At 37.4% G+C, this 72,089-nt stretch overlaps 4 protein-coding genes and 1 pseudogene across 5 annotated transcripts; 2 read left to right on the top strand and 3 right to left on the bottom strand.

The window, feature by feature from the left end:
• Nucleotides 1–23,381: 23,381 nt before the first annotated feature.
• Nucleotides 23,382–24,335, bottom strand: LOC100716148 (olfactory receptor 6C75-like). The gene has a single exon (XM_003466122.1). The coding sequence runs from the start codon at nt 24,333–24,335 to the stop codon at nt 23,382–23,384; it is 954 nt and encodes a 317-aa protein (XP_003466170.1).
• A 1,482-nt stretch (nt 24,336–25,817) lies between these two features.
• On the top strand, nt 25,818–34,982 carry LOC100715868 (olfactory receptor 6C75-like). 2 transcript variants are annotated; one of them, XM_013148558.1, is made up of 3 exons: nt 25,818–25,835; nt 33,778–34,714; nt 34,954–34,982. In XM_013148558.1, exons 1-3 carry the CDS (start codon nt 25,818–25,820, stop codon nt 34,980–34,982), a joined length of 984 nt encoding a protein of 327 aa, XP_013004012.1. The 2 variants fall into 2 exon arrangements, with proteins under 2 accessions (XP_013004012.1, XP_023419281.1); XM_023563513.1 differs by lacking the exons at nt 25,818–25,835; nt 34,954–34,982 and having other exon boundaries at nt 33,766–34,716.
• A 12,708-nt stretch (nt 34,983–47,690) lies between these two features.
• Nucleotides 47,691–48,612, top strand: LOC100715580 (olfactory receptor 6C75-like; annotated as a pseudogene).
• Nucleotides 48,613–49,634: 1,022 nt separating this feature from the next.
• LOC100715297 (protein SET-like) lies at nt 49,635–55,377 on the bottom strand. Its single transcript, XM_003466120.4, has 2 exons — nt 55,252–55,377; nt 49,635–51,079 (listed from the first exon to the last, which is right to left on the bottom strand). The coding sequence occupies exons 1-2, from the start codon at nt 55,375–55,377 to the stop codon at nt 50,141–50,143; spliced, it is 1,065 nt and encodes a 354-aa protein (XP_003466168.2). The 3' UTR covers nt 49,635–50,140.
• A 6,616-nt stretch (nt 55,378–61,993) lies between these two features.
• On the bottom strand, nt 61,994–62,944 carry LOC100715017 (olfactory receptor 6C74-like). The gene has a single exon (XM_003466119.5). The coding sequence runs from the start codon at nt 62,930–62,932 to the stop codon at nt 61,994–61,996; it is 939 nt and encodes a 312-aa protein (XP_003466167.3). The 5' UTR covers nt 62,933–62,944.
• Between the last annotated feature and the right edge of the window lie 9,145 nt (nt 62,945–72,089).

Genomic DNA, 72,089 nt, shown 5'->3' on the forward strand with positions numbered 1-72,089 from the left:
CCTGCCTGGAGATGGCTGAGAACAGTGACAGAAGTGGAGACTTTGGCATTATCTGTGAGGCAGGAGACACTATATTCTTCCGTGAGCTGTCTGCTAAGGACACCAGCATCCCTTGTCTCTGAAGGAACCTATGATTATTACTGCTAGGGACCCCAGAGACAGAGCCTTGACTATATACACCTGCCCTTCAACAAACTGCCATTTCCACTCTGGGTACCAGGTTTGTACCTTTCTCCATCCTGGGCCCCCACCTGACCATGAAGCCTTGGCTGACCTAGGATTGCTCATACTGCAAACCCGGCTCTTTGGATGCAGTGCTCCTCCATGTTCCATACACCAGAGCCACTGTAGAGTTGAGTAACTTGGTTCAGATCCCAGAGCCAAGGTGTCTCTCTTGACAAGGTTCCCCTGTAAAGACTTCAGCTCAGCTCCCACTGAGAGCTACCCTATATTCTGACCCAGGTTCTGAAGCTGACTGCACAAGCATGCTTCGCGAGCTAGACTCACTGTCATCCTGACCAAGCTCATGCCCCTGATCCTGGTCTCATGTGTACCTGCTCTTGGGGCCCCAGCTCAGCTGCCATGGACAGCCGGACCCACTCTGACCTCAAAGGCACAGTAACCAGTACACACCCACGTTCCCATCTTCAGTCTCCTGGGTGCTAAAGAGACTTGAATCCCATCACAAACTTGGACCTGGTGTATCAGTATCTGGATAGTGTCACCATAATCACCCCTACCCCACAGCTGTAAGCACCCCATGTATGTCCCTGCTTCAGACCTTGGGTCCCTGGTGACTCTATGAGTTCTGCACCTTAGACACCAGTGCCACTGCCACAGAGAAAGGCCTGAACACCTCACCCAATGTCAACAGGGTTTCCTGGGTTATGACTTTCAGGACAGCCTGGGCTCTAAAGAAAAGACTTTTTCTCATAAACAAGCATGTAAGCAAAGTTATCTGGCTAGCTTACCCTCAGCAATGGAGGAGAGACAAGAAAGGCTGAGGGGTTCAGAACCACTAGAATTTATTACCTTATAAGAACTGCTGCAGGAAGTTCTTCTGTCTGAAAGAAGAGGACACTAATTAGAAATATGAAAATATGTGAAAGAATGGACTTACTGGTGTATAGTAAAATTTAAAATATTCTCATACAGTAATGATACCAGATTTATATCTTTAGTATAAGTTTAAATCTGAATTATGAAAGGTAATGACCACTATAATATGTTAAGTGCAAACCATATAATTGATATAAAATGTGGCAGGCATGGATTAAATTTAAACTTTTTTTGTCTGATCAAATTTGTATTGTCTCAAGTTGTATCAATTTACCTATAATACTGTCGTTCATGTTTATTTATTGCTGTGCAGTAATCTGTTGTATAAAACACCTGTTTATCCATTTCCTGCTCAATGGGCATTTGGGTTGTTTCAAAGATTTAGCTATTACAACTTATGGTGCTATAAACATAAGTGCTCATATATCACGGTGGTGTGATGTTTTTAATTGTTCTGGGAAGATACCCAGGAGGGGAATAACTGGGTCAAACAAGGGTTACAATCCTAGTTTTTGAGGCAGCTGCATAGTGACTTCTCCGGTGGTGACACCAGGCTACACTTTCTGGAAATAGGGTTCCATTTTACCCATAGTCCCCCCAGCATTTTTTATTGGTTGATATCTTGGTGATAGCCATTCTTTCTGAAGTGAGATGAAATCTCAGTGTTGTTTAAATTTGTATTTCTTGAATGATCAATGGTGTTGAACATCTTTTCACATTTTTGTCATTTGTGTTTCTTTATCTGAGAAGTATGTATCCATCTCAAAAGCCCACTTTTGGTTTGCATATTTGAATTTTGATGGCCTAAGTTCTTTCAGTTTTTATGTGCTCTAGATATAAATCCTTTTTCTGACTGACAACTGCTTATAATTTTTTTCCCGCTCTGTGGGTTGCCTTCTCACTTTGTTGGTAATTTCCTTTGTTGTGCACAGACTCTTAAATAAAGTGAGATCTCATAGGTTGATTCTTTGTGGTATTTCCCACGCAATCTGGATTTTGTTCATGAACTCTCTGCCTATGCCTATGTCTTCAGCATTTGTACCTATTTTCTCTGCTAATAGATTTAGTGTTTCTGTTCTAATATTCAAATCTTTGATTCATGTTAACTTTAGTTTCATGCCATACTCATAGGTGAAATAAACCAGACTTATGTGTGAAAATATTGTATTGTCTCATTGTGAGATACAAAAAGTATAAAAAATCCAAAATATACAGTGGATAATGTGAATAGGGAAGAAACTGTCCAAAAGAAAAGAAAGACTGTAATGGGAAAAATGGAAAAGGGAGGGAAGGAAAAGAACAAATATGCATGGATATATATATGTACATACACACAGATGATTAAGATAGTTATACAGATAGTTTCTGGTCATTCACTGAAAAGAAACTTTTGTGGTAATAAGTTTTGGGATTATATTTCTTGCCTATATCATGTACTCTGCACAATTACTATAACAATATACAATTAATTACTATGATTCTCCTGCTAGCCTGTTTTTCAACTCTGTTTGATTGTTATTTTAACATTTATTGTGTTTAAAATAAAATTGTTAAGTTATTATTGGCTTAAAGTAACTGTTAAGAATTTTACATTTTAAAGTATTTTATGATGATCATAAATTATGATCATAAAATCTGAAACAGTTTCACAAAAGGTTCAAAATAACGAATTAAAGCAGGCACTATGGAAAGTTATCTAATAAAAAGGAAGGAAGGAAGACAGGAAGGAAGGCAAGGAGTAATAGAAACTTTCTCCACCTTCCCCTCTCACTTCTCTATGGAGGGTTCCTCCATTGTACACGATCGTCTGTCATGTTTATGCTTTTAGTTGCACATTTGTGTTTTCAAAATCGTGGTTTGCATTTTGTTTTCCTCACTTTATGAAATATTAGTCATAGATACTAGATACTAATTTCTGGAGAAGTTTGTTATATACAAAAATGATTCTCTAAATCAGCAAAACAAGAACAGAAAAGCAGAACCAAGAAAGTTCAACATCTACAGTCTAACAAGGAACATACCAAAATAATTTATAATAAAATATTTAAAAGTAGAACATTGTTCTTCATTCAGAAGATTAACTTCAAATAGTGTTTCAGTTTTGATTTTAGACAGATCAGTCTTTTCTTCTTGGGGACAATCCTTTTTTGTATGTAATAATTGCATTTATTAATAGAAATTAAACGTAAATAAGTCCTTACCTACAAAGAAGAGCCCAGGCCCGTACGGATTCACTGCACAATTCTATAAGAAATACAAATAAGACCTAATGCCAACACTCCTCAAACTGTTCAATGAAACTGAAAGGGAAGCAATCCTTCCTAAATCTTTCTTAGAAGCAAATATTACTCTAGTACCAAAACCTGAGAAGGACCCAACTGAAAAAGAGAAATACAGATCAATGTCCCTAATGAACACAGATGCAAAAATCCTCAATAAAATATTGGCAATAGGATGCAGCAAATCATCAAGAAGATCATACACCATGACCAAGTCGAATTCATCTCAGGCATACAGGGATGGTTGAACATATGTAAATCAATAAATGTAATCCACCACATCAATAGAGTCAAAAGTAAGAATCATATGATCATTTCTATAGTTGCAGAAAAAGCTTTTGATAAGGTCCAACATTCGTTTATGATAAGAACCTTGCAGAAAATTGGAATAGATGGTCTTTACCTCAATATGATAAAGGCCGTCCAAGACAAACGAACAGCCAGTATCATACTAAATGGCCAAAAATTGAAGACCTTTTCATTAAAATCAGGCACAAGACAAGGGTGTCCCTTATCACTTCTCATATTTAATATAGTACTGGAAATACTAGACAGAGCAATTAGACAAGAGAGAGAAATAAAAGGCGTAAAGATAGGAAAAGAAGAAGTTAAATTATCATTATTTGTAGATGACATGATACTCTACATAGAAGACCCCCTAAACACCATTGAAAGACTCCTAGATGTAATAAATAAATTCAGCAATGTGGCTGGATACAAAATCAGTACTCAAAAATCAATAGCATTCCTTTACATTATCAACAAAATCGCAGAGAGAGAAATAAAAGAAGCCTCCCTTCACAATAGCAACCAAAAATTGAAATATTTAGTCATTTTTCTCATGAAAGAAGTGAAAGACTTATACAGGGAAAATTATAATACACAGAAAAAAGAAATTTAAGGTGATCTCAGAAAATGGAAAGACATCCCTTGCTCATGGATAAGAAGAATAAATATTTTGAATATGGACATTCTCTCAAAACTGTTATACAGATTCAATGCAATCCTGATAAAAATATCCTCAACATACCTCATAGATGTCGAGAAATCACTCCTAAAATTCATCTGGAGTGAGACAAGCCCTAGAATATCAAGGACAGTTCTAAGCAGCAAAGGCAAGGCAGGAGGCATCACAATCCCTGACTTGAAGTTATACTACAAAGCAACTGTAGTAAAATCAACATGGTACTGGAATCAAAACAGACCCGAAGATCAGTGGAGTAGATTAAAAGATACAACCACAACTACAAACACACTCAACCACCTTATCTTTGATAAAGGGGCCAAACATGGTCATTGGAAGAATGACAGTCTCTTTAATAAATGGTGTTGGAAAAACTGGCTCTATATATGCCAAAAACTAAAACTAGACCAATGCCTATCACTATGTACTAAAATAAAACCTAAATGCATCAAAGACCTAAATATTAAAACAGAAACACTAAATCTATTGGAAGACAAATTGGGTAAAAACATTGAAGACAGGAATAGGTAGAGAATTCATGAACAGGTCTCAAACCTCATGGGAAGTACTTCCCAGAGTCAACAACTGGGATCACCTCTTATTAAAAAGTTTCTGCATGCCAAAGAAATCTCCAGCAGAGTGAAAAGAAAACCCACAAACTGGGAAAAAATCTTAGCAAACTGTCCCTCAGACAAAGTCTTCTGTCTAAAACATATAAAGAAGTAAAAAAAAAATCAGACTTCCAAAATTCAAATACCCAATCCAAAAATGGGCATCTGAGATGAATATACAATTCTCAGATGAAGAAATACAAATGGCAAATAAATACATGAAAAAATGTTCATCATCTATAGTCATTGGAGAAATGCAAATTAAAACCACACTGAGATTTCATCTCAGTGATGTAAGAATGGCCAAGATCAAGAAAACCACCAACAAAAAATGCTGGAGAGGCTGTGGGGAAAAAGGAAGTCTCCTGCACTATTGGTGGGAGTGTAGACTAGTGCAACCATTGTGGAGATCAGTCTGGAGTTTTCTCAGAAAGCTGGGATTGGAAGCCCCATTTGACCCAGCTATCCCACTTCTAGGGATATTCCCAGAAAAACTGAATGCATCATACCACAGTAATATATGTGCCCCCATGTTTATAGCAGTACAATTTGTAATTGCCAGATCTTGGAAACAACCTAAGTGTCCATCAACTGAAGAATGGATCAAAAAGTTGTGGTATTTTTATACAATGGAGTACTACTCAGCTATAAAGAATGATCACATTGAGATATTTATAAATAAATGAATGCAGCTTGAAACCATAAATGAAATAAATCAAACTCACATGTATAAATACCGAATATTTTCCCTAGTGTAAGAAATGATGGGGTTTGCCCACCAATGTGTTAAGGCACACGAGTGCATCCGCTGTGAATCAACTTCGCCCCCACTGGCAACCAGATGGTTCCAAAGACAGCCTAAATTGATAGCAACCAAGGAGTGTAACAGTGGCGGCAGGGAGCTCTGCCCAACCTGCGGGAACTCTCTCCCTGACCTGGGGACCCAGGCCAGTTCCCCACCGGGCCCGGGGACCAGGCCAGATCAGAGACTGTGGCAGCAGCGGCTGGGAGCTCCACCCAGCTTGAGGAGACACTCTTCCTGGCCTGAGGAGCAGTCCATAGTTCCCTGCTGGGTCCAGTGAGTGGGGCCATCGCAGGGTACCCCATCCCAGGCTGGTAGATCTCTCTCCCACATGCGGAACAACACTTGAAGCTCCCAAATACAAGAAAACGACAAAATGAAAGTCCAAAATGCAATCTCAAACATCCAGCCCATCCCAAGAAAGCCCAGGAGCCATGTGCATAGAAGAAAATACATGCCACAAGACTGAAATACCTGAAATAATGGTAACTGAAACAAAGAAGCAACTATGGGGAGCCTTAAAGGAATTCAAATTAGAAATATTCTCTCAGATGAAAGAAGAATTGACAAAAGAAATGAAGCAGATGCTAAACATAGCTAAAGAAGAGGCAGTTAAAAAATTAGAGGAACTAAACAAAAAGATAGAATCCCTGGATGAACAATATAAGAAACAAACAGAATACATGAAACAGATGCAAAGAGATATACAGGAAATCAAAAACTCCATTGAAAGTTGTAAAAACTGCCTCAGTGAATGTGAAGATAGAATATCAGGCCTCGAAACAAGATTGCAACAAGTGAACAGGTAAGAAAAGATCTTTTAAAGATAAGAAGAAATCAGGAAACAACAATTCAACACCTATAGGATGACGCAAAGAGAACCAACATAAGGTTGATAGGGATAAATGAAAAAGAAGGGGACAACATAAAGGATGTCAAGAGGATATTTAGAGAATTAATAGCTGAAAATTTCCCAAACATGAGATTGGAAACTGATATCAAGATCGGTGAAGCATATAGATCTCCAAATAGTCAACAACCAAAGTAAATCTACACCCAGACATATAATAATGACCATCTCAGAAACTGAACAAAAGAATAGAATATTAAAGGCTGTCAGAGAGAAAAAGACAGATCACCTATAAAGGAAAGCTTATCAGAATTACAGCAGACTTCTCAGCACAAACCATAAAGTCAAGAAGAGCATGGAGTAATGTATTTCAGATCCTAAACAAAAATGATTTCCAACCTAGGCTGATGTACCCTGCAAAACTGTACTTCAACTTTGATAGAGAAATACAATACTTCCCTGACAAAGATCAGCTGAAAAACTTCATGATCACCAAGCCAACCCTGCAAAGAATACTGAAAGAGAGCCTAGATACATTTAGGAAAAAACCACTAAACAAAGCAGACAGTTGAACAGAGTAGAAAGATAAACATGCAACAGCAGAAAGATAATATGTCAACAATAAACCAATTTATAACAGTTCTTACTACTAATGTAAATGGTCTCAATACACCAATTAAAAGAAACAGACTGGCAGAATGGATCAAGAAACAAAATCCAACCATATGCTGTCTACGAGAAACCCACCTAACTCAAAAGGATACTCACAGACTGAAAGTCAAAGGATGGAAAACAACACTCCATGCAACAGGAACCCCCCCCCCAAAAGCGGGGGTAGCTATTCTGTTTGCAGACAAAGTCAACTTCAAGCCAATAATGATTAGAAAGGATAAAGAAGGTCACTACATACTGGTTAGGGGAAAACTCCAAGAGGAAGAGATAACTATCTTAAATATATATGCACCAAACTCCAGAGCACCCAGTTATATAAAACAAGTGCTAACAGAAATGAAAAACCAAATCAGCAGTAACACAATTCTGACAGGAGATCTTAACACACCATTGACACCAATGGACAGATCAACCAAACAGAAAATCAACAAAGAAATAAAAGAACTGAATTGCACCTGTGAACAAATGGACTTAATAGACATATACAGAGTATTCCACCCAACAACAACAGAATACACTTTCTTCTCAGCAGTACCTGGTTCATTCTCTAAAACAGACCATATATTAACTCACAGAACACATTTAAATAAATGCAAAAGAGTTGAAATTATCCCTTGCGTGCTATTGGACCATAGCGCCATGAAATTAATAATTAACAATAAAAGTTACTGCAAAAATCCCACAAACACATGGAAACTGAATAACACACTCCTGAGTAATCAGTGGGTCACAGAGGAAATTAAAAAAGAAATTAAGCAATACCTACAAACAAATGAAAATACAGATACAACTTACTGGAATCTATGGGATGCAATGAAAGCCGTCCTGAGAGGAAAATTTATTGCACTGAGCTCCCACATCAGGAAAACAGAACAAATACAAGTAAACAACGTGATGCTACACATCAAACAGCTAGAAAAAATAAAGCAAGTCAAGCCCAAAGCCAAAAGAAGAAAGGTAATTATAAAAATCAGAGCAGAAATCAACGCAATAGAGACTAAGAAAACAATCCAAAGAATCAATGAATCAAAGAGTTGGTTCTTTGAAAGAATAAATAAAATCGATAAGACCCTAGCCAACCTTATTAAAAAAGGGAAGAAAAAGCTCAAACTCATGCAATAAGAAATGAAAAAGGTGAAATCACTACAGACCCAATAGAAATACAGAAGACCATCAAAACCTATTTTGAAAGCCTCTTCTCTCAAAGGTTTGATAACATAGAAGAAATAGACAGATTCTTAGAAACATATGAAGTACCAAAGCTAGATCAAGAGGATGTAAAACTGCTGAATAACCCAATCTCTATCATTGAAATTGAACATGTAATTAATTCCTTACCTACAAAGAAGAGTGCAGGCCCAGTCAGATTCACTGCAGAATTCTACAAGAAATGGAAACAAGATCTAATACCGACACTCCTCAAACTCTTCAATGAAATTGAAAGGGAAGCAATCTTTCCCAAGTCATTCCTGGAAGCAAATATTACTCTAGTACCAAAACCTGGGAGAGACCCAACCAAAAAAGAGAACTACAGACCAATCTCCCTAATGGACACAGATGCAAAAAACCTCAATAAAATATTGGCAAATAGGATGCAGCAAATCATCAAGAAGATTATACACCATGACCAAGTGGGATTCATCCCAGGCATGCAGGGATGGTTCAACATACATAAAACAATAAATGTAATCCACCATATCAATAAAGCCAAAAGTAAGAATCACATGATCATTTCCATAGATGCAGAAAAAACCTTCGATGAAGTCCAACACACATTTATGATAAGAACTTTACAGAAAATTGGAATAGATGGCCTTTACCTCAATATAATAAAGGCTGTCCAAGACAAACCAACATCCAGTATCATACTAAATGGCCAAAAATTGAAAGCCTTTACTTTAAAATCAGGCACAAGACAAGGATGTCCTATATCACCTCTTCTATTTAATATAGTACTGGAAGTACTAGCCAGAGCAATTAGTCAAGAGAGAAAAATAAAAGGGGTAAAGATAGGAAAAGAAGAAGTTAAACTGTCATTATTTGCAGATGACTTGATACTCTACATAGAAGACTCCTAAATTCCATTGAAAGACTCTTAGATATAATAAATAAATTCAGTAATGTAGCTGGGTACAAAATCAATACTCAGAAATCAATAGCATTTTTATACACTAACAACAAATCACAGCTAGAGAAATAAGAGAAGCCACACTCTTCACACTAGGAAGCAAAAAAAAAAAAAAAAAAAGAAATATTTAGGAATTACTCTTACGAAAGAAGTGAAAGACCTATACAGGGAAAATTATAATACACTGAAGGAAGAAATTGAAGATGATCTCAGAAAATGGAAAGACATCCCACGTTCATGGATAGGAAGAATAAACATTGTGAAAATGGCCATTCTCCCAAAACTGTTATACAGATTCAATGCAATCCCAATAAAAATACCATCAACATACCTTACAAATCTAGAGAAATCACTCCTAAGGTTTATCTGGAACCAGAAGAGACCTAGAATATCAAAGGCAATTCTAAGCAACAAAGGCAAGGTAGGAGGCATCACAATCCCTGACTTGAAGTTATACCACAAAGCAACAGTAGTAAAATCAACATGGTACTGCAATCAAAACAGAGCAGAGGATCAATGGAATAGATTAGAAGATACAACCACAATTACAGACACACTCAACCACCTTATCTTCGATAAAGTTGCCAAGCAGGTTCACTGGAAAAATGACAGTCTTTTTAGTAAATGGTGTTGGAAAAACTGTCTCTCCATTTGCCAAAAACTAAAACTCGACCCAAGCCTATCACCATTTACTAAATTAAAATCTAAATGGATCAAAGATCTGAATATTAAAACAGAAACACTAAATCTATTGGAAGACAAATTAGGTAGAAACCTTGAAGACATAGGGGTAACAGGACTCAAACCACACAGGAAATACTTCCCAGAATCAATAACTGCAACCACCTCTTATTAAAATTTCTGTAAGTCAAAAAAAAAAAATCTCCAGCATAGTGAAAAGAAAACCCACAAATTGGGAAAAGATCTTAGCGAACTCCCCCTCAGACAAAGGACTTTTGTCCAAAACATATAAAGAATTAAAAAAATCAGACCCCCAAAATTCAAAGACCCAATCCAAAAATGGGTATCTGAGATGAATACACGTTTCTCAGAGGAAGAAATACAAATGGCAAATAAATACATGAAAAAATGTTCATCATCATTGGTTATTAGGGAAATGCAAATTAAAATCACACTGAGATACCATCTCACTCCTGAAAGAATGGCCAGGATCAAGAAAACCAACGATAAGTGCTGGAGAGGTTGTGGGGAAAAAGGAACTCTCCTACACTGTTGGTGGGAGTGTAGACTGGTACAACCTTTGTGGAGGTCAGTCTGGAGATTTCTCAAAAAGCTGGGATTGGAAGTCCCATTTGTTCCAGCTATTCCACTTCTAGGCATCTTCCCAGAAGAACTGCAAGCATCATACCACAGTGATATATGCACACCTATGTTTATAGCAGCACAATTTGTAATTGCCAGATCTTGGAAACAACCCAAATGTCCATCAACTGAGGAATGGATAAAAAAGTTGTGGTATTTCTATACAATGGAGTACTACTCAGCTATAAAGAAGGATCACATTGAGGTATTTATCAATAAATGGGTGCAGCTTGAAACCATACTCATAAGTGAACTAAATCAAACTCGCATCTGTGAACACCGGATAGTTTCCCTAGTGTAGGAAATGATTCAAATATGTAAAACTACGTGATAACCATGATTCCCCAATTTGTGGCCTTGAAGCCTTATAAAATTTTCACTCATTAATTGGAATGGCTTTATTCGGGGCTATTTGATATTATGGCCTGTGATGCAATGAACAGCTACTTTGAAGAAAATAAGACATAATAATAGCTAGTGATGATTTAATACCATTTTGTCTTAAAGCCACACCAAACTATGGCTCTTCTGTCTCCATTGATTTTATCATGTTGTAACTTGCTGGATTCTATCATATGTGGTAGTATAAACAAAACTTGTTATAGGCAAAGAGATAATATAGAAACCATTGATCATTTTTTTCTGTTAGCTGGTTCTAAATACTCTACAATGCTTTCATCCACTTGAATGGTGTTACACAGTATTGATATGTTTGACTTGTACCCTTACACTGTTTTGTTTTGTTCTGCTTTTTTTCCCTCTTTTTCCTTTCAAATAAAGTATTTAAAAAAAACAGGGCACACACATCCAAGAACATATAGGAGCCATATTTTCAAGTATAAACAGACTATAGTCTTTATAAAGAAAGACCATATTCTACACATGAGAGAAGCCTTGACAATTTTAAAATTAAAACTATATTCTGTGTTTATAATGCAATTAAAGTAGACATAAGTTGCAAAAATATATATGAAAGTCCCCCAAATATTTGGGCACTAAAAATAGATTATAACTTGCTAAGTCTGATAAAATCATTTATAAAGAAGCTACAACTTACACCATAGCAAGTGATGAAAGGCAGCACTCCAAAGTCAGGATAAACAAGAGGAACTCCATTCTTGTTACCGTTAAATGCTGTGTTTATTAATGTAGCCAGAAGAGTGAAGCGAGAAAAAATAAAGGCACGATATTTGAAAAAAAAAAGAAATGATAAGAATACATAAAAGTATATGGTAATCATGATTCCCAATCATATTGGTTTGAAGATATATAATGTTTTCACTCATTAATTAGAGTGGCTTTAATCTGGGTCGTTTGATTTTATTGTCTGTGATAGTATGAATAGCTATTTTGAAGAAAACAACACATCATAATTGCTAGTGTTGATTTAATATTATCTTGTTTTGAAGTCCCATCAAGCTGTTGTTTGTCTGTTTCCATTGGTTTTAACATGTTGTATCTTATTATATTTTACTATATGCGATAGTATAAACAAAATTTTTTATAGGCAAAGAGATAATATAGAAACCATAGTTTGTTTTCTGTTAGCTGGTTCTAAATACCCTGTAATACTTTCATTCTCTTGAATGGCTTCACAATGTCTTGATATATTTGATGCTATAGTATATGAAGTTATACACACATATTTCAAGGGAAGAGACATTATGGTGACTACTATTATGTCAGGTAATCTGGTGGTGAAACACAATGATGCTTAAATTGTTTGGTTCTGACCTGTGTTGTTCTGTTGCTATGTCCTCTTTTATCTCAATCTCCCCATTTTTTCTTTTTTTTTAAATAATTTAGTTTTTTTAATTAATGGAAAACTAAATTAACAAATAGCAGGATATATTATAGTAATTTTTTTGTTTTCCTGTGAACCTGATTTGAACCCCTGTAATGCTCTCCCCATATTGTTCTGACTGATTTTACTATATTCTGTTTTGTTTGATAATATCAATTTTGAGGGTATAGGCAACCACTTTGAAGGCAATATGATTTACTATGATGCCCATTATGGTATGACTATTACCTTCTTTTGAAGTCCTGTAAGGTCTCCAATGTAGGTTTTATTGGTCTTGTTCTGTACTGTTTTGTTTAATTCTATTATACCTGATAATATAGGCAACTCTTTTTAAGATAGCAAGAGGCATAATGGTAACTATTGTTGATCACCTGGTATTGTGTTTTTGCATCAAGTACTATATCCATCCTTCTGTTCTTACTGACTCTGTTTTGCCTTGTCACATTTGTTTTTTTTCTCTTCAAAAAAGTTATAAGTACTGTGGGAATAATGAAACCCAAAAAGTGTAATTGTTATTGTAAAAAAGAGGAAAAGGAAGTGATCTAAAGGATATAACTGCATGTATATTTAAGTGTGTAAGACAGAAAACCATATTACCAAGTTTTTGATGGATCATTGAACAGAACTGTCTGCAGTCTCACTGTATGAATGTCCATATTGTATGCTTTGGTTTTGTAATTTGGACAGCTGTTTCTGAGATGATAGTGTATAACCTATTAACTGATAATTTCTTACTGTATTTTTTACTTGAAATTCTGTATTACTTGTACCCTTTTACTACTTTGTTTTGTTTTTTTTCTCTCTTTAAATAATAAAAAATTGCATTTATAGTGGGAAGATTGTGCATGTACATTGCACATCTTAACTCTTTAAATTTTTTTTTATTTTGAAGAGAATAAACCAACAAATTAAAATACTTAATAAAAGCATAATAACGAATGTGGTATAGGATTTCAAAACAAGATAAAAGGAAATCAGTAATGGCTACCATAATGCCTCTTGTTATCTTGAAAATAACTGTCCTTACTGTCAGGAATAATAAAATCAAACAGAACAGAACAGAACAAAACGAAACCAGTCAAAGGAGAACAGTGAACACAATACAGGGCTTTGAAACCATAGGAAAACAAGAGTGGCTACTACAATGCCTCTTACTGTCCTCACAGTAGCTGCCTATACCATGAGATATAAGAAAAGTAAACAAAACAAATAGAATAAAATCAATCAAAAGAAAACAACAGAAGCAATACAAGATTAGCTAAAGCTATCATTCATAAGTCTTTCTTAATGTCTGGGACTGACTGGCTAGTAAATGTATCTTTAAGCATAATCGGGCCTATTGAATCAGGACATATGGACCTATGTTTTACCCATGCCTCTAGTAAATGATCTAAGAAGTCAGGGGAGTTTGCATATTTCTCCTGATAAATATGTGACTATTTACATTATCAAGAGGGTTACATTTTTGTCCTTGGACACTCAAGGTTACTTGCTTGAAAATGTCTTCTCCAATCTACTGTCTGGCTATTAGAACAGCATGGGTCTTGATATGAACTGTTTCTGCTCCAGTGGGAATGGTTTTTCTCCTGGCTGTCGATCTTCAGGCTGTCTAAAATTAATAATATGATATTCACACCCAAATATAGTAGTGTGATAGAAATATTAAAAGTCAACCTTCTGATGCCCTGTTAAAACACGACGTGCTGACCCTCCCCACCACGTAGATCATTAGACTCAGCCTTGACTGACTGGATCAGCTGCAGCTTAGAGGTGCTCTGAGCTCACTCAATCTGATAGCATTTAATTGGACTGCATGTACACTCTGACATATTAACAGATTCTATCTTCAAGGACTGTCCAGCAAGAGTGAAGTACATGTTTAATTTCAACCACCTAGTCAGCTCCAGATCACTCCCTAGTTTTTCCTGCCTTATATTAAACTCTTCAATTTTAAGTAAATCTCCCTGGAAGAAATCTGGTTCACAACGTACGCCCCGACATAAACCAATTCGCTTCTGTTTTTTACTAACTGCTTGCAATTCCATAAAAACTAATCCCAAAATTGATTTGCCCTTGGTCCCACAAACCTGCTAGAGCAAGAACTAGTTGCCTCCCACCTCTTTGTGGCAAAAGGGTTTCCTTTCAGTTCAGTCCTGGGATTCTAAAACAATAGCAACTTGTGATGCTGCTTGTCTCTCACTAGAAGTCAATGTTTGAATTAAGATTAGCACTACATCTTTCCAGCCTCACTGTAGGCCTGAGTAAATCTGAAGACCTCAATGCACCATTCACAGTCCTCTCAAAATTGTCCTAGATCTAGCTTGGATATGGGAAATGTCATATAGATTGCAATTATACTTGAAGCATAAATAAGAATTATTTTGAAAAGAAAATTTGACCATAAGACAGTTCTATTTTCTGTCTTTTTAACGGTATGATTCTAACTGTAATAGAGCACTATAATTCCCTTTGTATTGCATTTTGGATCTAGAGGATAATCAGCCATGAGGTAGTGCAAACACCAAGCAGCTGTTTCTAACAGATGAGTGTTGAACACCTTCCAGTGCTTAAGAATGCATTCCAGAGGAGTAAGAGACTTTGACATTGAGTCCCCCATGTCACCATCCAAGATCTCCAAATGATATAAAGGAAAGAACCTATCAGCCTGCTATATGTCTGATATAAGTTCATGTTTTCTAAAATTGGAGAATGAATTTTGGTAACAATGGAGATTAAGAACAGAATATACTTAATGGGAAAAGGAAACTTGTCTGAGAGAGAGATACAAGAGCTGCAGAGTGTGCTGCCTGGGAAACAGATATTGACTACCAGTCTTTCAGTAATCTGTTACATTCAGGGCTTGGCAATGTCAGTTCCAAAAAAACTGCACAAATTGAAATGTTTTTTTCATTGTTTAAAGAAAGCTTTAAAGAGATTTTATCAGACACACTCATTAGGCTGAGAGCTGTTTAAACTAAAGGGTCCATTTCAATCAACCAGAGTCTTTGAGCAGTTTGCATCTCTAAAACCAACAGATCCACAAAGAGAAGCTAGGAGGATTACTGGAGGTTCATTTGCATAAACAGAAACAATTAATGGGTAATGATTAAGGAAACATCGGTTGTTACAAGCCTATTGTATCATGATTTATACAGTTTTCAGAAACACTTGTTTCTGAAATTTCAAAACTTGCCTTCGCAGAGGAGGAGCTGGGCAGACGTGGGGTGCCTCCATCGGCCTCTCTGTGTGTCTGGAGGACTGTGGAGATCTTCGCCCAGACTGTTGGAGTCCCTCCAGACTTCCAGGTGCAGTGAAGGCGAGAGGTGGGTTTGAGGCTTCTACATCCGCCTCCCCATCCCGGTTGCACTTGGAGAACTGCTGAGCTCCCGACGGGTAGGCGGGCCCACACTATCAACCGAGCCCAGCCTGTTTTGCTGCCGCACCCGGCCATCTGTGTGCTAGGAGGAGCTGGGCATATCTGGGGTGCCTTCATCAGCCTCTCTGTGTGTCTGGAGGTCTGTGGAGATCTCCACGCAGACTGTTGGAGTCCCTCCAGGCTTCCGGGTGTAGTGAGGGGGAGAGGTGGGTTTGAGGCCTCTACATCCACCTCCCCATCCCGGTTGCACTTGGAGAACTCCTGGGCTCCTGACGGGTGGGCGGGCCCACACTATCCCCTGAGCCCAGCCTGTTTTGCTGTCATGCCTAGCCTTTGGTGTGCTGAGGAGGAGCTGGGCGGATCTGGGGTGCCTGCATCGGCCTCTCCGTGTGTCTGGAGGACTGTGGATATCTCTTCAAGCAGGGAGGGATCACAGGTTCCTGAGGAACCGAGGCCTGTGGTGAGTACCCTAACCCAGCTGCAATTGAAGAACTGTGGAGCTTCCAAGGGGCAGGTGGGCGCACAGTGTCCCTGAGGCCCAGCTTGTCTGGAACTGCAGAGTTCTGAGCAGGCAGAGGAGGGCCACTGGTTCTGCAGGCCCAATGGCTTGGGGTGATGTGGTGCCAGAGTAGCTGAAAACATAAAAGGGGATTTTCAACAGATCCTGAGGACTTGAAACACAGAAATATAGGAAAATGACAAAATGAAAGACCAAATTACAACCTCAAACCTCCAGCCCAACTCAAGAAACCCTAGGAGCGATGTATATAGAAGAAAATATGTCCCATCCACCTCATATATTGGACACAATAGCTACTGAAATTGACAAGCAACTCCAGGAAGCTTTAAAGAAATTCAAACTCGAAATAATCTCCCAGATAAAAGAAGAAATGATAAAAGAAATGAAAGAGATTCTAAATACATCTAAAGAAAACACAGATAAAAAATTGGAGGAACTAAACAAAAAGATAGAATCCCTAGACAGCAATATAAGAAACAAACAGAATGCATAATGCAGATGCACAGAGATATACAGGAAATAAAAAACTCCACTGCAAGTTGTAAAAACTGCCTTAATGAAAGTGAAGACAGAATTTCAGACCTTGAAGACAGGATTTCAGCTACTGAACAGGAAAGGAAAAATCTTTTGAAAATAACAAGGAATCAGGAAACAACAATTCAACAACTGCAAGACGATGCAAAGAAGAATAACATAAGAATGATAGGGATTAATGAAAGAGAGGGAGACAACATGAAGGATGTCAGGAGGATATTTAGAGAAGTAATAGCTGAAAATTTCCCAAGCATGAGATTAGAAACTGACATCAGGATCAATGAAGCATATAGAACTCCAAATAGTCATAACCAAAATAAAACTACACTCAGACATATAATAATCACCATCCCAGAAATCCAACACAAGAATAGATTATTAAAAGCTGTCAGAGGGAAAAGACAGATCACTTATAAAGGAAAACCTATCAGAATCACAGCAGACGTCTCAGCACAAACGATAAAGTCAAGAAGAGCATGGAGTGAAGTATTCCAGATCTTAAAGCAAAATGATTTCCAACCTAGACTGATATATCCTGCAAAACTATCATTCAAAATAGATGGTGAAATACGATACTTCCATGACAAAGAACAGCTGAAGAACTTCATGAACACCAAACCAACCCTGAAAAAATATTGAAACACAGTTTAGATACACAAAGGACAAAATCACTAAGCAAAGCAAATAATTAAGCATAACAGAAAGATAAAGATGCAACAGCAGAGAAATAACATTCTTACAATTAACCAGCATTTAACAGTAATAACCATCAATGTAAATGGTCTCAATGCACCAATCAAAAGAAACAGACTAGCAGAATGGATCAAGAAACAAAATCCAACCATATGCTGTTTACAGGAAACCCATCTAACCCAGAAGGATACTCACAGACTGAAAGTCAAAGGATGGAAAACAATTCTTCATGCAGCAGGAATCCAAAAAAAGGCAGGAATCCAAAAAAAGGCAGGAGTAGTCATTCTGTTTGCAGACAACGTGAACTTTAAACCAACAATGACCATAAAGGATAAAGAAGGTCACTACATACTCGTAAGGGGAAAACTCCAAAAGGAAGAGATAACTATCTTAAATATATACGCACTAAACTCCAGAGCACCCAGTTATATAAAACAATTATTAACAGAAATGAAAACTCAAATTATCAATAACACAATTGTAACAGGAGACCTTAACACGCCATTGACACCAAGGGACAGATCAAGCAGACAGAAAATGAGCAAAGAAATAACAGAACTGAATCACACCTGTGAACAAATGGGTTTGATAGGCATATACAGAATGTTCCACCCAACAACATCAGAATACACATTCTTCTCAGCAGTACATGGATCATATTCTAAAATAGACCATATATTAGCTCACAGAACATATTTAAGCAAATGCAAAGTGTTGAAATCATCCCTTGCATGTTATCGGATCATAGCGCTCTGAAATTAGAAATTAATGATAAAAGATACTGCAAAAATCCCGCAAACACATGGAAACTGAATAACACACTCTTGAGTAATCAGTGGGTCACAGAAGAAATTAAAGAAGAAATTAAACAATACCTAAAAGAAAATGAAAATGCAGATACAACTTGCCGGAATCTGTGGGATGCAATGAAAGCCGTCCTGAGAGGAAAATTTATTGCACTGAATTCCCACATGAGGAAAACAAAACGAATACAAAACGAATACAAATAAATAACTTGATGCTACACCTCAAACAGCTAGAAAAAGAAGAGCAAGTCAAGCCCAAAGCCAAAAGAAGAGAGGAAATTATAAAAATCAGAGCAGAAATCAATGCAATAGAGACTAAGAAAACAATCCAAAGAATCAACAAATCAAAGAGTTGGTTCTTTGAAAGAATAAATAAAATCGATAAGCCCCTAGCCAATCTTAATTAAAAAAAGGGAAGAAAAAGTTCAAATTCATGCAATAAGAAATGAAAAATTTGAAATCACTACACACCTAATAGAAATACAGAAGATCATCAACACCTCTTTTGAAAACCTCTACTCTGAAATTTTGATAACACAGAAGAAATAGACAGATTCTTAGAAGCATATGAAGTACCAAGCTAGATCAAGAGGATGTAAAACTGTTGAATAACCCAATCTCTGCTAACAAAATTGAAAATGTAATTAAGTCCTTACCCACCAAGAAGAGCCCAGGCCCAGATGGATTCACTGCAGAATTCTACAAGAAATACAAAGAAGACCTAATGCCGACACTCCTCAAACTATTCAATGAAATTGAAAGGGAAGCTATCCTTCCCAAGTCATTCCTGGAAGCAAGTATTACTCTAATACCAAAACCTGAGAAAGACCCAACTATAAAAGAGAACTATAGACTGATCTCCGTAATGAACACAGATGCAAAAATCTTCAATAAAATATTGTCAAATAGGATCCAGCAAATCATCAAGAACATTATACACCATGACCAAGTGGGATTCATTCCAGGAATGCAAGGATGGTTCAACATACGCAAATCAATAAATGTAATCCACCATATCAATAAAGCCAAAAATAAGAATCACATGATCATTTCTATAGATGCAGAAAAAGCCTTCAATAAGGTCCAACATTTATTCATGATAAGAACTTTACAGAAAATTGGAATAAATGGTTTTTACCTCAATATAATAAAGGCCATTTATGACAAACCAACAGCCAGCATCATACTAAATGGCCAAAAATTGGCACAAGACAAGGATGTCCTTTATCACCACTGCTATTTAATATAGTACTGAAAGTACTAGCCAGAGCAATTAGGCAAGAAAGAGAAATAAAAGGCGTAAAGGTAGGAAAAGAAGAAGTTAAATTATCATTGTTTGCAGATGACATGATACTCTACATAGAAAACCCCCTAAACTCCATTGAAAGACTCTTAGATACAATAAATAAATTCAGTAATGTGGCTGGATACAAAATCAGTACTCAGAAATCAATAGCATCCTATACATGAACAACAAAATCACAGAGAGGGAAATAAGAGAAACTGGACTATTCACATTAGCAAGCAAAAAAATGAAATATTTAGGAATTACTCTTACGAAAGAAGTGAAAGACTTATACAGTGAAAATTATAATACCCTGAAAAAGGAAATTGAGGATGATCTCAGAAAATGGAAAGACATCCCTTGCTCATGGATAGGAAGAACAAACATTGTGAAAATGGCCATTCTCCCAAAACTGTTATACAGGTTCAATGCAATCCCAATAGAAATACCATCAACATACCTTATAGATCTAGAGAAATCACTCCTAAATTTCATCTGGAACCAGAAGAGACCTAGAATCGCAAAGGCAATTCTAAGCAGCAAAGACAAAGCAGGAGGCACCACAATCCCTGACTTGAAGTTATACTACAAATCAACAGTAGTAAAATGAACATGGTATTGGAATCAAAACAGAACCGAAGATCAATGGAATAGATTAGAAGATACAACCACAACTACAAACACACTCAACCACCTTATCTTTGATAAAGGAGCCAAGCAGGTTCACTAAAAGAACGACAGTCTCTTTAATAAATGGTGCTGGAAAAACTGGCTCTCCATTTGCCGAAAACTAAAACTAGACGCATGTCTATCACCATGTACTAAATTAAAATCTAAATGGGTCAAAGATCTGAATATTAAAATAGAAACACTAAATCTATTGGAAGACAAATTAGGTAGAAACCTTGGAGACATAGGAGTAGGTAACGAATTCATGAACAGGACTCAAATCGCAAAGGAAATACTTCCCAGAATCAATAACTGGGACCACTTCTAATTAAAAAGTTTCTGCATGTCAAAAGAAATCTCCAGCATAGTGAAAAGAAAACCCCCAAACTGGGAAAAGATTTTAGTGAACTCTCTCTCAGACAAGGGACTCTTGTCTAAAACATATAAAGAATTAAAAAAACTCAGACCTCCAAAATTCAAAGATCCAATCCAAAAATGGGCATCTGAGATGAATATGCAATTCTCAGATGGAGAAATACAAATGGCAAATAAATCCATGAAAAAATGCTCATCATCATTGGTCATTAGAGAAATGCAAATTAAAACCACACTGAGATACCATCTCACTCCTGAAAAAATGGCCAGGATTAAGAAAACCAACAACAACAAATGCTGGAGAGGCTGTGGGGAAAAAGGAACTCTCCTGCACTGTTGGTGGGAGTGTAGACTGGTACAGCCTTTGTGGAGGTCTGTCTGGAGATTTCTCAAAAAGTTGGGATTGGAAATCCCATTTATTCCAGCTATTTCACTTCTAGGCATATTCTCTGAAGAACTGAAAGCATCATACCACAGTGATATATGTGCACCTATGTTTATAGCAGCACAATTTGTAATCGCCAGATCTTGGAAACAACTCAAGTGTCCATCAACTGAGGAATGGATAAAAAAGTTGTGGTATTTCTATACAATGGAGTATTATTCAGCTATAAAGAAGGATCACATTGAGATATTTATCAATAAATGGGCGCAGCTTGAGGCCATACTCATAAGTGAAATAAATCAATCTCGCATGTGTGAATACCGAACAGTTTCCCTAATGTAAGTAATGATTCAAATATATAAAAATATGTGGTAATCATGGTTCCCCATTATGTGGCCTTGAAGCCTTATAAAGTTTTCCCTCATTAATTAGAAAGGCTTTATTCTGGGCTTCTTTATATGGAAATATTTGAAGCTAGAGTATATGAAGTTTTATCCAAATATTTCAAGGAAAAAGACAGACACTATGGTAACTACTATTAAGTCGGGTTATTTGGTGGTGAAGTACTAGGTTGCTGAAACAGTCATGCTTTGACCTGTATTGTTATATTGTTATGTCCTGTTTTATTTCAATCTCCCCCTTATTCTTTAAAAAAATTATTTAGTTATTTTTTATGTTTGTCTTAATTAAGGGGAAAAATTTTAAAAAAATTAGGATATATAATAGTAACTCTTTTTGATTTCCTATTAACTTGTTTTGAAGTCCTGTAATACTCCCACAATCTTGTTTTGACTGATTAGACTCTGTTCTATTCTGTATGATAGTACCAAGTTTGAGGGTATAGGCAACTACTTTGAAGGCAATAAGATTCACTAAGATGCCCATTCTGGTTTGACTATTGTCACCTTTGGAAGTCCTGTAAGGTTTACAATGCCCAAGTTTTATTGGTCTTGTTCTCTACTGTTTTGTCCAACTTTATAATATATAATGAGATAGACAATTCTTTTTAAGGAAACAAGAGACAACGTTGATAAACATTGTTGATAACCTTGTACTCTGTTCTACACCATGTGCTATGTCTGTCCTTGGTTTTGACTGACAGCTTTGTTTTGCCATATTTGACTGTATTCTCTTCCCCCCCCAAAAGTAATAAGAACTAAGGAGTAATAAAATCCAAAATGTGTAAATTTTGTTGTGAAAAAGAGAGGGGGAAAATAAAAGAGCTCTAACGGATATAACAGCAAGTGTGTTTAGGGGTGTTAAATAGCTGACTATATCAATGTTTTTGGATCATTGAACACAGCTGTTTGCAGTCTCCCTGTTTGAATGTCCACTTTGTATTCTTTGATACTGTGATTTGAGCAACTATTTTCAAGAAGATAATATGTAATCTATTAACAGGTGATTTCTTACTGTTATGTTTTTTTTTTTGTAGTTCTGTATTATGTGTACCCTTACACCGCTTTGTTTTGTTTGTGTTTTTCTCTTTTTCCTCTTAAATAAAATAAAATAAAAACAAAACAAAAGAAATAAAAAACCAAAACTTGCATTCTACCGCAGTAAAGAAAACTTTCTATGTTTTATTAGCATTCAGAAAGTCCAATCATGAGAGTATACCATGAGCATGAATTATTAAATCTGACTGGCAACTTCGTAGTCCTCAGCTTACAGACTTTATATCACAGTTGTCCATTGGTAATCACCAAAGCCCATGGAGATTGGAGTCCCTTAGGTAAAATGGTATTGTATGTGCATGTTGCCTTGGTCAGACTTCTATAATGTGGTCAATCACCTCTGGATACTCATAAACCAAGAAAACATAAATCCTATGTGAATATTTGATTAATGTATCATTTAGGGTGCAATGACAAGAAGAGTGTCTGTACATGCTGAATTCATAGTCAAGTTTCGTTCCAGATGTTTTCCCTCCATGATTAGTTGAATCTGCTGATACAAATAGGGAGAAGTTCTTGTCACATTAGTATCTGTTAGACTCACCTCAATTTTTTGGACAAAACTTTAAGAAGAAAGATGTGTAGAAAACCAAGAAAGGTATGCTTCAGCACAATATGAAGAATGAATCTGAGTTGGGATACACTGAAAGGAATTGCAAGGTAACGTAGCAGCCACTTAGGTAAAAATTTGGATACTCAAGATCATTGCAGGTGAAAGTTCTACAGAGATTTTCCCCATAGCATATTAAACTTGATGACAAGAAAACTCATCAATCCGTCAGTCTTCTAAACCTATGTAGCAAACTTCAGCCTGAACAAAATGTTCCTCAGCGCCTGGTGCATCTGCTTGTTGCGCAGGGTGTAGATGATGGGGTTCAGCAGTGGAGTCACCACCGTGTTCACCAGAGCAGCCTCTCGGTTGGAGTCCAGTCTGCTGGTTTGCTTTGGCTTCACGTAGATGAAGATGCAGCTGCCATACATCAGAGAGAGGACAAGAAGGTGAGAGGAGCAGGTGGAGAAGGCTTTCTTCCACTCCTTGGCTGATGGGAGGCGCAGGACTGTGACCACTATGTTGCTGTAGGCCATGATGGTTATCAGGAGGGAAGTGATCAAGATGAACAAAGCTAGGTCAAAATTCAGCATTTCTGTAGATCTGTGGTTAGAACAGGAGAGACGGATGAGAGCTCCGAGGTCACAGAAGAAGTGAGGGATGACATTGGTGCCACAAAAAGACAACTGGGAAACCTTTAGGACTACCCCAGTGATAAGACTGAAGGACAAAAAGCAGCAGAAGAAAACCAAAAAGAAGCAGACCCTTAGGTTCATGATGGCTGGGTAGTGGAGAGGCCTGCAAATGGCCAGGTATCGATCCAAGGACATCCCAGCCATGAGGAAGAAAATTGTTGACCCAAGAAACAAAAAGGAAAATGCCTGTATGAGACAAGAAGTGAAACGAATTTTTTGCTGACCTAAAAGAAAGGTGTTCAGCAGTTCAGGAATAACCGTGGTGATAAAACCACATTCACAGACCGAGAAAGCGCTGAGGAAGAAGTACATAGGGGTGTGGAGGCGGCAGTCAGCCCAGGTGATGGTGATGATGAGCGAGTTCCCCGTGACAGAGGCCAGGTAGGCCAGCAGGTGCAGCAGGAAGAGGACCTTCCCCAGGTGCTGGACTGCAGGGAAGCCCTCCAGGGTGAACTCCTGGACAGCTGTGCTGTTCCCTTCTGCCTGGATTTGGTTTTTCATTTCTTCAATCTATTTCCACTAAAATACATGAAAAGTTTCTGGCTGAAGAATACAAAACTTTTTCTATCAAACACGTAAAATAGCCTCAACATTGCATTTGGATTTGCTTACTTTTTAAAAAATGTGTTTCATAAATAAGAACTGTGCATATAGTTAATGCAATTTTAGCAATATTTATCTTTTTCCTAGGTAGTATATTGCCAAGTAAGACAAAGTTCTTCAGTTATCAAGAAAGGAAAACTATACCTGCCCACACATACTGTAGCTGGGTGTGTGTAGTGGGGTGGTACAGTACTTACCTAACATTCATTAGGTCATGGTTCAGTCCTCATCAGCATATAAACACACATGTACACATACAACACTTGCACACACATATGCACACACATATTATGGTATAGAATTCTGTCATATCTCCAAATATTATTTTGTCATAATCCAAGGATCCTTTTTGATCTTTTCTCACAAATTTGTGGGTGGAAATTTTTTTCTGTGGCCCTAAGCCCTCTGAAACGAATTCAAATAGTCACAAATCAGCTCTAATAGGTTGGTCAGAGAATCAGCCCAGGTCATTTTGACATATAATCTGATGTAGGTCAGTGTAAGATACATATTTTTCCATATTAATTGGTCAGTCAAGAGAACTATTCTATCTTTGAAACTTTTAGCTCATAAGTTAAAGGATGCTTGGTGTTCAGCATTAAGATGAACTGTATGCTTTCCTCCAACCATGGTTTTCTGATTCATTCTGACCCCATATATTGTTTACATGAATAGAACAAATAGGTCCTTCCTGCCCTTCAATCAAAATTCTCTTATTTGAGACTTTCCAATTTGGTCAACTGGTGCTCATGTCAGATCTCTGACTCTGCTGTCTCACTGAGCCAAGCCAAAAGCTCCTGCTATTTTGTAAGAGATGAGTTCAAGGTGTGACAAGTGCTTCAAATCACAACCAATGAATGTTCTAGGCAAGATGTTCTAGTCACACCAGGGTGAGTGGCGAGGTGGTGGAGTCACTCCAGGTCATCACAGTCAGTTCATGGTGCCCAGAGCTCTAGTCCCTGCTCCTTCTCACTTTCAATAACCAAGATGGATAAAGGTCCATGGAGCTAAAATGTAAGTAAGTAAACACTCACATTGAAGATGTTCTTAAATTGTCCAAGTGAAAATTTTAATAAGTGCGTCTTGTTTGCACGTCTTTCTTCTTCAGTGAATTCCCTTCCCATGTCCAGAATAAACCAGAGACCGCAGTGAAATCTCACCTGTTGAAATGATGGAAAGGAAAGCAGAGCACAAACCTCCTTGGTCGTCTGGAGAACTTGGGAGTGGGCTCACTTGGAATCCTGAGCAGCTGTCCTGCCCTCCTTGTGCCCCTAGGTTCCCATCCTGTTCCTGCACCAGAAAGGGATGACTTGCTGGGGACAACTGCAGAGCAAAACAAGGGACAATGAATTCTCACTCCAACTAGCCCATTATTTACCCATGGATTTTCTAAATGCAGTCTAGGGCACTATACTGGCCCTCCAGCGTGCTCTCCAGATGAGAGAATAGTACACCAACAGGAGCAGAAATGGAGGCAGTAGAAATTTGCTTCACATATATTTACTGTTCAACTGTCTCTTGATACCAATCCAGATCCATTGGGGCCAGGGGACAGAAACAAGGACACCATTAGAGAAGATGTAAGAAAGCCAGCTAGAGAACACTGTCCCTGTAGACCACTAGTGGCTGCTAATTCAGCACTGTTGGAAGTAGAAAATGATTAATATTGACAACAATAATAAGTCTACTAGAGTGATCATAGTTTCTCATTTGTTATATGCAAAAATAAAAATAATAAAAGGATTTAAAAAAAACTCAAAAATAAGTAATCTGAATTTCTAAGTGTCTGAATCATTCCCATGAAATTCTTTAAAAATGGAACTCATACAATCACCTCAGGGTTTGTGCTATGCATGATGTTGCTGAAGGGAATTGAGAAGTCTAGTTGGGGCTGGGCAGCACCTGAGAGCAATGAGGTCGACTTCTGCCTCCTCCTTACAGGACAATATCAGCACATCCAAGGAGACATACGGCTTCAGTTAAGAGCTGAGGTCCCAAAACATAGTGCCCAAATGTCCAGTTTCAGTTTAAATTTACCATCACGCCAAGAATTAAATCATCTCCATTGGGGTTTAACTGTTTTTATTTTAAAAGGAGAAACAGAAGGAAGAGTAAAAAGGATGATACAAGGTTTTAAAACAGACAATAAGGGGATTAAAAATGATTAATGTGTTTTATATATTGAAAAAGTGTTCAAACAATGAAATCACAAAGCTTTATTTTTTGTTGAGCTACCAGAAATTAATAGTATAATTGTCATAAATTATACTATTTTATATACTATATAGTATGTACATAGTATAGTAATATATAGGATATATATAAATATATACTCTGTAATATATATAGTACAGTACTTTATATATACTGTATATTGTATACATAGTATACTATATATTGTATAACATAGTATGTTATATACTGTATAGTATATAGATACAGATACAGACATATACTAACAGGGATTCAAATCTATATATTATAGATAATATTTTCCATTCGTTCTTTGTTCCTATCCCACACCCCAGTTAGTCCTCCCATTTTTGCCATTTCCTCCACTTTTTCTTTCAAAATATCTGATGTACATTTTCGATCCCACTAACTCATTCAGTTTTTTTTTATCCTAGGAAGACAACACAGTGTTTACCCATGAAAGTCTAAATCACTTTACCCATGAGCATGAACTCAAGTTGTATCCATTCATTACAAGAGCCCCAGAATTATTCTCCTTATAACTGAGTAGATTTCCATTCTATAAAAGTACCATGTCATTCTTATCCATTCTTCAGCTGATGGGCAATCTACTGCTCTTTTATCATGGTCCCTTGTTGTGTGGAGCAATGTTTTCTCTCCTTTGGCTTTAGGTCTATGAATTTTCTTTTGAGTTAAATGTGTTTCTTGTACGCAGCATTTTGATGGATTTTGTTTCTCTATCCATTCTCCCTGTTTCTTTTATTGTTGAATTCAGGCCATCTACATTAATGAACCAGCTTGTCTCTGCAATGCTATTTTCCTGATATTGTCTCCTTCCCTTTCCTCTCCATTCAATTGCTATCCCCGTGTTGCTGTTCCTAGAATCATGGTTATCTATCTCTATCTCTCTCTACAATATCCTTTAGTACTCTTAACATGATTGGTTTGGTGGTGATTAATTTCTTCAGTTGTTGTTTATCATGGAAGTATCTTTTTTCTCTATTAATTTTGAAAGATATTTTTGCAGAGTACATAAATATGGTTTGGAAGTGGTTTTTCTTCAAGCATTGAAATAGTTGCCCTCTGTGTCTTGGAACATGAGAGGGACAGAAAGCCAATTAAAGAAAGAAATACCTGAAATTTCTCAATGTCAAGAAACATGTAAATATCCAGATAGAGGAAAATCAAACTTTTCTCAAAAGATTAAGTCAAAATAAGACTACAGTAAGTCATAATTAAATTGTTAGAATTCAAAATTGAGTAGGATCCTGAACCAGGAAGAGAAAAGAAATATGTCACATACAAGGGATACAAATCAGTTTAGTATCAGATTTCTCAGCAGAATCTTTCAAGCCAGGAGAAAGTTGGATGATGTTTTCAAAATGTTACAAGAAAAAAGATCATTGCCTATCACGAAAAGTTGAAGGCTAGGAATAGTCATCCAGGCCCATGATCCCACACTTGTACAGACTGTGAGGAAAAATAATACAGAAATCATGATATTCAGGCCAGTGATCTTTAGAGAAAGATATTTTCTGAAAGGCAAACAAGCTAGTAATCAAGCAACAAACAACCTTATCTGGCTAGCTGTTCCTCAGCAATGGAGGTGAGACAACAAAAGGTGAGGTAATTAGAACCTGTAGAATTGATTACCATGTAAGAACTGCTGAAGGAAGTTCTTCTGTCTGAGAGAAGAAGATGCTAATTAGAAATAAAAAAAATATGACAGAATGAACTTACTGGTACACAATAAATTTATAATACTATCATACAGTAATGACAGTGTTTATATCAATCATATCTTTCATATGAAGTTAAAATCTGAATTATGAAAGGTAATAACTTCTACAGTATGATAAAGTGCAAACTATATAAATGATGAAAACTGTAATATAAAATGTGGCAGGGATGGAGTAAAAGTTTTCACTTTTTATATGTGATTATAGTTGCCTCAACTTGCATCAATTTACTTATGATAGTCTTAAATCTATGTGTATTTATGGCTCAGTAGTACTCTATTATATAAAAGAAACATGTGTTTGTCCATGTCATGTTCGATGAGCATTTGGGTTTTTTCCAAGATTTAGTTATTACAAATTGTGGTGCTGTAATATGGACACACATATGTCACTGTGTGCCCATAATATATTTAAATCTTCTGGGAAGATACCCAGGAGGGTAATAACTGGGTTGAATGGTGCCTACAATCCTATTTTTTTTTTTGCAGAAGTGGCACACTAGTCAGTGCAGCCACAGGGGTTGCACCAGTCTGCATTCCTACTAGGTGTGAAGAATGATTCCTTCTCCTCATAGTCACACGAGCATTTGTTATTGGTAGATATTGTGATGATATCCAATCTCCCTGGAGATGAAATGTTAGTGTTGTTTTAATTCACATTTTTGGAATGATCAATGGTGTTGAACATGTTTTCATATTTTTTTTTTACCATTTTGTATTTCTTCATCTGAGAAGTATGTGTTCATCTCAAATACCCACTTTAGGATTGGATATTTGAATTTGGGGGTCTGGGTGTTTTAATTTTTTTGTATTCTGCATGTAAGTTTTCTGTCTCGGGGACAACTGGCCATAATTTTTTCAACTCTGTGGGTACCCTTTTCACTGTGTAGATGATTTCCTTTTTTGTGTACAAGTTCTTTAATACGGTTCAATCTCATTTGCTGATTCTTTTTAGTATTTCCCGTGCAGCTTGAGATTTGTTCATAAAGTCTGTGTCTACACCTGTGTCTTCAAATTTTCTACCTCTTTTCTCTTCCAGTAGATTTAATATTTAAATCTGCAGTTGATGGGCCATCTACCCCTGTTTTATCAGGCTGCCTGTTATGTGGACCATTGTTTTCTCTCCTTTGGTTTTAGGAGTGTGTGTTTTAATATTTACATCTTTGATCAAGTTTGAACTTAGTTTCATGCATACTCATAAATGAGATGTTTATACGTATTTACACGTGTAAGTTTACACACTATATAATAATGTGTAAACAATGTAATAATGGTTACATGTGTAAACATTATACTGTGTCAGTGTGAGTAAAAAGAAATTATAAACAGGATCCAAAATGTAAATGGATACTGTGAATAGGGAAGAAACTGAATGAAAAGAAAAACTGTATTGGGCAAAATGGAAAAGGAAGGAAAGGAACAGAAAAAAATATGTATATATACATACAAGATAGTTAAGATGGTTATACAGATAGTTTCTGTTAGTTCACTGGAAAAGAAGTTTCTGCTAATAATTTTTTGGATATTTCATGCTTGTGTCTTGTGCCCTGAACGATTACTATGAGTATAACCATGTACAATATATTACTGTTATTCTCCTAGTAAGCGTGTTTTGAATCTCTATTTGATATTTCTTTTAAATTTTTTCTATTTAAAGTAAAAATTTAAGAGCTTACTAGCATCAAATATGTATAAAACAGATTATGTAAGATTTGCAGTCATCAAAAATGTATAACAGTATCACAAAGCTTAAAAATAATAAATCAAAGCACAACACCATGGAAAATTAATCAAAAAGAAACAAAGGAAAGAAGAAAGGTTCTTCAAAATAACCAGAAAGATGGCAGTAGTAAGGCTTTACTATAAATACTCCCTTGAATGTAAATGGAATAGTTTTGAGACTAAAAATGCAGACAGTAAGTGACTGAAGACAAGCAAAAAGAAAACATAAGGCCCAATTCTGTGCCACCTGTAAGGAGTTCATTTCACCTTGAAGAACATGCATACACCAAATGTGAATGAAAGAACAGCAGGCATAGCTATGCTTAGATAAAGTAGATTTAAATGTAATAATTTAACATGAGACAAACATTCCTACATAATGCTAAGGGGTATACTCATCAAGAAGTTACTCCAATCATGAAAATATATGTGCTCAACATTGGAACACCTAACTAGAAAAAGAACATCTTAATCGACTTAAAATAATTATAGTTTTATTCAGTCAGAAAATCAATAATGAAATATTGGACCTAACCTACATAATAGACCAAGAGGGTCTTACACACATACAGAAAACATTCTACCCAACAGCAGCCAAATAGACACCCTCACAGGCAAGCACAGAAATGTTCTCCTTGCTAGGTCACTATCCAAGTCTTGTACCTTAGGAACATTGAAAACCCTTAAAGGGTGTTTTCTTATTAGACTTGTGTGAGCCTAGAAATAATTGCACAACTGTGTGCAAACTGATGAATCTTCTCCCGAGAAGCAAATGGGTGAAAGAATTAACAAAAAGGGAAATTAAGACAAATCTTGTGACAACTGAAAATGGAAACATAAGCTGCTGAAACTTGTGGAGATCAGCAAAAGAAGGGCAGAGGGAATCTATCAGGGAAAAAGATGCTCCGTGGTGTGATTTGAGAAGCAGTTACACAGCTGCTCAGTTGTGTAAAGAGCATCAACTTGTACTTGTGTGACTTGTGCATTTTATAGTGTGTAAATTATAATTCAATAAAAAATTATAGGTTAAAAAACAAAAGCATAACATTTTGTTATATACAAAAGCCTTTCTGTTGTTTATGGGTGATTTCATTGACCTGTGTATTTTGGGACTGTACTCATTTTATGACTTTGTTCCAAATTTACCAGTGCAGATCCTCACAGAGCAACTTGCAGATAACGGAGACTTAGGGAAGACATTACTGCATGCAGTGAGATGGCATTTAGGATGCATTTCTATCAATATTTTCTGTTTCCAACAATAAACAGGGCAGTGACCCTCGGGAATCTGCTGCGCGCTTGATTACAACTTGCCTCCCTCGGGCTCCTCTAACGAAGCCTGAGTGCCAGGGGTTTGCCCATGTGGACCTCCCTGACCTCATTGGAGATGGGAAGGGGTCCCGAGGTCACACAGTGCAAAGAGATTAAGGCACTGTTTTGCTTTGACTGCAGCAATATCACCTATACACAAAGGTGGGCTGAGAAACTAGGTGACTGGAAATTGACTCTGTGAGCAAGGAATTCTGACCTTGGTTTTCTTTTCCTCATGAGGATTTTTTTTTTAGTTGGGACATGGTTGCAACAGCAATCACACTTGATATTCACAGTGCAGTGCATCATCATGTGCCACGGAATGAATGACCATGTCACACAGATGAACAGGAATGTGATCAGGATTTCTACATAGTTACAGTGCAAATGCGAGTGTCAGTATGATTGTTTTGTACTGTACTCATGGTCTAGGTGGGTGTACAAATCTTGAGGCAGAGAAACTGTGATTCTCTATCCTCAAGAGTTTATAAATATTTGTCTTCTTGGTTAATAATCAATCTTAATAATTTTCTGTTGATTTAAGATATGCAATATCAATTGACTGTTGTGTAGATGAAAGATAGGTTGATTGAAGTAAAGAACGACCTAATTTTCCTTTTTTTACTGCATGAGAAAGACCCTGGTTTTTTAGAAGAACAATGAAACAAATAAGCAAAGAAGTTCTCTTTCCTGGGAACGACTTCCTTGTTAGTACTCGATGTGGAATAGATTTGTGACTTACTAAGTCACATGTTTAAAGAAGAGACTGCTTACATGTAAGCTGGTACTGTGAGTCATGCATAAAACAAAGGTTTGAACAAAGCAAAGATCTAAAAAAACGACGTGTAAATTTCATGATTGATGCACTAAAGCACTTATTTCCAGCAGATTCTATGGAAACACAAATTCATCTGATCCCAAGCCAGACCATGGATTAAAAGTCAGTGTTGTTCTGTTTACTGCAAGGAGCATCCTGGTGTGATTCCAGCCATGCAGAATTCTGCAGTGTAATAATGATGCCCGCAGAGAGGTGAATGCTGAAGGCAGAACGGAAGGAAGCTCTGCTGTCGTGCTGAGTGGGAGGAATGAGGGTGATAACCATGTGCCCCTGAGGTTTGTCACTGAGCCTGGACAGTGAAGTAATGGGGCAGTTCTTCCCTATGTTTACATGTAGTTTCTCTTCGAAGCACGACTTGGGAGCTTTGAGATGCTTCCGTGAGTTTCCTGCTCATTCTAGGGTCTTAGGTAAAGAACTCGAGGAATGGATGTCAGGAAAATAAATGGATTGAAATGTGGTGAGAAGCATACTCTTTTTATGTTGTCTGTATCCAGCATGCTGAACTCTGCCTAGGTGGGCTTCCTGGACTGCGTGTCTTATTAGAAGGTAGAACACACTTTGACTTTTACTCTTATCACTGGGCTGGTCCTGCAGATTTCCTGGTTATCTTTCTGTGGTCCCAGAGTCATTCCTCCTATATTTGTTGAGCTTGGCTCACTGATCAATCTATCCTGTTCTGACCCAGATCTACAAAGATGCTGACTTTTGGCCTGACTTTGTTTATGCTGTGTATGTCCCTCCTCATGACCATCGCTATGTGCAAAAACACAGTGGTAACAATGTGCCTCCACTACAAGCAAAGAAGGGGCAGGCTCAGTCTACATCAGCTCCTCTCAACTCTCTGTGGTGGGAACTTCCACTGTACACTGTTCTCTGTTAAACGTATGCCTTTAGTTGTGTATTTTGTCTTCAGAAAATGCTGGTTTGTGTTTTTCTTTCTGTACCTTATGCAGTATTAGTAAAAGATACCAGATACTGTTTTCCAGAAAGTAAATTAGACATGAAAATTATTTTCAAAAATTGCCAAACAAGAACAGAAAAGCAGAATCAAGAAAGTTCAACATCTACATTTTAACAAAGCAACATTTCAAAATAATCATAAAATATTTACATGTAGAACATTGTTCTTCACTAACAGAAGTACTTCCAAGTAGTGATTTAGATTTGGTTTTAGACAGAGATCAATCTTTACATTTTCATAATAATCTTTTTAGACATGTTTGCAGTATGTAATCTTTATATTTACTGGGGGAAAATTATACAAGTGCATAATGCATCTTAATTCTTCAATTTTGGCACCTTCCCTGATCCTCCTTGACTCCTTCTGCCAACTCTTCTTCCCTGTCCATCTTCAAAAGGCTTATTTCCTTCTTATCTTCAACTGTTTTTACTTCATTTCTTTTCCTTTCAATTCCCCCTCTGTCAAACCCTCCCATTCTCACTGGAAAAATGTTGCCTTTGACTTTTCTCCATTTTTATATTTCTGCACTCTCAACAGATAAAGAGGGCTGATTACAGACAGACAAAGAAAGGTAAAGATGGAGATAAGGAATGGGACAGCTGTCCAGGAGTTCATCCTGGAGGGCTTCCCTGCAGTCCAGCACCTGGGCAAGGTCCTCTTCCTGCTGCACCTGCTGGCCTACCTGGCCTCTGTCACGGGGAACTCTCTCATCATCACCATCATCTGGGCTGACCGCCGCCTCCACACCCCTATGTACTTCTTCCTCAGCATTTTCTCCTTCGGTGAATGTGGTTTCATCACCACAGTTATCCCAAAACTCCTGACCATCTTTCTGTCTGGAAGACAAACAATTTCCTTTGCTGCCTGCTTCACACAAGCATTTGCTTTCATTTTCCTGGGTGCAAGTGGTTTTTTCCTGATGGGTGTGATGTCCCTGGATCGCTACCTGGCCATCTGCAAACCTCTGCACTACCCCACCATCATGAGCCCAAGGACGTGTATCCTGCTGGTTACTGCCTGTCTCTCTTTGGGATTTGTGCTTATGGTGATTCCGGTCATAAAGCTGTCCCAGCTGTCCTTCTGTGGCCCCAATGTCATCCCTCACTTCTTCTGTGATTTGGGACCCTTGACAAGGCTCTCCTGTCCTGAAAGCAGATCTATTGAAGCACTGTTCTACAACCTTGTCTCTTTTCTGCTTTTCACATCCTTCTTTATGACTGTCATCGCCTACAGCAACATAGTGATCACAATCCTGCAGCTCCCTTCAGCCAAGGAGCGGCAGAAAGCCTTCTCCACATGCTCCTCTCACCTCATTGTCCTCTCTGTGATGTATGGCAGCTGCGTCTTCATCTATGTAAAACCAAAGAGAAGGAGCAGGCTGGACAGCAACCGAGTGGCTGCTCTGGTGAACACGGTGGTGACCCCGCTGCTGAACCCCGTCATCTACACCCTGCGCAACAAGCAGGTACACCAGGCACTGAAGGACGCTCTGTCCAAGGTCAAGTTGCAGAAATAAAATCATATTTTACTGGAAGGGTTCACCTTCCATTACACTGAGTCCAACTATTATCTGTTTCTTGGATCATACACTTTGAAATGATGTCCTTTTTTTTAGGTTGTGTTTGCTAATTCACGAATCATCCTTATTGTATCCAAAAACTCAGTTTGTTAGCACTGATCATTTCATATTATGATGAAAATGTTTTCCAGAAACATTTCCGCAATTTGAAAGTAATGAAATTCAACACATTTAATAAAAGGTCTAATATACACAATATTTGATACGTTGCATTTCACGACCAAAAGTTTGTGTGTTATATATGTGCCTGTGGTGAAAACATGGAATGGAGAAGACCTGCATGCACACTGAGAATAGCAGGGAGCTCCAAAGAAGATGTAACTGTCAGCTTTTGGAATTCAAGTGGGCGTCCTCTAGTGCATTCCTTAAAATGGTTCAGTACAATTGTTTTAAATGTTGCATGTTTTAAAAGTTGCATATTTGTTATACAAATACAAATTTTTACAAGTCTGCCTCCACTTTGATGGAAACATATGATGTGTCCAACTGAAATTGGTCTGTCAAACTGGACAGAAATTGAAATAAACACATAAGACAATTGGAAAGGAATGAGATTCACAAGAAGCAATTGAATTTTGTTCATTGTTTCTCTGCCACAGAAGTTAAGATAGATGAAGTCAGAATTGGAAAGAGACCTAATTGGGCTTGTAAAGTCTCTCCAAAGCGATCTGCGAGCAAGTCTCTACATCAGTGGAATGAGAGGCCTGGATGTGATCATTTCCGGAGTCATTTTCAGGCTGATGTGAAATAATGCTCTAGATTGACACAAGCATAGTGTGAATATGCCTGATAGAAAAATGGAAGTCTCGCTAACAGAAAAGTCCTGTTACAGTTGGGACCGCACTTATTTATTAAAGAGTATGCTATGAAATGTATAACTTGAGACAAAATTCTGGCACAAGACCTTGTTTGGTATAGATCGTTGAAGGCATCTATGTCATTTGGTTTTGTGGCATTGTTCTGTGAGTGTGGGAATCATGAATGGCTGTATTGGGGAGATCAAGGGAACATATTTACAAGACAATTTGAAGAATAGATGGCTCAACTAACAGAATATGTATTTTGTATACACTGATTGTATTTGGGAATATCCAGAAAATATTGTGTAAGTTTGCATTTTCCCCTCTAATTGGAGTATTTATTTTGCTAACATAATTTCCCCACTAGGGATTTTCTTTGTCCAAATGAACATTGAAATGTGTGGTCACTGCTTCTTGGAGTTCCTTAAAATTTGAAATTTTGATGACAGTTATTGGAAATCTGGCTTGGAATAAATGGATAAACTATAGTTTTAAAGACATACATTGTTTAAAAATGATTGCTTCTATGTCACTAACGCAACTCTTTCTACAATGTGATATACCACAGGTACACTACAATTTGTTTATCCATGACTCTGGTGATGGACTTTTGAGCAGTTCCCATCTTGGCAGTATGATTAGTACTGTTGTGTTCATGTATTTGCTTGAATACTTACACTTAATTCTACTGGTTAGGAAAGAGAATGTGCTGGAGGAAGTCAAAAGAAATCACTCAAAGGGAAGGAGGTTTCCATTGCAGTGATAGAAAGAAAGTTAGATTTTAGTTGGAACTGTGAATTGTACAGCCGTGTATATGTTTGTGCATGCAGATGCTTGAGTATCAGTTTTAATTCCTTCATAACTAAAAAAAGCTTTAGTTCTTTTATAAACTAGAACTGAAACTGTGATGGGAGGCTTGGGCAGCACCTAACTGGAGGTTGAGTGATCGCCTCTTGGCTGATGAAAATGTTTTGTAACGAGACAAAGGCAGTCATTGTACACATTGAATGTACTGCATGCTACTGAGTTGCTCACTTTGTAATGATTAATTTTATAGGTGTGCTGATTTCAAATAGAAAAACACATATTCCATAAAATTTTACACATTGTTGAAAGTTTTACAGTAAAAAATGAGAGCCCCTCTTAACCAGGGCTGCTGACCCGGAGATATGAGCCCTCATGATCCACCACGCCCTCTGCTATTATAAAATAAAACAAAAATGAACAGGAATAGAGAAACAAAATAACTCTTCAGGAGCTCAAGGGTTCATTTGAGAATTAGCATCAGTGCAGAGGAGCAGAATCAGTTGGAGAATGTCGTACAGGAAGACCTTGTTAGCTTGGCATAGCTGAGGTGGCTGGAAATGGGTCAGAACAAAGACAGACTTTGAGGCTTTTGGTGATAGCTGTGAGGCAGGAGACACTGTATTCCTCCGTGAGTTATCTGCAAAGGACAGCACCTCCCATTGTCTGGATTCATGGATGGCTGGTTAGTAAAGGGATTGTTCCCTCCTGGTGAGGGAACCGATGATCATTTTTCCAAGGGACTCAAGAGATGGAGATGTGACTATGTGTGCCCTCCAGGAAGCAACTGCTGTACCAGTCCCTGTGTCCCAGACTTCCACCTCTTCTCATCTGTAGATTCACCTGACCTTCAAGCCTTGGCTGACCTAGGATAGCTTATACTGCAAACACAGCTCTTTGGGTCACATACACTGAAGCCACTGTAGAGTGCAGTAACTTGATCCAGATGCTAGAGCCAGAGTTTGTCTCTTGACAAGGTTTCCCTGTCAAGACTTCAGCTCAGCTCCCACTGAGAACTACCCTGTAATCCAAACCTGGCTCTGAGGTTGCACTGCACAAGCATGCCTCCAAGGCTAGAGTCAATACCATCATGACCAAGCTCATGCCCCCGATTCTGGTCTCATCTGTACTCAATCTTGGGACCACAGCTCAGCTGCCATGGACAGCTGGACCCACTGTGACCTCAAAGCCACAGTAACCAGTACACACCCACGTTCCCATCTACAGCCTCCTGGATGCTACTGAAACTGAATCCCATTACATACTTGGTCTTGTCCTGTCACCATCATAACCCCTACCCCACAGCTGTAACCCCCCCATGTATGTCCCCGCTTTAGACCTTTGCTCTCTGATAACTCCATGAGTTCCCCACTCCAGACAGCAGTGCCACTGCCACATAGAAAGGCCTGCACATCATACCCAATGTCAACAGGGTTTCCTGGGCCATGACTTTCAGGACAGCCTGGGCTCTAAACAAAGATTTTTTCTCAAAAACAAGGAAGAAAAAAAAGACAAGGAAGCAAGCAACTAAGCAAAGTCATCTAGCTAGCCATCTGTCAGAAATGGAGGACAAAAAACAAAGTCTGAGGTGGTTCATAACCATTAGAATTTATTACCTTATAAGAAGTGCTGAAGGAAGTTCTTTTGTCTGAAAGAAGAGTACACTAATTAGAAATACGAAAAAATGAAAGAATGAACTTACTGATGCACAGTAAATTTAGAATACTATCATACCATGTGTATTTAAAACATTTATTATGAAGATAAAATTTGAATTATGAAAGGAAATGACTGCTACAACATGATAAAGTGCAAACCCTATAAATGACGAAAATCAATATACAATATGGCAGGGATAGAGTAAAAGTTTTCAATTTTTTATGTGATCAAGTTAAGTTGTCTCAAGTTGCATCAATTGACCTATAATAGTCTGAAGTTTATGTTTGTTTATGGCTGAGTAGTACTCCATTATATAAAGTGACACATTTTTTATATATTTCCAGCTTGATTAGTATTTGGGTAGTTTTTCAGATTTAGCTATTACAAATTGTGGTGCTATAAACTCGGGTGTGCATATATCAATGTGGTGTGATGTTTTTAATTGTTCTGCGGAGATACCCAGGAGAGTCACAATTAGTTGAATGGAGTCTCCAATCCTAGTTTTTGAGGTAGCTGTACACTGAATTCTGTGGTGGTGGCATCAGGCTAAACTTCCTCCAAGAGTGCAAAAGGGCTCCTTTTTACCCATAGTCATCAAGCACTTTTTATTGGTTGATATATTTGTGATAGCCATTATTTCTGGAGTGAGATCAAATGTTAGTATTGATGGAATTTTCATTTCTTGAGTGATCAAAGGTGTTGAGCATATTTTCATATTTTTTTGTCATTTGTATTTTTTATCTGAGAAGTATGTATTCGTCTCAAATGCCTACTTTTAGATTGGATATTTGAATTTTGGTGGCCTTGGTGGTTTCAACATTCATATACTCTAGATATAAATCCTTTTTCTGATTGACAACTGGCTACAATTTTTTCTGACTCTGTGGGCTGCCTGATTTTGTTGTTGATTTCCTTTGTTGTGCCCAACTCTTAAATAAACTGAGATCTCCTCAGGTGATTCTTTCTGGGCAGATCACCTTGTATTTTGTTTTTACCTTATGTATTATGGCCATCCTTTTGATTTGACTGACTGTGTTATATTATGTCACATTTGGTTTTACTCTCTTCAAAAAAGTAATAAGAACTGTGGAGGTAATAAAACCCAAAATGTGTCATTGTCATTATTCAAAAGAAAGGAAAAGAAAGTGCTCTAAAGAATAACTGCATATATATTTAAGTGTATAAGATAGATAACCATATTACTGATTTTTGTTGGATCATTAAACAGAACTGTCTGCAGTCTCACTGTTTGAAAGTCCACTTCATATGTGTCAATTTTGTAACTTGAACAACTATTTCTAAGATAACAATATGTAATCTATTAACTAGTGATTTCCTACTGTTTATTTTTTCTGAAATTCTGTATAACTTGTACCCTTTTTATGCTTTTTTTTCTTTTTCTCTCAAATAAAATTAAAAAATGTAAAGAAAAAGATAAGAAAGACTGTAATGGGAGAAATGCAAAATGAAGGGAAGGAAAAGAAAAAATATGCATAAATATATATTACAGGATATATGGACATTTGTTTTACCCATGCCTCTAGTTAATGATCTAAGAAATCAGGAGTTTTCATCTTTCTCCTGATAAATATGTGACTATTTACAGTATCAAGAGGGCTACATTTTTGTCCTTCTTGGTCATTCAAGGACATTTTTCTGGAAAACATCTCTTCTTCAATTCTCCTGTCTGCTGTCAGAACAGCACAGTCCTTGAGTGGGAACTGTTTGTGCTCCAGTGGGAATTGTTTTTCTCCTAGGTGTCTACCTTCAGAATATATAAAATTAATAATATGATATTCACACCCAAATATAGTAGTGTGACAGAAATATTAAAAGTCAACATTCTGATGCCCTGTTAAAACACGATGTGTTGACCCACCCCACCACACAGATTATTAGACTCCGCCTTGACAGATCAGATCAGCTGCAGCTTAGAGGTCCTCTGAGCTGACTCAGTCTGATAGCATTTAATTGGACTGCATGTACACTCCTGCATATTAACATATTCTGTTTAAGGACTGTCCAGGAAACATAAGGCTTCAGTAAGAGCTGAGGTCTAAAACATAGTGCCCTGATGTCCAGTTTCAGTTTAAAATTTCTCATCACACCAAGAATTAGAGTTATCTCCATTTGAGTTTTACTTTTTTATTTTAAAATGAGGAAAGAAGAAAGGGTAAAAATGAGTATACAACTTTTTAACACAGAGTATAAGCATGTTAAGAATGATTAATGAGTTAGATATACTAAAAAATGTTCAAAGAAAGCAATTCTTTATTGTTGAGCTACCAGTAATTACTAGTATAATTATCATTTATAAATTATAGACAGAGATTATATATTGTGCTCCTGTTCTGTACTATATATTTAATATACATATGCTACTGTATTACATATATATCATATAGTATCTACCATGTATTGTATAATATATGTTCTATATATATATTATATACCATGTGTACTACATATACTATGTATACTATATATATTATATTGTACATATCATCTATTATATAGCATACAAACTAGCTTATATAGTATACAGTATAGTATGTACGTAGTATAATACTATATGATATATAAAATATATTATTTATACTCTATTGTATATATGTAGTATAGTAGTTTATGTATACTATAAATTGTATTCATAGTATACTATACATTATGCAATATACTGTGTTATATAATATGTAGTATGTAGATATACATACAGACATACACTTACATGGACACAAATATAATCATATTTATGTATTATATATTATATTTTCCATGCTTTCTTTTTAATTTCCCAAATTACAGTTGTTCCTTCCATTTTTAGCCATTTCCTGTCCTTTCCTTTTCACAATATCTGTTGTACATTTTGGATCCCACTAACTCTTTCAGTTTTTTTTTTATCCTAGGGAGACAACACAATGTTCACCCACTTAAAGAATCCAACTCATTTCACTCATGAGCATCATTTAAAGTTGTGTTCATTCACCTACAAGAACCTCAAGATGATTCTTCTTCAGAAATGAGTAGATTTATGGTACTATAAATTATGATAAAATTCTTATCCATTCTGCTGTTGATGGGGAATCTACCCCTGTATTATCAGGCTCCCCATTGTGTGGAACATTTTTTTTCTCTCCTTTGGATTTAGGCCTATGAATTTTCTTTTGAATTAAATGTGTTTCTTATCCAGAGCATATTGATGTATCTTATATCTTTAACCATTCTCTCTGTGTTTCTTTTTATTGTTGAATTCAGGCCATCTACATTAATGCACCGGCTTGTCTCTGTAATGCTATTTTCCTGATACTGGCTACTTCCCTTTCCTCTCCAATTTCTATCACCTTGTGCTGCTGTTCCTGGAATCAGGGTTACCTATCTCTATCTCTTTCTAGAATATCCTTTAGTATTCTTCACATGATTGGTTTGATAGTGATGCATTTTTTCAGTTGTTCTTCATCATGGAAGTATCTTATTTCTTTATTAATTTTTAAAGATAGTTTTGCAGACTACATCAATCTGGTTTGGAAGTGGTTTTCCTCAGGGTTTGAAATACTTGTCCTCTGTGTCTTGGAACATGAGAGGGACAGAGAACAAATTAAAGAAAGAAATACCTGAAATTTCTCAATGTGAAGAAACATGTAAATATCCAGATAGAGGAAACTAAAACTTTCTCAAAAGATTAAGTCAAAGTAAGGCTACAGTAAGGCATAATTAAATTATTAGAATTCAAAAATGAATATGATCCTGAACCAGGAAGAGAAAAGAAATATGTCACATACAAGGGATACAAATGAGGCTACTATCAGATTTCTCCCAGAATCTTCCAAGCCAGGAGAAAGTGGGATGACATTTTCAAAATGCTATAGAAAAAAAGATCACTGTCAATCATGAAAAGTTTAAGGCTAGGAATAGTCGTCTAGGCCTGTGATGCCACACTTGTACAGACTGTGAGGAAAAATAATACAGAAATCATGAGTTTCAGGCCAGTGGTCTTAAGAGAAAGACATTTTCTCAAAAACAAACAAGCTAGTACGCAAGCAACCATCAAAGTTATCTGGCTAGTTGTCCCTCAGCAATGGAGGAGAGACAACAAAAGCTGAGGTAATTCAGAGCCAGTAGAATTGATTACCTTATAAGAACTGCTGAAGGAAGTTCTGTCTGAAAGAAGGGGATACAAATTAGAAATATGAAAATATGAATGTATTAACTTACCGGTGCACAGTGAATTTACAATACTATCATACAGGAATGACTTTATATCAATCGTATCTTTCATATGAAGTTAAAAATCTGAATTATGAAAGGTAATAACTTCTATATTATGATAAAGTGCAAACTATATAAATGAGGAAAGTCATAATGTAAAATGTGGCAGGGATGGAGTAAAAGTTTTCAACTATTTTATGTGATCATAGTTGCCTCAAGTTGTATCAATTAACCTATGATAGTCTCAAGGTTATGTTTGTTTATGGCTGAATAGTACTCTATTGTATAAAAGAAACATATGTTTATCCATGTCATATTTGATGAGCATTTGGGTTTTTTCCAAGATTTAGTTATAAATTGTGGCGCTGTAATAGGATTGCACATATGTCACTGTGGTATAATATATTTAAATCTTCTGGGAAGATACCCAGGAGGGTAATAACTTGTACCTGGGTTGAATGGTGCCTCCAATGCTAGTTTTTTTTTTCTTTTTTGCAGAAGTGACACATTAGTCAGTGCAGCCACAGGGGTTGCACCAGTCTGCATTCCTACTAGGTAGGAGGAAGGATTCCTTTTCCCCATAGACACCCCATAATTTGTTATTGGTAGATATTTTGGTGATAGCCAATCTCTCTGGAGTGTGATGAAATCTCACTGTTGTTTTAATTCACATTTTTGGAATGATCAATGGTGTTGAACATTTTTTCATATTTTTATTTGCCATTTTATATTTCTGCATCTGAGAAGTGTGTGTTCATCTCAAATGCCCACTTTTGGATTGCATATTTGAATTTTGGGGGTCTGGGTTGTTTTAATTCTTCATGTATTTAACATGTAATTTTTCTGTCTCAGGGACAACTGGCCATAATTTTTTCATCTCTGTGGGTCTCCTTTTCAATGTGTTGTTTATTTCTTTTTTTCTGTACAAGTTCTTTAATATGGTTCGATTTCATTTGCTGATTCTTTTTAGTATTTCCCGTGCAGCCTGGGATTTGTTCATGAAGTCTCTGTTTACACCTTTGTCTTGAAGATTTTTACTTACTTTCTCTTCCCGTAGATTTAATGTTTAAATCTGCAGTTAATGGGCCATCTACCCCTGTTTTATGGACCTGTTATGTGGACCACTGTTTTCTCTCCTTTGGCTTTAGGAGTGTGTGTTTTAGTATTTAGATTTTGATCAAGTTTGAGATTAGTTTCATGCCATACTCATAAGTGAAATGTTTATACGTGTTTACATGTGTAATGTTTATACACTATATAATAATGTGTAAACAATGTAATAATGTTTACATGTGTAAACATTATACTGTGTCAGTGTGAGGAAAAAGAAATTATAAACAGGATGCAAAATGTAAATGGATACTGTGAGTAGGGAAGAAACTGAATGAAAAGAAAACTGTAATGGGCAAAATGGAAAATGATGGAAAGGAAAAGAAAACAGTTTGCATATATACATACAAGATAGTTAAGATGGTTATACAGGTGGTTTCTGTTAGGTCACTGGAAAAGAAGTTTTGTTCTAATAAAGTTTGGGGTAATATTTCATGTCTGAGTCTTGTACCCTGAACAATTACTAAGAGTATAACCACATACAATATATTACTGTTATTCTCCTACTAAGCGTGGTTTGAATCTCTATTTGATATTTCTAAGTTTTTTTCTGTTTAAAGTAAAACTTTAAGAACTTATTAGCTTCAAATTAGTATAAAACTGATTATGTAAGATTTACAATCAACAAAAAAGTATAACAGTATCACAAAGCCTAAACATAATAAATCAAAGCACAGCACCATGGAAAATTATCCAATCGAAAAGAAAGAAAGGAAAGAGGGAAAGATCTTCAAAATAACCAGAAAGATGGCAGTAGTAAGGCTTTGCTATAAATACTTCCTTGAATGTAAATAGAATAGATTTGATACTTAAAATGCAGACAGTAACTGACCGAAAACAAGCAAAAAGAAAACATAAGGCCCAATTCTGTGCCACCTGTAAGGAGTTCATTTCACCTTGAAGAACATGCATACACCAAATGTGAATGAAAGAACAGCAGGCACAGCTATGCTTAGATAAAGTAGATTTAAATCATATAATTTAACATGAGACAAACATTCCTATATAATGCTAAGGGGTATACTCATCAAGAAGTTACTCCAATCATGAATATATATGTGCTCAACTTTGGAACACCTAACTAAAGAATAAAATATTAATAGACTTAAAATACTTATAGTGTTATTCAGTCAGAAAATCAATAGTGAAACATTGGACCTACCCTACTTAGTAGACCAAACTGGTCTCACACACATACAGAAAGCATTTCACCCAACAGTAGCCAAGTACACACCCTCACAGAAATGTTCTCCTTGCTAGGTCACTATCCAAGTCTTGTAATTTTAGAAACATTGAATACCCTTAAAAGGGTGTTTTCTGATTAAAATTGTGTGAGCCTAGTAATAATTGCACAACTGTGTTCAAACTGATGAATGTTCTCCCAAGCAGTAAATGGGTGAAAGAATAAACAAAAAGGGATATTAAGACAAATCTTGAGACAACCTAAAATGGAAACATAAGCTGCTGAAACTTGTGAAGCTCATCAGAAGAAGGGCAGCGGGAATCAATCATGGCATAAAGATGCTCCTTGGTGTGATTTGAGAAGCAGTTACACAGCCGATTAGTTGTGTAAATAGCATCAACTGGTATTGTGTGACTTGTGCATTTTACAGTGTGTAAATAATTCAATAAAGAAAATGATAGGTTAAAAAACAAAAGCATAACATTTAGTTATATGCAAAACCACTTCTGTTGCTTAAGGGTGATTTCATTGACGTGTATTTTGGGACTGTACTCATTTTATGACTTTTGGCCAAATTTACCAGTGCAGATCCTCACAGAGCACCCTGTAGGTAACTGAGACTGAGTGAAGACATTACCACTTGCAGTGAGATGGCATTTAGGATGCATTTCTATCAATATTTTCTGTTTCCAACAATAAACAATGCAGTGAGCCTCGGGAATCTGCTGTGCACTTGAATCCAACTTGCTTTCATCGGGCTACTCTAATGAAGTCTGAGTGCCAGGGCTTTGTCCATGTGGACTCCCGTGACCTCATTGGAAATGGCAGGAAATCCTGTGGTCACACAGTGCAAAGAGATTAAGGCAGAGTTTAGCTTTGAGTGCAGCAATCCCACCTATGCACAAAGGGGAGCTGCAACCAGGTGACTGGAAATTGACTCTGTGAACACGGATATCTGACCTTGGTTTTCTTTTTCTCATGAGGATTTTTTTTGGAGTTGGGGAGTGGGTGCACCAGCAACCATGCTTGATATTCACAGTGAAGTACGCCATCATGTGCCATGGAATGAATGACCATGTCACACAGATGAACAGGAATATGATCAGCATTTCTACATAGTTACAGTGCAAATGCTAGTGTGAGTGTGATTGTTTTGTACTGTACTCATGGTCTAGGTGGATTTAAAAGTCTTGAGGCAGAGAAACTGTGATTCTGTCCTCAAGAATTTATATATATTTGTCTTCTTTATTAGAAATCAGCCTTAATAATATTTTATTGATTTAAGATATGAGATTTTGACTGACTGTTGTGTAGATGAAAGATAGGTTGAATACAGTAAAGAATGACCTATTTTTTTTTATTTTACTACATGAGAAAGAACCTGTTTTTTTTTTAGAAGAACAAGGAAACACATAAACAGAGAAGTTCACTTTCCTGGGAACGACTTCTTTGTTAGTACTCGATGTGGGATAGATTTGTGACTTACTGAGTCACATGTTTAGACCAGAGACTGCTGACATGTAAGCTGGTACTGTGGGTCAATCATACAAACCCAGGTTTGAACAAAACAAAGAACTAAATCAAACAATGTGTAATTTCATGACTGATTCACTAAAGAACTTATTTCCAGCAGATACTATGGCCCCTTCTCCTAGATGATACACAAATTCATCTGCTCCCAAGCTGGATTATGGCTTAAAAGTCAGTATTCTTCTATTTACTGCAAGGAGCATCCCGTTGTGATTCCAGCCACCCAGAATCTTGCAGTGTAATAATATTGCCTGCAGAGGGGCGAATGCTGAAGGCAGAGCAGAAGGAAGCTCTGCTGCTGTGCTGAGTGGGAGGAATGAGGGTGATAACCATGTACCCCTGAGGTTTGTTCACTGAGCCTGGACAGCGAAGTAATGGGAGAATTCCTCCCTGTATTTGCATGTAGTTTCTTTTCCAACTATGACTCTGTAGTTTTCAGATGCTTCCATAATGATATTCCCTGCTCATTCTATGGGCTTAGGTAAAGAACTCAGGAAATGAATTTCAGGGTAATAACTGGGTTGAAACTTGGTGATGGACACACACACACACACACACACACACACACACACACACACACACACTTTTTCCAGCAGAATGAACTCAGGGCCGAGCTGGGATTGGAGTGCCTGTCTTATTGCAAGGTACAGCACACTTGGCCTTTCACTCTGATCACTGGGCTGGTCCTGAAGGTTTTCTTGTTATCCTTCTGTGGTCCCAGAGTCATTTCTCACTTCGGCTGCAAACTCAGCTCAGTGATCCATCTCTCTTGTTTGGACTCCAGATCTATAGAGATGTTGACTTTTGTCCTGACTTCGTTCATCCTGTTTATTTCCCTCCTTATGACTATCGTTATGCACAGCAACATAGTGGTCACAATCTTGCTTCTCCTACAAGCCAAGGAGTGGCAGAACCTTTCACCACCTATTCCTATCTGTGGTGGGAACCGCCCATCATGTGTATGCTTTTAGTTGTATATTTCGTCTTCATAAAATACCTGATTATATTTTTGCTTTGCTTACCTTATGGAGATCAAAGATGCTAGATACTATTTTCCTGAAAAGTTAAATTTGATATAAAATTTATTCTCGAAAGCAGAAAAAAAAGAACAGAAAAGCAGAACCAAGAAAGTTCAACTTCTTCAGTCTAATATAGGAACATTTCAATGTAATTTATAATAAAATATTTAAAAGTAGAACACAGTTCTTCACTCAGAAGGGTAAATTCAAGTAGTTTCAGTTGTATTTTAGACAGAGATAAATCTTTAAATTTTGGTAAGAGTCTTTTTTTGTACGTAACTGCTGTGCGTAATGATTACATTGATTGTGGGGAGATTGTAGAGGTGCACAGCGCTTCTCAGTTCTTAATTAGTGTCCCTTTGCCTGGCCCATCTCCTCTGCCCCCGACCACTCTTCTTCCCTCTCAGATTCAAAGGCTTTATTTCCATCTGCTCTTCACCTCTTTTTCACACATTTTGCCTTCCTTCCTCCCTCCTCCACCTTCATTTACGTTCTCCTTTGGAAAAGTCTCCTCATTTCGTAAGATCTATCCTTTCTTTTTCTCTTTCTTATATTATGTAGATTCTAAGAGTCACAACAGGCAGAGAAAGAGAGATAGAGATGGAGATAAGGAATCGGACAGCTGTCCAGGAGTTCACCCTGGAGGTCTTCCCTGCAGTCCAGCAACTGGGGAAGGTCCTCTTCCTGCTGCACCTGCTGGCCTACCTGGCCCCTGCCATGGGGAACTCGCTCACCATCACCATCACCTGAGCTGACTGATGCCTCCACATCCCTATGATCTTCTTCCTCAGCACTTTCTCCTTCTGTGAATGTGGTTTCATCACCACAGTTATTCCTGAACTGCTGAACACTTTTCTTTTAGGACTGCAAAAAATTCGTTTCGCTTATTGGCTCATGTAAGCGTTTTCCTTTTTGTTTCTTGGGTCAACAATTTTCTTCCTCATGCCTGGATGTCCTTGGATCAATACCTGGCCATTTTCTTGTCTCTCTACTACTCATCCATCACGAATGTAAGGATCTGCTTTTTTCTGGTTTCTTCTGCTGCTTTTTGTTCTTCACTCTTATCACTGGGCTAGTCCTAAAGTTTTCCTGGTTGTCCTTGTATGGCACGAATGCCATCCCTCATTTCTTCTGTGACCTCAGAGCTCTAATCCATCTCTTCTCTTCTAACCCCAGACCTATGACTTGCTGACTTTTGCCCTAGCTTTGTTCATCTTGTTTACTTGCCTCCTGATAACCATCATGGCCTACAGCAACATAGAGGTCACAATCCTATGCTTCCCATCATCCAAGGAGTGGCAGAAAGCCTTCTCCACCAGCTCCTCTCACTTCCTTGTCTTTTCTCTGATGTATGGACCTAATCTATGTGAAGACAAAGCAGACCAGCAGGCTGAACTCCACTTGCGAGGCTGCTCTGATAAACATGATGGTAACCCCACTGCTGAACCCCGTCATCTACACCATGTGCAACAAGCAGGTGCACAAGGCACTGAGGGTTGCTATTTCCACGGTGAAGTTGTAGAATTAGGGCCAAGAGCTTTGCAGGATTGATGAGTCTTCTTGGTCGTCTAGCTCAACATGCTCCTGTGGTTAAATCTCCTCTGTAGAACCTTCACCTGCAGCGGTCTTGAGTATGCAAATTTTCACCTAAGAGACTGCTACCATACCTTACAATTCCTCTCAGTGTATCCCAACTCAGATTGGTTCTTCATTTTGTACTGAAGGAAATCTTTCTTGGTTTTGGGCACATCCGTCTTCTGAAAATTTTGTTCAGAAAATTGTAGTGATTCTAACAGATACTAATGGAATAAGAACTCCTCCCTATTTGTATCTGCTGATTCAACTGATCATGGAGGAATAATATCTGGAAAGAAACTAGGACTATGAATCCAGCATGTATAGACTCTCTTGTTGTCATTGTGCCCTAAATAATACATTAACAAGCATTCAATTAGGATTTATGGGGTTTTTTGGTTTATATTTATCCAGAGGTGATTTAAAGCACTATAGAAGTCTGATCAAGGTAACACGCACATACAATGCCATTTTATGTAAGGGACTCCAAACTCCATGGACTTTGGTCGTTACCAATGCACAACCGTGATATAAAGTCTGAAACCTAAGGACTAAGAATTTGTCCATCAGATTTAATAGTTCACACTTATGGTACATTCTTTTTTTTGTACACATGCAGTTTTATTGTAACAAAGCAACTTGTACACTTTGAACGTTTAAAATTGCACATCACCTTTTCCTTTCCAATGAAAACAAAAAAAGATTTTAAAAATAAACCAACAAAATTACATTAGAGAATGTCAATTCCAAATAAAACCCTACAGGTTCTGATTCTCCCATCGAATGGAAGGGCTCAAGTCATCATTAGGAGATAATTTTATTTTTGAAAGTGTCATCTTAAACTGCAAGGATGTCTGTTAACATCACAATTAAACATGCCAAAGGAGAAGCCATGTTGTCAAATGCCCGCTTAACCCACCCAACATCTCAAACCCACCCTCTGCTGACCTTCTATACCCCATTTTTAAAAAGTTTTTTAAAATCTTTTTTTAAACAAGAGATAGTAGACAGGTACATGTTGGTAAATGCAAACTGTTCATATTCACATAGAGACACAGTGTAATCTCTGAGCCCAATATACAGAGAAAGGAGGAAAACAGCTAGAATTCTATGCACTACTACACAGGGGCCTAGCCCCCTCCAGCTTCCAGCAGAGTGAAGGGAGTGGAGGGTTTTCTTTTTTCCCACAGAGCACGGTGGTGGTGTTGATTCCAAAAGTGAGTGTGGAGACAGGAGGGGATCAAAATGAATTTAGAACAGAAGGTTGTAGAGATCCTTTTCCCACTGTGTTCCAATCAAGGTTTCACCCCACAAAGTTGAGAACCACGGTGTGTGAGAAGAGAGACCTCAAGAACAGGGTGACTGAGCACAAGAGGGGAAAAAAGACTGTAACTTGCTCCCAGGGACTGGAAAAAATTAAAATTAAAATTTTAAAAAAAGAAAAAACAAGAAGACTGGAATCCATCAGTGTTCAATTAGTCATCTTCTCCTTCATCCTCCTCTCCTTCCTCTCCTTGGTCATCATCTTCATCTTCTTCACCCTCATCTTCATCTCCTTCTTCATCAATGTCTTCTAATCCATCTTCTCCTTCATCATCATCATCATCATCATCATCATCATCATCATCTTCTTCTTCTTCTTCTTCTTCTCCGTCCCATTCCTCGTCATCCATATCAGGAGCCAAATAGTACTGCAATGGATTTGGCCAAATGTCATCTTTGATGACCTCTCCCAGCTCATCCGCACCCGCATCAGAATGGTCAGTAAACCAAGTAAAAAAGCTCTCAGGTTCTTCATGCTTCCTCTTCCTACTGGCTTTATTCTGTGTTTGACCTGAATGTTTTGTCAAATCCTTTCCAGATTTCCATTTGATTTCATTGGACTTTAAAGATAGGTCACCACTCTCATTCAGATGAAATACTTTGGAAAGAACTTTATTTTCAAAGTAAGGATTTTCATCAAAATAAAAATCTATTCTGTAACCTGATTTTATGTCTTCAAATTCTGTCACTTCAACTCTGGTCAAATAATGCAATGCTTCTTCATCTTCTTCCCCAAGCAGTGCAGACACTTGTGGATGGTTAACAAATGTTGTTACCCCAAAATTGGGGATTTTGGCGATCAGTTCTGATCTCTTTTGAAAAAATGGTTGGCGGAGTTTGTTATATTTCTGTTCTACTTTCAATATCTCCTCACTGGCTTGTTCATTAACTCTGTCTATTTCATTTTGTACTTCATCAATATGTTCAATTGCCTCTTGTTGTTCTTTTTCTCCCTTGGGCAGGCCCTGAGAGGCCAAAGCTCCCTTGGGGCCCAGAGACTGGCGGCCTTCTTGGTCGGAGGGGTGAGCAAAGACTGGTGCTTGGGGGCCGTGACACGAGGGAAGTCCCAGGGCCAGGCCCAGGGTCGTCTCCTGCCACAGAAAGTGGCTCAGGCACGGACTGGTACATTCCTATGGTTGGATTTTCTAGTGCTAAGGAAACAGAGAAACCTTTGTTTAGTGCTGTAGAAAGCAATTTTTGAACTTCAGAAACCAGTCGTTTCTGAAAAATGTATAAATCATGATACAGTAGGCTTATAAAGAGAAACACTTTCTTATTCAGTATTCATTAATTGTTTCTGCTTATGCAAATGAACATCCAGTAATCTTCTTACCTTCTCTTCAGCAACCTGTTGGTTTTAGAGATGCAAATCGCTCAAAGATTCTGGGTGATTGAAATGGACCCTTTCACTTAAACAGCTCTCAGTCTAAAAAGTGTGTTTGATAAAATCTCTTTTTTAAAAATTTTATTTAAAAGGAAAAAGTGAAAAGCACAAAAAAAAAAAAACAAAGCTATGTAAGGGTACAGGAATACAGAACTACAAAAAAAGAAAAAAAAAAGTAAGACATCACCAGTTAATAAATTACATATTATCATCTTAGAAATAGTTGCTCAAAATCACAGTATCACAGAATACAAAGTGGACATTCAAACAGTGAGACTGCAAACAGTTGTGTTCAATGATCCAACCAAAAACATTAATATGGTCAGCTATTTAACACCCCTAAACACACTTGCTGTTGTATCCTTTAGAGCTCTTTTTTCCCCTCTCTTTTTTACATCAAAATTTACACATTTTGTGTTTTATTACTCCTTAGTTCTTATTACTTTTTTTGGGGGGGAGAGAATAAAGTCAAATATGGCAAAACAAAGCTGTCTGTCAAAACCAAGGATAGACATAGCTCATGATGTAAAACAGAGTACAAGGTTATCAACAATGGTAATCAACGATGTCTCTTGTTTCCTTAAAAAGAATTGTCTATCTCATTAGATATTATAAAGTTGAACAAAACAGTAGAGAACAAGACCAGTAAAACTTAGGCATTGTAAACATTACAGGACTTCCAAAGGAGACAATAGTCAAACCAGAATGAGCATCTTAGTGAATCTTATTGACTTCAAAGTAGTTGCCTATACCCTCAAACTTGCTACTATCATACAGAATGGAACAGAGCCCAATCAGTCAAAACAAGATCATTGGAATATTACAGGACTTCAAAACAAGTTAATAGGAAATCAAAAAACGTTACTCTTATATATCCTGCTAATTTTTAAAATTTTTCCCCTTAATTAAAACAAACATAAGAAATAACTAAATAAGTTTTTTAAAGAATAAGGGAGAGGTTGAGATAAAACAGGACATAACAATATAACAATACAGGTCAAAGCAGGACTGTTTCAGCAACCTAGTGCTTCACCACCAAATAACCTGATGTAATAGTAGTTACCATAGTGTCTGTCTTTTTCCTTGAAATATTTGAATAAAACTTCATGTACTATAGCTTCAAATATTTGCATATCAAGAAGCCCAGAATAAAGCCTTTCCAATTAATAAGTGAAAATTTTATAAGGCTTCAAGGCCACATAATGGGGAATCATGATTACCACATATTTTTATATATTTGAATCATTACTTACATTAGGGAAACTATTCGGTGTTCACACATGCGAGATTGATTTATTTCACTTATGAGTATGGCCTCAAGCTGCGCCCATTTATTGGTAAATATCTCAATGTGATCCTTCTTTATAGCTGAATAATACTCCATTGTATAGAAATACCACAAATTATTTATCCATTCCATAGTTGATGGACACTTGGGTTGTTTCCAAGATCTGGCTATTACAAATTGTGCTGCTATAAAGATAGGTGCACATATATCACTGTGGTATGATGCTTTCAGTTCTTCTGGGAATATGCCTAGAAGTGGAATAGCTGGAATAAATGGGATTTCCAATCCCAACTTTTTGAGAAATCTCCAGACTGACCTCCACAAAGGCTGTACCAGTCTACACTCCCACCAACAGTGCATCCCACAGGTTCCGGTAAGTTGTATCTGCATTTTCATTTTCTTTTAGGTATTCTTTAATTTCTTCTTTAATTTCTGCTGTGACCCACTGATCACTCAAGAGTGTGTTATTTGGTTTCCATGTGTTTGCGGGATTTTTGCAGTATCTTTTATCATTAATTTCTAATTTCAGGGCGCTATGCTCCGATAACACGCAAGGGATGATTTCAATTCTTTTGCATTTGTTTAAATATGTTCTGTGAGCTAATATATGGTCTATTTTAGAGAATGATCCATGTACTGCTGAGAAGAATGTGTATTCTGATGTTGGGTGGAACATTCTGTATATGTCTATCAAACCCATTTGTTCACAGATGTGATTCAGTTCTGTTATTTCTTTGCTCATTTTCTGTCTGGTTGATCTGTCCCTTGGTGTCAATGGCATATTAAGGTCTCCTGTTACAATTGTGTTACTGATAATTTGACTTTTCATTTCTGTTAATAGTCTTTTATATAACTGGATGCTCTGGAGTTTGGTGCGTATATATTTAAGATAGTTATCTCTTCATCTTGGAGTTTCCCCCTTACGAGTATGTAGTGACCTTCTTTGTCCTTTATGGTCATTGTTGGTTTAAAGTTCACGTTGTCTGCAAACAGAATGGCTACTCCTGCCTTTTTTTTTTGTATTCCTGCTACATGAAGTATTGTTTTCCATCCTTTGACTTTCAGTCTGTGAGTATCCTTCTGGGTTAGATGGGTTTCCTGTAAACAGCATATGGTTGGATTTTGTTTCTTGATCCATTCTGCTAGTCTGTTTCTTTTGATTGGTGCATTGAGACCATTTACATTAATGTTTATTACTGTTAAATGCTGGTTTATTGTTGGAATGTTATCTCTCTGCTGTTGCATCTTTATCTTTCTGTTTGTTTAATTATTTGCTTTGCTTAGTGGTTTTTTCCTTTATGTATCTAAACTGTCTTTCAATATTTTTTGCAGGTTTGGTTTGGTGTTCATGAAGTTCTTCAGCTGTTCTTTGTCATGGAAGTATCGTATTTCACCATTGATTGTGAATGATAGTTTGCAGTATATGTCAATCTAGGTCGGAAATCATTTTGCTTTAGGATTTGGAATACTTCACTCCATGCTCTTCTTGACTTTATTGTTTGTGCTTAGAAGTCTGCTGTGATTCTGATAGGTTTTCCTTTATAAGTGATCTGTCTTTTCTCTCTGACAGCTTTTAACAATCTATTCTTGTGTTGGATTTCTGGGATGGTGATTATTATATGTCTGGGTGTCGTTTTATTTTGGTTATGCCTATTTGGAGTTCTATATGCTTCACTGATCCTGATGTCGGTTTCTGATCTCATGCTTGGGAAATTTTCAGCTATTACTTCTCTAAATATCCTCTTGACATCCTTTATGTTGTCTACCTCTTTTTCATTAATCCCTATCATTCTTATGTTATTCTTCTTTGCATTGTCTTGCAGTTGTTGAATTGTTGTTTCCTGATTCCTTGTTATTTTCAAAAGATCTTTCCTTTCCTGTTCAGTAGCTGCAATCCTGTCTTCAAGGTCTGAAATTCTGTCTTCACTTTCATTAAGGTAGTTTTTACAACTTTCAGTGGAGTTTTTTATTTCCTGTATATCTCTGTGCATCTGCATTATGTATTCTGTTTTTTTCTTATATTGCTCATCTAGGGATTCTATCTTATTGTTTAGTTCCTCCAGTCTTTTATCTGTGTTTTCTTTAGATATATTCAGAATCTCTTTCATTTCTTTTATCATTTCTTCTTTTATCTGGGAGATTATTTCGAGTTTGAATTTCTTTAAAGCTTCCTGGAGTTGCTTGTCAATTTCAGTAGCTATTGTGTCTGATATTTGAGGTGAATGGCATATATTTTCTTCTATATACATTGCTCCTAGGGTTTCTTGAGATGGGCTGGAGGTTTGAGTTTGTAATTTGGTCTTTCATTTTGTCATTTTCCTATATTTCTGTGTTTCAAGTGTTATTTGAAAGCTTTCTCAGGATCTGTTGAAAATCCCCTTCTATGTTTGCAGCTACTGAGACTCTGGCACCACGCTACCCCAAGCCACTGGGCCTGCAGAACCAATGGCCCTCCTCTGCCTGCTCATAACTCCGCAGTTCCAGACAAGATGGGCTTCAGGGACACTGTGCGCCCACCTGCCCCTTGGAAGCTCCACAGATCTCCAATCACAGCCGGGATGTGGAGGCAGATGTAGACGCCTCAAACCCACCTTTCCACTTAACTGCACCTGGAAGCCTGGAGGGACCCAGTCTGGGCTTTGTGCAGAGTGTGCTGTGCACTCCCCACAGGCTGCAGGGCCTCCCGAACCCGCGATGCTCCACCACCCGCAGGACATCCATAGTCCTCCAGACACACAGGGAGGCCGATGCAGGCTCCCCTGATTCACCCAGCCCCTCCTCTGCACACTGATGGCTAGGTGCGGGAGGCCCAAACAGGCTGGGCTCTGGGGATAGTGTGGGCCCACCCACCCGTCGGAAGTTCAGCAGTTCTCCAAGTGCAGCCGGGATGGGGAGGCGGAGGTAGAGGCCTCAAACCCACTTCTCCACTTCACTGCACCCGGAAGCCTGGAGGGTCTGGAACAGTCTGAGATTTGGGCAGAGTGTGCTGAGCACTCATCACAGGTGGCAGTGCCTCAGGAACCTCCGATCCCTCCCTGCTTGCTGTGATATCCACAGTTCTCCAGACACACGGGGAGGCCAATGCAGGCGCCCCAGATCCGCCCAGCCCCTCCTCTGCACACTGATGGCTAGGCGCAGCAGTCTGAAACAGTGATATAATCTCTTTAAAACTCTCTTTAAACTATGTGCATAACATTTAAGTTTGCTTATTTTTCTTGTAATTCATGCTGCCAAAGCCTGGATGCAACAGATTGCTGAAAGACACGTGGTCCATTCCAGCTTCCTAGGCAGCCCACTCTGCAGCTCTTGTGCCTCGCTCTCAGACAAAAGCTTCCTTTTCCCAGTAAGTGTATTCTGCTCTTAATCTCCATTGTTATTAAAATCATTCTCCAATTTTAGAGAACATGAACTTGCACCAGACATATAGCAGGTTTATAGATTCTTTCTTTATATCATTTGGAGATCATTGAATCATGACACAGGGGACTCAGTGTCAGTCTCTTACTCCTTTGGAATGCATACTTAAGCACTGGAAGATGTTCAACACTTACCTGCTGAAAATCAGCTGTTTGGTATTTTTCAGCACAAGCACATGGTCTGCTTCTGCTCTAGAGCCAAAATGGAACACAAAGTAAATATTAATTATGGTGCTCTTCTACTGTTAGGATTATACTGTTAAAAAGACAGAAAATAGTCAGGACTGTCTTATATTCAAAAAATTTTAAGGAATAATTCTTTTGTATGCTTCAAGTATAATTCTAATCCATAGGAGATTACCCATATTTGTCTGCTTGTTTTTTCTGTGGCTTAAAGCAGATCAAGCTACACCTAGGATAATTTTCAGATGACTGTGATGAGTGCATTGAGCTCTTAAGATTCACTCAGGCTTACAACTGAGGCTGGAATGATGTAGTGCTAATCTTAATTCAAACATTGACTTCTAGTGAGAGACAAGCAGCATCACAAGTTGCTATTGTTTTAAAATCCCAGGACTGAACTGAAAGGAAAGCCTTTTGCCTCAGGAGCTGGAAGGCTACTGATTGTTACTCTAGCAGGCTGGTGTGGCCAAGTGCAACTCACCATGCTTGATTCAATTTTGGGTTTTGTTTTTATCAAATTCTAAGCAGAAAGTAAATGCCAGAAGCAAATCGGTTTGTATCAGTTCATATGTTGTGAAGCAGACTTGTTACAGGTAGATTTACTTCCATTGGAATGGTTTAATATAAGGCAGGAAAAACTAGGGAGTGATCTGGAGCTGGCGAGGTGGTTGAAATTAAACATGTACTTCACTCTAGCTGGACAGTCCTTAAACAGAATATGTTAATATGTCAGAGTGTACATGCAGTCCAGTTAAATGCTGTCAGACTGAGCCAGATCAGAGCACCTCAAAAGTGCAGCTTATCTGATCTGTCAAGTTGGAGTCTCATAATCTGTGTGGTGGGGTGGGTCAACACATTGTGTTTTAACAGGGCATCAGAATGTTTGGTTTTAATATTTCTGTCACACTACTATATTTGGGTGTGAATATCATATTATTAATTTTAGATATACTGAAGGTAAACAGGCAGGAGAAAAACCAATTCCCACAGGAGCACAAACAGTTCCCACTCAAGGACTGTGCTGTTCTGACAGCAGACAGGAGATTGGAAGAGGAGATGTTTTCCAGCAGGTGTCCTTGAATAACCAAGAAGGACAAAAATGAAGCCCTGTAGTTATTGTAAATAGTCAGATATTAACAGCAGAAAGATGAAAACTCCTCTGATTTCTTAGACCATTTACTAGAGGCATGGGTAAAACAAATGTCCATATATTCTGTAATGTATATTTATGCATACTTTTTCTTTTCCTTCCCATCATTTTGCATTTCTCCCATTACAGTCTTTCTTTCCTTTTGGACAGTTTCTTGCCTATTTACATTATCCTTTGTACATTTTGGATCTTGTGTATGCTTTCTCACAATGAGACAATTCAATATTTTCGCATGTGGATCAGGTTTATTTCATTCATGAGTATGGAATCAACCATTTAAATATGACAACAGAAACACTAAATCTACTCGAAGAGAAAATAGGTACAAATGTTGAAGACATAGGCATAGGCAGAGATTTCATGAACAAAATCCAGACTTCACAGGAAATACCAGAAAGAATCACCCGAGGAGATCTCACTTTATTTAAGTTTGTGCACAACAAAGGAAATAAACTACACAATGAAAAGGCAGCCCACAGAGTTGGAAAAAATTATAACCAGTTGTCAATCAAATAAAGGATTTATATCTAGAGTGTATAAATATTGAAACCACCAAGGCAATCAAAATTCAATATCCAATCTAAAAGTAGACATTTGAGACGAATACACAGTTCTCAGATAAAAAATACAAATGACCAAAAAATATGAAACAATGCTCAACACCTTTGATCATTCAAGAAATGCAAATTCCATCAACACTAACATTTCATATCACTCCAGAAATAATGGCTATCACAAAGATATCAACCAATAAAAAATGCTTGATGACTTTGGGTAAAAAAGAGCCCTTTTGCATTCTTGAAGAAAGTTTAGCGTGATGCCACCACTGCGGAATTCAGTGTGCAGCCACCTCAAAAACTAGATTGGAGACTCCATTCAACTAATTGTGACTCTCCTGGGTATGTCCCCAGAACAATTAAAAACATCAAGCTGGGAATGTATAAAAAGATGTGTCACTTTATATAATGGAGCACTACTCAGCCATAAACAAACATAAACTTGAGACTATTATAGGTCAATTGATGCAACTTGAGACAACTTAACATGATCACATAAAAAATCGAAAACTTTTACTCTATCCCTGCCACATTTTGTATTGATTTTCATCATTATAGGGTTTGCACTTTGTGATGTTGTAGCAGTTATTTCCTTTCATAATTCAAATTTTATCTTCATATTAAATGTTTTAAATACACACTGTATGATAGTATTCTAAATTTACTGTGCACCAGTAAGTTCATTCTTTCATTTTTTCATATTTCTAATTAGCGTACTATTCTTTCAGACAGAAGAACTTCCTTCAGCACTTCTTATAAGCTAATAAATTCTAATTGTTTTGAACCACCTCAGAATTTGTTGTTTCTCCGCCATTTCTGACAGATGGCTAGCTAGATGACTTTGCTTAGTTGTTTGTTGCTTGCTTCCTTGTTTTTTTCTTTTTCCTTCCTTGTTTTTGAGAAAAATTCTTTCTTTAGAGCCCAGGCTGTCTTGTAAGTCATGGCCCAGGAAACCCTGTTGACATTGGGTATGATGTGCAGGCCCTTCTCTGTGGCAGTGGCACTGGTGTCTGAGGTGGGGAACTCATGGTGTCACCAGGGAGCAAAGGTCTAAAGCAGGGACATACATGGGGTGGCTACAGCTGTGGGGTAAGGGTTATGATGGTGACAGGATCCAGGATACTGATATGCCAAGACCAGGTCTGTAATGGGATTCAGTTTCTGAAGCATCCAGGAGGCTGGAGATGGGAACCTGGGTGTGTACTGGTTACTGTGGCTTTGAGGTCACAGTGGGTCCGGCTGTCCATGGCAGCTGAGCTGTGGTCCCAAGATTGAATACACATGAGACCAGAATCCCGGGCATGAGCTTGGTCATGATGGCAGTGACTCTAGCCTTGGAGGCATGCTTGTGCACTGCAACCTCAGAGCCAGGTTCGTAATATAGAGTATTTCTCAGTGGGAGCTGAGCTGAAGTCTTGATAGGGAAACCCTGTCAAGAGACAAATTCTGGCTCTAGCATCTGGATCAAGTTACTGTACTCTACTGTGGCTTCAGTGTATGTGACCCAAAGAGCTGGGTTTGCAGTATGAGCAATCCTAGGTCAGCCAATGCTTGAAGGTCAGGTGGATCTACAGATGGGAAGAGGTGGAATTTTGGGACACAGAGACTGGTACAGCAGCAGGTTCCTGGAGGGCACACGTAGTCATATCTCATCTCAGGTGTCCCTCGAAGAAACGATCATAGGTTCCCTCAGAGACAATGGGAGCTGGTGTCCTTAGCAGATAACTCACGGAGGAATACAGTTTCTCCTGCTTCACAGCTAACACCAAAAGCCTCAAAGTCTTTCTTTGTTCTGACCCATTTCCCTCTACCTCAGCTATGCCAAGCTAACAAGGTCTTCCTGTACAGACATTCTCCAGCTGATTCTGCTCTTCGGCACTGATGCTAATTCTCAAATTAATTCTTGAGCTCCTGAAGAGTTATTTTGTTTCTCTATTCCTGTTCATTTTTGTTTTATTTTATAATAGCAGAGGGCGTGGTGGATCATGAGGGCTCATATCTCCGGGTCAGCAGCCCTGGTTAAGAGGGGCTCTCATTTTTTTATTGTAAAACTTTCAACAATGTGTAAAATTTTATGGAATATGTGTTTTTCTATTTGAAATCAGCACACCTATAGAATTAATCATTACAAAGTGAGCAACTCAGTAGCATGCAGTGCATTCAATGTGTACAATGACTGCCTTTGTCTCGTTACAAAACATTTTCATCAGCCAAGAGGCGATCACTCAACCTCCAGTTAGGTGCTGCCCAAGCCTCCCATCACAGTTTCAGTTCTAGTTTACAAAAGAACTAAAGCTTTTTTTAGTTATGAAGGAATTAAAACTGATACTCAAGCATCTGCATGCACAAACATATACACGGCTGTACAATTCACAGTTCCAACTAAAATCTAACTTTCTTTCTATTACTGCAATGGAAACCTCCTTCCCTTTGAGTGATTTCTTTTGACTTCCTCCAGTACATTCTCTTTCCTAACCAGTAGAATTAAGTGTAAGTATTCAAGCAAATACATGAACACAACAGTACTAATCATACTGCCAAGATGGGAACTGCTCAAAAGTCCATCACCAGAGTTATGGATAAACAAATTGTAGTGTACCTGTGGTATATCACATTGTAGAAAGAGTTGTGTTAGTGACATAGAAGCAATCATTTTTAAACAATGTATGTCTTTAAAACTATAGTTTATCCATTTATTCCAAGCCAGATTTCTAATAACTGTCATTAAAATTTCAAATTTTAAGGAACTCAAAGAAGCAGTGACCACACATTTCAATGTTCATTTGGGCAAAGAAAATCTCTAGTGGGGAAATTATGTTAGCAAAAGAAATACCCCAATTAGAGGGGAAAATGCAAACTTACGTAATGTTTTATGGGTATCTCCAAATACAATCAGTGTATATAAAATACATATTATGTTAGCTAAGTCATCTGTTCCTCAAATTATCTTGCATATATGTTCCCTTGATCTCCGCAACACAGCCATTCATGATTCCCACACTCACAGAACAATGCCACAAAACCAAATGACATAGATGCCTTCAACGACCTATACCAAACAAGGTCTTGTGCCAGAATTTTGTCTCAAGTTCTACATTTTGTAGCATACTCTTTAATAAATAAGAGCAGTCGCAACTGTAACAGGACTTTTCCTTAGAGACACCCCATTTTTCTATCAGGCATATTCATACTGTGCTTGTGTCAATCGAGAGCATTATTTCATATCAGCCTGAAATGACACTGGAAATGATCACATCCAGGCCTCTCATTCCACTGATGTAGAGACTTGCTCGCAGATCCCTTTGGAGAGACCTTACAAGCCCAATTAGCTCTCTTTCCAATTCTGACTTCATCTATCTTAACTTCTGTGGCAGAGAAACAATGAACAATATTCAATTCCTTCTTATGAATCTCATTCCTTTCCAATTGTCTTATGTGTTTATTTCAATTTCTGTCCAGTTTGGCAGACCAATTTCACCTGCACACATCATATGTTTCCATCAAAGTGGAGGTGGACTTGTAAAAATTTGTATTTGTATAACAAATATGCAACTTTTAAAACATGCAACATTTAAAACAATTGTACTGAACCATTTTAAGGAATGCACTAGAGGACGCCCAGTTGAATTCCAAAAGCTGACAGTTACATCTTCTTTGGAGCTCCCTGCTATTCTCAGTGTGCATGCAGGTCTTCTCCATTCCATGTTTTCACCACAGGCACATATATAACACACAAACTTTTGGTCGTGAAATGCAACGTATCAAATATTGTGTATATTAGACCTTTTATTAAATGTGTTGAATTTGATTACTTTCAAATTGCGGAAATGTTTCTGCAAAACATTTTTATCATAATATGAAATGATGAGTGCTAACAAACTGAGTTTTTGGATACATTAAGGATGATTCGTGAATTAGCAAACACAACCTAAAAAAAAGGACATCATTTCAAAGTGTATGATCCAAGAAACAGATAATAGTTGGACTCAGTGTAATAGAAGGTGAACCCTTCCAGTAAAATATGATTTTATTTCTGCAACTTGACCTTGGACAGAGCGTCCTTCAGTGCCTGGTGTACCTGCTTGTTGCGCAGGGTGTAGATGACGGGGTTCAGCAGCGGGGTCACCACCGTGTTCACTAGAGCAGCCACTCGGTTGCTGTCCAGCCTGCTCCTTCTCTTTGGTTTTACATAGATGAAGACGCAGCTGCCATACATCACAGAGAGGACAATGAGGTGAGACGAGCATGTGGAGAAGGCTCTCTGCCGCTCCTTGGCTGAAGGGAGCTGCAGGATTGTGATCACTATGTTGCTGTAGGCGATGACAGTCATAAGGAAGGATGTGAAAAGGAGAAAAGAGACAAGGTTGTAGAACAGTGCTTCAATAGATCTGCTTTCAGGACAGGAGAGCCTTGTCAAGGGTCCCAAATCACAGAAGAAGTGAGGGATGACATTGGGGCCACAGAAGGACAGCTGGGACAGCTTTATGACCGGAATCACCATAAGCAGAAATCCCAAAGAGAAACAGGCAGTGACCAGCAGGATACACGTCCTTGGGCTCATGATGGTGGGGTAGTGCAAAGGTTTGCAGATGGCCAGGTAGCGATCCAGGGACATCACACCCATCAGGAAAAAACCACTTGCACCCAGGAAAAGGAAAGCAAATGCTTGTGTGAAGCAGGCAGCAAAGGAAATTGTTTGTCTTCCAGACAGAAAGATGGTCAGGAGTTTTGGGATAACCGTGGTGATGAAACTACATTCACAGAAGGAGAAATTGCTGAGGAAGAAGTACATAGGGGTGTGGAGGCGGCGGTCAGCCCAGATGATGGTGATGATGAGAGAGTTCCCCGTGACAGAGGCCAGGTAGGCCAGCAGGTGCAGCAGGAAGAGGACCTTGCCCAGGTGCTGGACTGCAGGGAAGCCCTCCAGGATGAACTCCTGGACAGCTGTCCCATTCCTTATCTCCATCTTTACCTTTCTTTGTCTGTCTGTAATCAGCCCTCTTTATCTGTTGAGAGTGCAGAAATATAAAAATGGAGAAAAGTCAAAGGCAACATTTTTCCAGTGAGAATGGGAGGGTGTGACAGAGGGGGAAGTGAAAGGAAAAGAAATGAGGTAAAAACAGTTGAAGATAAGAAGGAAATAAGCCTTTTGAAGATGGACAGGGAAGAAGAGTTGGCAGAAGGAGTCAAGGAGGATCAGGGAAGGTGCCAAAATTGAAGAATTAGATGCATTATGCACTTGTATAATTTTCCCCCAGTAAATATAAAGATTACATACTGCAAACATGTCTAAAAAGATTATTATGAAAATGTAAAGATTGATCTCTGTCTAAAACCAAATCTAAATCACTACTTGGAAGTACTTCTGTTAGTGAAGAACAATGTTCTACATGTAAATATTTTATGATTATTTTGAAATGTTGCTTTGTTAAAATGTAGATGTTGAACTTTCTTGATTCTGCTTTTCTGTTCTTGTTTGGCAATTTTTGAAACTAATTTTTATGTATGATTTACTTTCTGGAAAACAGTATCTGGTATCTTTTACTAACACTGCATAAGGTACAGAAAGCAAAATGCAAACCAGCATTTTCTGAAGAGAATATACACAACTAAAGGAATACACTTAACAGAGAACAGTGTACAGTGGAAGTTCCCACCACAGAGAGGTGAGAGGAGCCAATGTAGACTGAGGCTGCTGCTCCTTGGCTTGTAGGGGAGGCACAATGTTACCACTGTGGTTTTGCACATAGTGATGGTTATGAGGAGGGAAATACACAGGATAAATAAAGTCAGGCCAAAAGTCAGCATCTTTGTAGATCTGGGTCACAACAGGATAGATCGATCAGTGAGCCAAGCTCAACAAATATAGGAGGAACGACTCTGGGACCACAGAAAGATAACCAGGAAAGCTGCAGGACCAGCCCAGTGATAAGAGTAAAAGGCAAAGTGTGTTCTACCTTCTAATAAGACACGCAGTCCAGGAAGCCCACCTAGGCAGAGCTCCGCATGCTGGATACAGACAACATAAAAAGAGTGTGCCTCTCACCAGATTTCAATCCATTTATTTTCCTGACATCCATTCCTCGAGTTCTTTACCTAAGACCCTAGATGAGCAGGAAACTCACGGAAGTATCTCAAAGCTACCCAGTCGTGGTTCAAAGAGAAACTACATGTAAACACAGGGAGGAATTGCCCCATGACTTCATTGTCAAGGCTCAGTGAACAAACTTCAGGGGCACATGGTTATCACCCTCATTCCTCCCACTCAGCACAACAGCAGAGCTTCCTGCTGCTCTGCCTTCAGCATTCGCCCCTCTGCGGGCATCATTATTACCCTGCAGGTTTCTGGGTGGCTGGAATCACACCTGGATGCTCCTTGCAGTAAACAGAAAAACACTGACTTTTAATCCATGATCTGGCTTGAAAGCAGATGAATTTGTGTTTCATCTAGGGGAAGTGGTCATAGCATCTGCTGAAAATAATTGCTTTAGTGAATCAGTCATCAAATTAAATGTTGCTCTATTTAATTCTTTGATTTGTTCAAATTGGTGTTTTTGTGCATGATCCACATTTCTAGCTTAAAAATAATTAGTCTCCGGTTTAAACTTTGGCTCAGTAAGTTACAAATCAATCCAACATCAAGTACTCATGAAAAAGTAGTTCCCAGCAATGAAGTTTTTCGTTCTGTGCTTGTTTTTTCTTCTAACAAGCCAGAAAATTTCTCATAGACTAAAAAAAGGGAAAAGAAGATATTCTTAAGTGAAATCAAATGGAAAATTCTAAAGGGTGACTATTAATAAAGGAGACAGATTTATAAGCTCTGGAGGACTGAGATTCATAGTTTCTCCTGTCTCAAGGCTTTTAAATGTGGCTAGACCATGAGTACAGTACAAAACACTCATACTCATTCTAGCATTTGCACTGTAACCATATAGATATCCTGAAAATACTTCTGCTCACCTGTGTGACATATTCATCTCATGGAACGTGATGGCATACTTCACCGTGAATATCAAGCTGAGTTGCTGGTTCACCCATCCTCCAAAAAAAGAAAAGCAAACTCAGGAGAAAAAGAAAACCCAGGTCAGGTTTCCTGTTCACAGGGCCACTTTCCAGCCGCCTACATGTAGCCCATCTTTGTGCACAGGTGGGATTGCTGCAGTCATAAATGAAACTGTGCTTTAATCTCTTTGCACTGTGTGACCTCAGGACTTCTTGCCATCTCCAGTGAGGTCAGGTAGGTCCACATGGACAAACCCCTGGCACCCAGACTTCATTAGAGGAGGCCCAGGGAAGCAAGTTGGAATCAAATGTGCAGCAGATTCCCAAGGGTCACTGCTTGGTTCGATATAGGAAATGGAAAATGTGGGTAGAAATGATCTTAAGGGCCACCTCACTGCATGTGGTAATGTCTTCCCTCAGTCTCAGTTATCTTTAGGGTGCTGTGTGAGACTGTGGACTGGCAAATCTGGCCAGAATGCCCAAAGTCATCAAATGAGTACAGTCCCAAAATAAACAGGTCAATAGAATCACCCTTTAACAACAGAAATGCTTTTTATATAATTAAAATGTTATGCTTATAAAAATAATTTTATTTAAAGAGAAAACAAAGTAAAATAGAAAAAATTATAGCAACATTACAGAATTCCAAAAAATTAACACTAAAAAATCACTAGTTGGTAAATTACATACTGTCATCTCAGAAATAGATGTTCAAGGTACAAAATTAAAGCATACAAAGTGAACATTCAACCAGTGAGACTGCAAACACTTCTCTTCCACAATCCAACAGAACTTAGTAGTATGATTATCTATCTTACACACTTAAACATACATTCAGTTATATCCTTTGGAGTACTTCCATTTCCTCTCTTTTTTTATCATAAAAATATACATTTTGGGTTTTGTATGCCTACATTTCTTATTACATTTTACACTAGAGACAAAATGTGATATTTATAAATATGATTCTTACATATTTCACTTATGAGGATAGTCTCAAGTTGCCTCCGTTTACCTGTGAAGGCCTCAAGATCATCTTTATTTATAGCTGAGTAATAGTCCATTGTATAAAAATACCATATTTTTCTCATTGACTCTGTGGTTGATGGGAATATTAGTTGTTTCCAAGATTTAGCTATTAAAAATTGTGTTGCTATGAACATAGGTGTACATATGTAACTGTTACATGACCTTTTCAGGTTTTCTGGGAAAATGTCCAGAAGTGGAATAGCTCAAGTGAGTGGAACTTCCAATCCTAGTCTTCTGAGAATCTGCATACTAATTTCCACAGTGCTGCACCAAGACTACCTTCCCCCCAACAGTGGAGCAGTGTTCCTTTTCCCCCTGCAGCCTTGCCAACATTTGTTATTTGTTATTTTCTGCAAAGGAAAAAAACAAAACAATAAAGCATAAAGGTATAAGTAATACACAATTTCAAAAAAAAGTAAGAAATCACTAGTTAATGGATTACATATTGTCAAGTTAGAAATAGTTGTTCCAGTTACAGGATTAAAGCATACAAAGTGGACATTCAAAGAGTGAGACTGAGTATGGTCTCAAGCTGCATCCATTCATTTATGAATATCTCAATGTGATCCTTCTTTACAGCTGAGTAGTACTCCATTGTATAAAAGTGCTACTACTTTTTTATCCATTCCTCAGTGGATGGACACTAAGGTTACTTCCAAAATCTGGCTATTACAAACTGTGCTGCTATAAACGGAGGTGCACATATATCATTGTGGTATTCATTCACATGTGTGATTCAGTTCTGCTTTTTATTTGCTGATTTTCTGTCTGGTTGATCTGTCCCTTGGTGTCAATGGTGTGTTAAGATCTCCTGTTACAATTGTGTTCCTGATAATTTGATTTTTTATTTCTGTTAATACTTGTTTTATAATTTTGGGTGTTCTGGAACTTGGTGCATGTATATTTAAGATATTTATCTCTTCCTCTTGAAGTTTTCCCCTAACAAGTGTGTAGTGACCTTCTTTATTTCTTCTGATCATTATTGGTTTAAAGTTCCCATTTTCTGCAAACAGAATGGCTACTCCTGCTTTTTTTTGGGTTCTTGTTGCATGTAGTATTGTTTTCCATTCTTTGATTTTCAGTCTGTGAATATCCTTTTTGATTAGATGGGTTTCTTGTAGACAGTATATGGTTGGATTTTGTTTCTTGATCCATTCTGCGGTCTGTTTCTTTTCATTGGTGCATTGAGACCATTTAAATTAATGGTTATAACTGTTATATGTTGGTTTATTTTTGACTTGTTAACTATTTGCTGCTGCATCTTTATCTTTCTGTTCTGTTTAAATATCTGCTTTGCTTCGTGGTTTTTTCCCTAAGTGTATCTAAACTGTCTTTCAATATTTTTTGCAGGGTTGGCTTGGTGATCATGAATTTCTTCAGCTGTTCTTTGTCATGGAAGTATCTTATTTCGCCATCGATTTTGAAGGACAGTTGTTCAGGGTACATCAGTCTAGGTTGGAAATCATTTTCCTTTAGGATCTGGAATATTTCAGTCCAAGTTCTTCTTGACTTTATTGTTTGTGCTGAGAAGTCTGCTGCGAATCTGATAAGTTTTCCTTTATAAGTGATCTGTCTTTTCTCTATGAGCTTTTAATATTCTATTTTATGTTGGATTTCTGGGATAGTGATTATTATATGTCTGGGTGTAATTCTATTTCAGTTATGACTATTTGGAGTTTTATATGTTTCACTGATCCTGATGTTGGTTTCTGATCTCACGCTTGGGAAATTTTCAGCTATTACTTCTCTAAATATCCTCTTAACATCCTTTATGTCGTCCCCTTCTTTTTCATTAATCCCTATCAATGTTATGTTGTTTTTCATTGCATCATCTTGCAGTTGTTGAATTGTTATTTCCTGATTCTTTGGTATTTTTAAAAGATCTTTCCTTTCCTGTTCACTAGCTGCAATCTTGTCTTCAAGGTCTGAAATTCTATCTTTCCTTTCATTGAGGCGATTTTTACAGCTTTCAGTGTAATTTTTGATTTCCTGTATATGTCTGTGCATCTGCTTTATGTATTCTGTTTGTTTCTTATATTGCTCATTTAGGGATTCTATCTTATTGTTTTGTTTCTCCAATTTTTAAACTATGTCTTCTTTAGATATATTCAGCATCTCTTGCATTTCTTTTATCATTTCTTCTTTTACCTGGGAGATTATTTCTAGTTTGAATTCCTTTAAAGCTTCTCAGAGTGGCTTGTTTATTTCAATTGCTATTATGTTCGATATTTTAGGAGTATGTCATTTTTTTTCTTCTATGTACATCGCTCCTAAGGTTTCTTTGGATGGGCTGGAAACTTGAGATTTTAATGTTGTCTTTCATTTTGTCATTTTCCTATATTTCTGTGTTTCAAGTGTATTGAGTGTTATTCTAAGGCTTCCTCAGGGTCTGTTAGAAATCCTCTTCTATGCCCTTAGCACCTGAGATTCTGGCACCCAGTTCCCTGGATTAATAGAGGGTCACTGGTGGTGTAGTAGGCCAGTTCAAGCCCAGCCTCTGGAATTGGTGGTTCCTGTTTGCTTACTTAGAGCTCCACACTCTGCCAAGCAGAGCTGGGAACACGGAGGCTGATGCTGGCACCCCAGACACACTGAGCTGTTCCATTATACCTGGAAGGCACAAGGTTTCCTGGCCAGAGCCGAGCTATGGTCCCAATAAGCTGGATTGGTTGTTTTCTTGATGGAAGCTATTGTTTCTGGAGTGAGATGAAATTTTCCCTGTTTTTAAATTTGCATATCCCGAATGACCAGTGATGGTGAACATTCCTCATGTATTTCTTTTCCATTTGTATATCTTCCTCTGAGAAGTGTGTGTTCATCTCAAACACTCATTTTTGGAGAGGATGGTTAGATTTAGGGGTCTTGATGTTCTTCCATTCTTTATATGCTCTGGATATAAATCTTTTGTCTGAAGATTTGCTGGCTGTAATTCTTTCCCATTCTGTGAGTTTTCTTTTCACTCTGTTGATTTCTTTTGAAGTGAAGAAACATTTCAATAATATGAGATCTCAGTTTTTGATACTTTGAAGTGTTTCTTGAGCAGTTTGCATTTTTTCATGAATTCCCTGCCTACCCCTATGTGTCCAAGAGTTTTACCTAACTTGTCTTCCTGTAGATTTAATGTTTCTGTTTTAATACTTAAATCTTTGATCCATTTATACTTTAGTTTTGTGCATGGTGATATACATGAGTCTAATTTCTGTCTTTTGCATGTGGAAATCCAATTTTTCCAACATTTTAGTCATTAAAGAGGCTATCGTTCTTCCAGTGAACATGTTTAGCCCTTTGTAGATGTCAGGGAGCTGAATGTCTTTGTAGTTGTGTTTAAACCTTCAAATCTGTTCCCTTGGTCCTCAGGTCTATTTATTTGCCAGTACCATGTTGATTTTATCACTGTGGCTTTGTAGCATAGTTTCAACTCCAGAATTGAGATGTTTCCTATCATGAGTTTGTTGCCCAAAATTGCCTTTGGTATTATAGGTTTCTTCTGTTTCCAAGTGAAATTTAAGAATGTTTTCTCTATATCTCTGATGTGTGTCAATGGAATTTTAATTCGGATTGCATTAAATCTGTATATCCGTTTTGGGAGTATGGCGATTTTCACAATGTTGGTTCATCGTAGGCAAGATGAATGAATATCCTTCCATTTTCTAATATGCTCTGCAATTTCCTTTTTTAGCATAGCATAATTTTCAGCATATAGGTGTTTTACCTTCTTGATTAGATTGATTCTTAAGTATTTTATTCATAAATGTTATTTTGAAACATGATGTTACCTCAATTTTTGTATCAGTGAGTTTTTTAAATTTTTTTTTTATTTAAAAGTAAATAGAGGGAAAAAACAGAAGAAAACAAAACAGTGTAATGGTAAAATGAATAGAGAACTACAGAAAAAAAAACAATAAGATATCACCAGTTAATGGATTACACACTATTTTCTTTGAAATGGTGATTTAGGTGACAGGATCAAAGCATACAAAGTGAACATTCAAACAGTGAGACTACAAATAGTTGTGGTTTTGTTTTTGTACAGGAATGCTATAAATTTTGACTTGATATCCAGCTACACTGCTAAATTCTTTATTTCCTCTAGTACTTTTTAATGGAGTTCTTTTTTTGTCTTCTGTATCATGTCATCTGCAAAGAATGATAGGTTACATTCTTCCTGTCCCGTCTTTATTCATTTTATTTCTATCTCTTGTCTGATTGCCCTGCAATATTTCCAGAACTATGTATAAACAGTGGTAATAGTGGACATCTTTATCTTGTTGTTGATTTTAGTGTGAAAGCTTTCAGTTTTTGTCCATTTAATATAATGTTTGCTTTTGGTTTGTCATAGACAGCTTTTATGAGATTAAGGTAGACATCATGTGTTCTAACTTTCTGAAGGGTTTTTATCACGAACTTGTGTTGGTTATTATCAAAAGCTTTTCCTGAGTCTTGGGAAGATCATGTGTTTTTGGTTTTTTGGGAGGCTGTGTTGATGTGGTGTATTGCTTTTATTGATTTGCGTATGTTAAACCATCCATGCATTCCTGGAATCAATCCCACTTGGTAATGATGTACAATCTTCTGGGTGATTTGCTGCATTCCATTTGACAGCATTTTATTAAGAAGCTTTGCCCTCAATGTTCGTTAGTAAGATTGGCCTATAGTTCCATTTTGGTTGTGTGTTTTTCTGATTTTGGTATGAAAGTGATACTTGCCTCCAGGAATGATTTAGGGACGATTGCTTCCTTTTCAATTTCATTGAAGAGTTTAAGGAGTATTGGCCTCGAATCTTCTCTAAATTTATTGTAGAATTCAGCTGTGAATCCTTCTGGACCTGGGCTTTTCTTTGTTGGTAAGTTTTTAATTATGCTTTCAACTTCAATAGCTGATATTGTGTTATTCAAATTGCTACATCTTCTTGGTTGAGCTTTTGTAGTTCATCTATTTCTAGAAATCTGTGCATTTCTTCTGTGTTTTCTAATCTTTGTGAGTAGAGATTTTCAAAGGAGGATCCATGATCCTTTGAATTTCTATGCAATCGGTAGTAATTTCGGCCTTTTCAGTCCTTATGGCATGAACTTTGGTTTTTTCTTTAAAATGGTAGCTTGAGGTTTGTCAATTTTGCTTATGCTCTCAAAAAAAAAACTTTTTGATTCACTAATTCTTTGTACGTTTTAAAATGTCAATTGCATTGATTTCTGCTCTAATCTTTACAATTTCCTCTCTTATATAATTTTTGGGTTTAACATGCTCTTATGTTTCAAGAAGCTTGAGATGAAGGATTAGATTGTTTATTTGTGCTCATCCTGTTTACTTGATATTACAATTTACTGCTATATATTTCCCATATAAGTCCACATTGATTACATACCACAGATTGCAGTATTTTGTTTCTGTATTTCCATTGAGTTGTAGATATTGATTTACTTCTTCTTTAATTTCATGTGTGGCCTACTCTTTCAGAAGCTGATCATTTAATTTCCATGTATTTATGCAGGTTTTGCAATTTCTTTTAGCATTAATTTCCTATGTCAGTGCACTATGGTCATACATTATGCATGGGATAATTTCAATATTTTTGCATTTCATGAATTATGTGTTATGGGATATAATATGTGGTCTATTTTGTAGAGTGCTGCATGACAGCTTAGAAGAATGAGTATGCTGATGTGGTTGGGTGGAACACTCTGTAGACATCTACTAAGTCCAATTGCTCACAGGTTCTATTATTTCTTTGCTGACTTTCTATCTAGCTGTTGTATCACTTTGTGACAATGGGCTGTTAAGGTCCCATGTTATAATTGTGTTCCTGTGTATTTGGTTTTCAATACCCCTTAGTATCTGTCTTATGTAGTTAGGTGCTCCAGTATTTCGTGCATATGTATTTAAAATTGTTAGTTCTTCCTCTTGAAGTTTTCCACTAACGAGTATGTAGTGACTTTCTTTATCTCTTTTAATCGTTTTAGGTTTGATGTTCACATTGTCTGCAAATGGAATAGTTACCCCTGCTTTTTTATGGGTTCCTGTTGGATGGAATACTGTTTTCCATCATTTGACTTTTAATGTAGGAATTACCTTTTGGGTCAGGTGTGTTTCTTGTA

The sequence above is a fragment of the Cavia porcellus genome, unplaced genomic scaffold (genome assembly GCF_034190915.1).
Source record: "Cavia porcellus strain 051 isolate PalLab524CR breed Dunkin Hartley unplaced genomic scaffold, mCavPor4.1 scaffold_23, whole genome shotgun sequence".
Classification (NCBI taxonomy): domain Eukaryota; kingdom Metazoa; phylum Chordata; class Mammalia; order Rodentia; family Caviidae; genus Cavia; species Cavia porcellus.

Excerpts from the sequence above, each read along its gene's own strand:
- LOC100716148 (XM_003466122.1), bottom strand. The coding sequence starts at position 24,335 with ATGAAAAACCAAATCCAGGCAGAAGGGAACAGCACAGCTGTCCAGGAG.
- LOC100715297 (XM_003466120.4), bottom strand. The coding sequence starts at position 55,377 with ATGTCCTGCGGGTGGTGGAGCATCGCGGGTTCGGGAGGCCCTGCAGCC. Across the intron at positions 51,080-55,251 it reads AGGTGCAGTTAAGTGGAAAG|GAGACGACCCTGGGCCTGGC; the intron begins GTGGGTTTGAGG and ends TTTCTGTGGCAG.
- LOC100715868 (XM_013148558.1), top strand. Across the intron at positions 34,715-34,953 it reads CAAGGTCAAGTTGCAGAAAT|ATAAAAGGTCTAATATACAC; the intron begins AAAATCATATTT and ends TCAACACATTTA.
- LOC100715017 (XM_003466119.5), bottom strand. The coding sequence starts at position 62,932 with ATGGAGATAAGGAATGGGACAGCTGTCCAGGAGTTCATCCTGGAGGGC.